Genomic DNA, 56,151 nt, shown 5'->3' with positions numbered 1-56,151 from the left:
TCCTATCACCTCAGTTATGCCGAACAATGCCGGAGTGACGACATCCTGCTGCCGCGACGCGTAATTCCAATTACCTTCGTGTCACTTCCGCCCCGATATCATCGCACGTGTGTATTCAGACGTCCAAATCATTCTCATTGTCAAACCAAGGGAGACGTTTGCCGCGACGTGTTTGGCTTTCTGAGTGATGCAAACGTTTGTAAACTTCATTTGTCTCGTCCTATTTGTGAAGAAGTAAATGATGCTTCCTTCATTCCCGTTCTTCCTTTTCAGAGGTTCATTCTCTGTTTGAAGTGGCAGCAGCTACTTGCTTGTGTGGTGTTGTTGTTGTTGTACAGCGAAAGCTCATCCACACTGCACCATTAATACTGAGGTCTTTATTAAAAATGTGACAACCTCAAATCATCCGATTTGTTTTGCTCTGCTCAGTGGATAAAGAATTCCAAGACAGAAAGACTCAGACTCTCATGGCTTCGTCGCTGTGACCGAGTTGAGTTTAAAGCTTGACCTATTTACAGTATTTATTGCTCGGCAGTCTTGTAGCGTTCATTTCAAATTTGCTATCTTGATTCGGGAAGGTCTTTGCTTTAATAATAACTAGTTACATGGTGAGATGCTCTGTATGAATGAATTGGATGGACCCGTTAAAGCTATTATGGGCTGCTGAAGTTTTAAAAAGTATTTGGGATGAGAGTGATGGGAGGTGAAGAGCAGAGTGCAGGCAGGGTGGACGACCATCAGGTCTGATCTGTGACAGAAGAGCAGCAGCTGGAGTGAGAGGGAAGCTCGACAGTCGAGGGACCTGCTGTGATGTTTGGTTCGGAGGTAGGAAGCAGAGTTAGAAGAGTCAGAGACGAGGAAGACTAGGAAGGACTAGACGAGAAACCCGAGGGGCAGCTTGGTTTGGAGACAAAGTTCGACAGCCGAGGCTCAGCTGTTTGGATACTTGCACATTTAATCTCTACAGAAAGAACAGGCCTCATGACGGATTTGAACCCCAAACCTTGTTGCCATTGGCCGACCGCACCTCTAACCATGATCGCCAAATCCTATGGATAGTTCGGAAAAAATGTCGCACACAGTCGCTTGATGACCAAAGTTCATTCTGTCCAGCAAACACACTCACAAAAGACACTCACACTTTGTGTGCGATTCCTTCCTTCCAGATCCCTTCTGCCTTCGGACGAGCGCTTATATCTGAGGTTCTTATTCATCTGTGTCTGTTAGCTTAGCTTCAACACCAAATCAAGATGAACTTCCTCGTCAGTCAGCCGCCTCCATCTTCATCATCCTCCCTGCTCACACCTCTCACCTTCATCCATCACCTCCATCTGCTTCTTTCACCAGGTACTTCCAACATTTCTTCGTCCGACAAGTTCCCCTCCCTCACCTCTCCACGTCTGCCCTCCATAACTCTTCCAGCTGAGCTTCTGCTCTGACTCTTCTAACTCTGTTTCTTGCCTGTCATTTTGAGCCACCCCTCCCACGGGGCCCAGAAACCACCTCAGCGGGCGGGATGTTGCCCTCGGGCCTTGCATTTGACACCCACCATCCAAGCTAACAAAGCTGGAAGCAGGAAGTGAATTAGTTTCCAGGCACAGCGGAGGAGTGCAGCCTCCATCCTCATCACAGCAGGCCTCCAAACAGAGAGGAATCAAGGGGACAGCCGGGAAAATCTGCCTCGACCTTCCCTCCGGAACACGGCAAGGATGGGGTCGACCAGCCGACAGCTAATCCTCCTCACTCAAGTGTTGGCACTCGGGTCGCAGCGCCGGGACTCACCCACACCTGAACACTTCCTCCCCCAAGGCTGCCTGCCAACTGAGCAGCTCTAAAATAGCTTTCTCCCAGAGTTTGTTCTCGACTTAATGAGACGCCCCCATCCGACACCATCTACCGCGTCGCTGCCGGTCTCCATCACGACCGCAGTCCTTTGGATTTGAATAAGAGGAAGCCTTGACAAACTCAGCGAGTTTTAAAGACACCGTTTAGACACGGTCTCAGCTTGGTCTGAGTCGAACTGGAGCAGTTTCAGCATAAGTAGCTGCATTTTAAGAAAACGGTTTGTCTCAAGCAGCATTAGATCTCAGGATTGCGCAGGCACTTTACACTTGAACTAGTGTTCGTCGACAATGAAATGTGAGAATTAAGAAACTAAGAACTAATACTTGACTAAACTGAATTTTCAGTGTGTGTGAGGACGAGTTTCAAGTCACTGAGTTGAGGCTGGGCGCTTCATACCAGCCCATCCGAGCAGGTCTGAGTGCAGCACCCCGGCGTGAGCGAGTTCAAGCTGTGAATGAATCCAGACGCATCTGTTGTGTCTCTTGTTTCTCAGCTCACGTTAATGCAGCACGATGACTGCGACACCAAGATCAGGTCTCTGTTCAAGCATCCGGAGTTCAGCCGAGCGTCTCTCTGGATGTCAGCGTTTTTTATTCAGGCGATCTGCGTATTTTCCATCGTCTCTGCCGCTCGACATAAACACGGCCTTTCAGGTCGCATCTTTCTCAAAAGGCTCGATGGGAGTCGACGCGCGGCGTTTTAAGCAAATGTGCTGCGATTTAAACAAATATTTCATCACAAAGCCTTAATATTGATATGAACGTGATGCGCTGCTGTCTTCATTCGTAATGGCTGCGTGTCCTTGCCTCGATGAGGAGGCAGGAGGAGGGTCGGAAGGGATGAAACCCCCCGCGGGGCATCAGCATTGACGCTGGAACACAGAGCATGATATTGTAAGCAGAATCCTCGCGACAGGAAGAGCGTCATTCATCCGTCTTTCTCTGGTTGCAGCACCGAACATCGGCCAGAGGACGACGTCGCTCTCACGCCGGGACGAAGCGTGTTTCTGCTGGCTAACACAGTGCTTCTCGTCTGCAGGTCTGGAGGAAGTCTCCACCTCGGCAGGGCCTCCATCCGCTTCCAAATCTGCACTTTCAGAGCAACATTTACGCCATCAATAATGGATAGTGCTGCGGAACAGATACCAATTAGCAGTATTTGCTAGCAGTGCCAGCAATTACGAAACGACCGGAGACGCATCCATCTCATCATGAATTTGTAATCACTTGTTCAAGAAATGCTCCTCGTCCCTAAGATGGACTCCCCCTCGCTGAGGAGATGGCGCTATCATCAGCTGGAAAACATCCGAGGGGCCACAACACAAGCTGGAGAAGCGAGCGCACGCCTGCCAGGTTGGTGTTGGAGACGCCGCGTGTTGGTCCTCTTCTCTCAAAGCTACCAACCTCATGTCCTCCTTCACCACCTCCATCAATCTCCTCTGTGACCTTCCTCTCCACCTTCTGCCTGGCAGTTCCAACATCTCAACATCTCCATCTACCAATGTACTGGCTCTCTCTCCTCTCCATTTATAGACACATGATATTATCTATAGAGGTGGTGGAGAGTTGGGGGGGCACGAAGCATTTACTTCTTCCTTTCCAGAGTGTCCCTCGCCAAGACTGAAAACTGGAGCCAGAAAATGAGTGGATGAATGTTAGTCATGAAGCCTGATCTTTGAACTGGGAATACAGTGTTACTTTTGGGTCTGAAGAATTAAGAATTAGGTGTGAGTTTTCAGAAAAAGAAGACACTACCTGACTTCTGTATCAACACAAGAAAGTGTCTCAAGTGCCTGCTAACAGCTCCTGACTCAGTGCAACATGGCTGCTCTGTAGCAAGAGGTGCATCAGTGTTTGAACGCAAACTTTTGAAAGACAGAGACGTAAATACGAAGAGCAGGTGTTGGAGATGATGAAGATCAAAACCTGGAGGGGCTTGAGGATGTGCCCCAGAGATGTCATGCAAAAAAGGCCGTCTCTCCTCGTGTTCTGGCATCTTTGTGTTTTGCTCATGAGTGAGGGAAGGATGGGACTTGACATCCACATGTGGAATTTAAAATCTTTTCTGAAATGCTGTCCTCAGACGAGGGTTTTTAATGCCGTCTGGATCAGGAGTGAGTGTTGTGCAGTCGGGAGGAATCTCTGAATGGCTCGGTGGAGAAAGAGCTGAGCCAAGAGGCACAACTCACCCGAGGCGGATGTGATCTGGGAGGGACTCAGATTAAAGCCACGGCTCTTCTCTGTTGAAAGGCGCCAGCTGAGGTGGCTCACTAGGTGGAGCCGAGGAGCAGACTCTGATAGAAGAGCTGGACGGAGTCGCCTGGACCTCTTTCAGCGCTACTCTGCTGCCCCTGCGACCCGACCCGGATAGCTTTGATCTCAGATGAGCTGAGCCATGACGGTGAGATTTCAAACCGAACAGAATCCAGAGGGCGACGAGGAGCGTCACAAGCTGAATTCAGACACTGGTTCGGTCTAAAGGTCTTAAATGACAGAGGCGGTGAGTGGAAGCCTCTCAAAACGTCGTCTGTGCTTGATGAAGAGTGGATCGAGTCCCGCTTGACTTCCTTCACCGTCACCTGTTTTCAGATAAAGGTTTTTTCTTCCTGCTTGTTCGAAATAAAGCAATCAATCAAGCCCGTCCACTGCCGTGTTATCTGCGATCTGAGCGCGTCTGAGTGGACCGGCTCCAGAGGCGCCCGAGAAACCCACTTCCACACACAGCCATACGGTTCCGTATCGTCCCTCTGGAGAGTCAAGTGAGTCAGAGCCATGCAGATCACCTGAGAGGGCCACGTCCCCTTCGTCTTCAGCGGCGGTCCGGTCAGCGCCAGAACAAGCAGCGGCTGCCGTTATGTCTGGTTCTCTTGCACAGAAGCGACATCCTCGTGTCATTTCCAGAATCAAACCCACGGTGACGCGGACGCGTCGCGACTGCCGGTCGTCTCTTTGAGGGCAGAACTGAAGTCGTCTTAATAAGAAAGATCCGAATCACAAGACAAGAAGTGATAAACGTCTCCAGTTAATGGTGTTTTCGCCAGGCGCTTCTGTCATCTCCACACTCAGCACGTGTCATTCCAGCGCCAGATTGGAATCGCATTATTCTGGGAGCAGATCAGTGGAGACTTCTGCCTCCGTGACGTCGACTTCAAACCTTTTCTGAAGTGGTGACGAAGCCTTTCTGCCTAATGAGTCGCAGGGAGTTTGGAAAGGAAGTGACACTCTCAACAGGGACGGAAAACATGGTGACTAATGCTCACGGCACGTCACTCTGTTTTTTGTTTAGAATAGATTTGGGAAAAAAAAGAAAGAAACAATACTATTTTGGCTTGCTTTCTTTTTGTGACAAAAATTAGAAAAACGTTTTAACACTTTTTTCTTTGTCTCCCAAAATCTATTTGGTATAAAATACATTCCTCTTATTTACGCTCCATATTTCATCGATTTGTTTGTTCAATCGCCTGGGTCTTTGTGCGCATGCACACTTCACTGCAACACATTGAGTCAAATTAAAGTGGCTCTGCAGGGATTAGACTCGACCAAATTACATTACAATAGACATGGTAGACTGCACTAGACTAGACTAGACTAGATTATATTAGATTAAACAAGGCGAGGCTAGGACAAGATCGACTACACTAGGCTAAACTAGATTATATTATTTTAGACTAAATTAGACTAGACTAGACTAGACTAGACTAGACTAGACTAGACTAGACTAGACTAGACTAGACTAGACTAGATGAGACTAGACTAGATGAGACTAGACTAGACTAGATGAGACTAGACTAGACTAGACTAGACTAGACTAGACTAGATGAGACTAGACTAGACTAGACTAGACTAGATGAGACTAGACTAGACTAGACTAGACTAGACTAGACTAGACTAGGCTAGGCTAGATTATATTAGATGAGACCAGACTAGACTAGACTAGACTAGACTAGATGAGACTAGACTAGACTAGACTAGAGTAGACTAGGCTAGGCTAGATTAGATTGGACTAGATGAGACTAGACTAGACTAGACTAGACTAGACTAGACTAGACTAGACTAGATGAGACTAGACTAGATGAGACTAGACTAGACTAGACTAGACTAGATGAGACTAGACTAGACTAGACTAGACTAGACTAGACTAGACTAGACTAGGCTAGGCTAGATTATATTAGATGAGACCAGACTAGACTAGACTAGACTAGACTAGACTAGACTAGATGAGACTAGACTAGACTAGACTAGACTAGACTAGACTAGACTAGGCTAGGCTAGATTATATTAGATGAGACCAGACTAGACTAGACTAGACTAGACTAGATGAGACCAGACTAGACTAGACTAGAGTAGACTAGGCTAGGCTAGATTAGATTGGACTAGATGAGACTAGACTAGACTAGACTAGACTAGACTAGACTAGACTAGACTAGATGAGACTAGACTAGATGAGACTAGACTAGACTAGATGAGACTAGACTAGACTAGACTAGACTAGACTAGACTAGATGAGACCAGACTAGACTAGACTAGAGTAGACTAGGCTAGGCTAGATTAGATTGGACTAGATGAGACTAGACTAGACTAGATGAGACCAGACTAGACTAGACTAGAGTAGACTAGGCTAGGCTAGATTAGATTGGACTAGATGAGACTAGACTAGACTAGACTAGATGAGACCAGACTAGACTAGACTAGAGTAGACTAGGCTAGGCTAGATTAGATTGGACTAGATGAGACTAGACTAGACTAGATTATATTAGATGAGACAACACATTACAGACAAAAACTAGCATGAACGATGCCTCGTGGGGAAACACATCTGTGAAGCAACGAGCTGCTGTCCCCGCTTCAAATCCCAGTCCAAACCATTGTCCAAGTGTATCACCTGATATATTTCATCTCTAACTCAGGAAACCACATGAACTGATGTATTTGTCTCTTCATGTCTCGGTGCTTTGTGTTGGACGCCTGTCTTTTCAGTTCATTTCCACCTGATATGAAAGCACTGGCTTCAAACCCCCATGAAGGACGCAACTTTTTGGAAAGCGCCGCGCTCCGCAGACGGATATCGAGGCTGAAGTTGTTGCTCCGACGCTTGTTTAAGGTCCTCGAGGCGAGAGTGAATACGCGCTGAGTCAATAATTTATGCACCTCAGCACGCAGCAGCACAGACGGCCAGAGAGAGACCGAGTGGCTGGGGATGAAGCGGGGGAAGTCTTGGGGAACAAAGAACCCGGAGCCACACAGTGAGAGGCGCCATGGTCCTCGGCGGTGTAAGGGAGACGTATGGAGCCAGGGCAGGAGTCAGTGCTTTCTGCTGCGCTTGCTCCACTGATGTAAGCAGATAGTAAAGGTTCTTTCCCCTGGTGACTGCTCCCAGTCATATGCTGTCTTCACACTGCTTGACACGTCTCTTCAAGCTTACATAATGCAGATCTGCCCTAATTTCTCTGTCCCGAGCCAAAACGGGATCCCACAGAAACACAGCGGCACCGAGCCGACAACAGATGACTCGGCGGTATTACACAGCGTCGAGGTGTCTTATTAAATGTGCATGTCACATAAGCTGATTTGAGAGATCATATTTAGGCGGCGGTATCAGAAGTTGCTATTCATCTGTTTGAAGCCGACGCACAAAGCGGTTTAGCGCTGCGCCTCCGTCGGATGCCTGTTTTTGTGTGAGGCAGGTAATTGGATGTTTCCTCTTTTCCACCCTGCTTCTCCGCCAGCGTCTGCCAACGCAGGCAGGCGAAGGTGGCGTTCTCATTTTGACAAAAAGGTCAGCGCTTCCTGTTGAGGAATGATGAGCGTCTGGAGTCAAACCCACACAGACACACGGGGTTCTGGCAGAGGCTGGTTCTGAGAAGGCGCCGCAGGCTCCCCAGCTATTTGTGCAACTGTTGAACTCAAGAGGCCTGATAATTATTCGGGGTTGTCGATGGCGGAATTCGTCATCCAAGTTCTGAGTCAAAATGTCTTGAGGTCAGTGTGCGCTGAGTCAAAGTGAGACTTGACGGATGACGCCATTATGATCACATAACACGTCCTCGTTACTTTTATTTGGAAACATTGTAATTCCAGAGTAATTAAACTCCAATTGTTGGAGATTTTGACTCAGTGGAGGGCGATGACTCACTCAGCCAGTGATGAAGCCCGACTGTAGAGAAGGAGAGCTCAGTTGTGTAACGCACACAGCCATTGGTCTCATTTGGCCTGTTGGACTCCATATTAGCATCAAATCATTCGCTGCCAACATTTCAGTACTTAGATCAGAGCTAGCTGCACGCACTCATTAGCACAGCGTCGCTTAGTTAGCATAGCATCGATGTGACTCACAGGTGCAGCGTCAGGCTGGTTATCAATCAGTCACTGGCATTGACTTGCTAGAATGGCATCACTTTGCTAGCTTAGCACGGCTCAGCACAGTTTCATTTGTTGATTTATTTAAAGAAAGGAATCTCGACTTCCACGTTCAGCGTCGCATGTTGACGCATTGGCAGCGTGACACATGAAAACAAAAACACATAGGTTGGAGTTAGGGCTCCATTATTTCTACACTCAACAGCGTCTCACATTGCTATTTAAAGGTCATCAATGTGCATTTTAGTCATGATGACTTTCCGTCACTAAGGAGGAGAGCCACAGAAGGGGTTATAAATAGCCAATGACATCCAGTGTAATTCAGTGTAGAGAGCTTCAGCATGTTGCCCTGCAACGTTCTCTGCGTGTGCTGCTCCTTGTAGCTGTATGGCACTGCATCTTCCCCACGCATGATGCCCACATGCGATGCGCCATGTGGCCCTGCACAACGCATGAGCCACGCCACCTTACCTGGAACGCTACAGAAGGAAAACTTTGAAACACCTGTGCGTAACGTTAAAGGCCAAAGGCGGTCTTTTTCACCACTATAGTACACAAAAGTCAACTTTCCCAACGTCAATATGCTATGCCATGGCAGTGAGGTAGGCTTGCGCTAAAGCTAGCCTTCAGCGTTGCATGTTGGTGTCAGTGGAGTAAAAAACATGTTGCATTCCTAGCAAGGGCTGTGGCTCGCAATCCGCGAGGAGCATCGCCGCTGATTCTGGACCTCTTCTATGGACTTAGTGGATCCTTCACGATTGCTACCGAGCCCAAAAATCGTATTCTCGATCCTTGTCAGCACCATCTCATTCTAATGAGCTCGCGGCGCCACCCCTTGTCAGAGCTGTGACATGACGCGATGGTTCAGTTACCAGACACGCAGCTTAAATGAGCCACTAACTGTATTGTTCTGGCTATTCTCTTCACGAAAACCGATCTGTGTGGGTAAAGACCCTGTCCACAATACATAGTTTTACTTGGTCTGTCATTCATGTGAAATTGATTGATGTGATCCTGATGAGGATGAAATAGCTTTGAAAATATCGATGATGGTGGAATGTATCGTGCTATTATTGATATAATGGGCAAAATATTGCGACGTTATTGGTGTCGTGGGGACCACTTTTTAAGAGCACAGTGGAAACAAATGTGTTTGTTAAACTGGTTAGCATATGCTACAGAGAGTGGCTAGCACTGGCTCCCGACTGACTGCGTGCAGTCCATGATAAACGGAGCGCGCAGCCACGTGTCTGGTCTGCAGCGGGATTCAAAGGAGATTTCCTGACTTGATGCGACGTTCATGCGAGTTCTCCTAGTGGGGAACTCGTTCTAACAATAACTCCGGGAGCGCATGAACAGAGTTGGACATGTTGTAGCTGAACAGCCTCATCAAGCCGCGACCTTGTCATTCTGTTGCCGCGCAGATCTCCTGCATCATCAGCCCCTGCTTCCCTACATCCAGCCTTCCTCTCTCAAATGTAACATTTCAGCCAAAATGATAATGAGACGTCAGCTCCTCTTACGTAATCAAGCACCCAGGGCTCCGCGTTCGCTTTCCTCCATTTATTCTCCCCTCATGTATCAGCGTCTCCAGCCGGAGTTCGGCCCTCCCAGAGCGCCGACACTCAGACGCCGCTCACATGGAGGCATGAACAGTGGAAGACAAATGAAGCCCTATCTTTTATTCATCAGCAAAGAAACAGCACCAGTCGAGTGTAGCGCACACTTGAGAGGCCGAGCTTCCCAAATCCCGGCAAGTGCAAGTGACTCGCAAATCAAAGATGGAGTGAATTAAAAACAAACTCTGCCAAACGTTCCGGAGCGGTCCTTCTTTACTTCCCGACCACAATGAATTTGGAGAAGAAAGTCCAATCCCCAGGACTTCAGGCATCCAGCACCCTTGAAGGAATAGCTCGGCAGAAAGGCTCTCCACTGGAGACTGCGCGACCCAGATGGAACTAGTAGCAACGTCAACGTAAAAATCTGGGACGGTAGTTCCACAAGTGAACTGTAAAATGTCCTTGAAACTACCAGCTCCTGAAGCGGTTGTTCCGCTGTCGTTTCTCAATGACATGCCTCTCTAGTCAAAACAAAACTGATGCGTACAAACACGGCGGCACAAGGCAAATGAGACCACGCTAATCTCTTTCCTTCGACCGGACGAGGCAGCAGTGTTTACGACTCACCTCCTGCTCCCCGGTGACTGAGGCCTGCTGTTGCAGGTGAGCACCAGTGTTTAACTGGGGGCGTGACACCTGCAGCTGCTCCTGGCTCGGCCCTGGTTTTCAGTCAGAGCTGCTCGAGTTAACCACAGCAGCCTGTGAGGCTCTACAGTGGGCCACACACCTGAGGATTATCAGGCCGTCGCTGCTTCCCGACCAAGGACTCGTCTTTAGTTTTAGCTTTCATGTGATGACATTCATGTCAGCTGGGAGTGACGATCGCTCCCAACTTGAACTGTGACGTAGACACTAAATCACCCGCTCATGAGAAGTGAATCTCACTACATTCTGCAGCTGTCCACCCCCGGTCCGTTGCCTCAGGTTCCGGGCGGGATGCTAGGACCCGTTGTTTAGTCATTTAGTTCAAAACAAAACATAAATGTTTTATCACTTGTGATCTGGCTGGCCTCAACTAATCTTCTTCTAGCTTGGAGGACAAGCTTCTCGATCAGTGCTGGTACTGAATCTTTACTGCGATCACATTTTCGGGGCGCACCAAAAAAAATCACTACAGATTTTTTAAATCCTTGAGTGTTAACTGATGAGAAGCTTCAAACTCTTTTGACCCTCTAGATTTGTGTTTTCTTTGCAGACACTCAATCACTGAAACTATTTAGCCCCAAAACTTTACTGACAGAAGGTGTTCTTGCACCTTGATATCACATATAAACCATTGTGTCTATTTATTAATATTGAGTCACCTTCTCTGGCTGTCACTCAAGGAGAATAAGTGAGTGAAAATCTAGTCAGGACACACCCTAGTGTGAGATGCTTTAAATAAATAAAAAAAAACCATTTTACATCATTTTTTGAATTACATTTTTCAACCAACTACATGTATTTGAAGCTCTTGTCGGCCCCATTAAATGATTCAGTGGACCTGATTGGGCCCCCGTGCCTTGGGTTTGATCTGTGATCCATGTTCTAGTCGGGTTTGGTCACGAATCAAAATAAGATGGGGGTAAAGTCTTGGAGTAGAGCCACGGATGAAAGACATGTTTTCAGGTTGAGGGAGGTCCTTAGATTCCTGTGTGAACCAGACCGGACTGCAGAGTCTGGGGAAAGGGGAGTCGCCTCCCAGACTTGACGGTGTGGGGGTGAAGACACGATGACAAGTCTGGAGTGGCTGAGCTGACCGGGCCACACAGGCTCCATCTGAGGCGAGTCTCGTGAGGAAAGCTCGTAGTTTTTATTGAAATCTTTGCATATAATTTATTTGCACAAAAACAGCCTCCCAAATGAACAGTTGTTGCACAGCAGATCCAAAAGAAACAACATAAGCATAAATTCAAAGACCACAACATCCACATTTGCACATTTTGAACCAACCCTCGGTGCAGATTCCCGCATGCTTCACTGTGCATGTTCACTTGAAGAACTCCAACAATCCCCAAATGCCCCTCATCGCTGGGGAGGCGGGCCCTGGGTAAACAACATGACTCATGCCGCGCGTTGACACGCTCGCCGAGTCCTCCGACACCACGTCCTCTCATTAAATGAGTTGGCAGGACTGGTGCATAACTCTGCAGTGATGAGGTTCTACGCCGTGCACGAAACTCTCAAGGAAACTGGACCCGGGAACTAGAATGCAGATGGTGGGGGGTTATTTCAAAAAGCAAACATTGATGTAAGACACTTTTTCCGCCTGAACACCCATAAAAAAATTTCAAATGTATTGCATTCAATAAGGTATTTTGACTTCAGAAAGCTGCACACAGCGTCCCTCTGCTCCTGCGTGTGGCGGCCTGAAACAATCCCCCGTCTGCTGCGCCGCGAACGCGCCACTTCCTTGGGCGACTCTGGCAGTTTGGAAGGGCCGACCGTTTCCTTTCCTCAAGTGAGTGCAGCACTTCAACCAACTGAAGAAGGAAGGGGGGCGTCTGATGTTCTGAAGTGGGGTTGCCAAATTTGCAGTAAGAGGATAATAAAAACCCCGCAACGATGATTTCATTGTCTGCCACACACGCTAATCCGCTCAAGTATTCCGCTTAAAACACTGGCAATTAAAAGAACATAAAGGCTGTAAGAGAACTCAACTCCCCCAAATTTGATCCGGCGCGTCTCTTTGAACTCTGAATGTGGATGTTTCAGTGTCTTGAAGGGGTGTTGTGTGGCGTGCTCGCGATCTGATCTGCACCACTTGGTATTATTTATGAGCTCCTCCAGTGAAACACTGTCAAGCGTTTGTTTTAAACGTTGTGCAAAGCATCGAGATGTTTGGATCCTGTGCCGCTGCAGGGCTTGTGTGAGCACAGACTTTCAATATTAAATTAGTCGTTCGACTTCCTTCCATGGTCCGTTGCCCGTCGTGGGGGCAGCTGCTGCGGCTGAGAAGCCCAGACCTTATTTCCATAGAGGGGTCAGCTGACAGACATCACGTCCTGGCGCTGACCCGGGGCCTCAGTGTCACCGCCCACTGGTGAGTATGAAGAGCTTAGTCTTTTGGCTCAGCTCTTTCTAGTCCAACATGTGCAGAGCATCTTGCTTTTTCTAGTTTAAAATGCATGATATGATGCAGTGGCTTGAGGGTATTGAGAGCATTTGTAGGACTCTTAACTAGTGATGCTCTGGTCGATCAGCAGCCAATCATGATCGGCCATGAGAAAGTGTGAGAACTATCACGCTTTTTTCTCCTGAAGAAGTGAAGACAAACATGTTTTTTTTCCCGCATATCAAATACTTGGTAGCAGCCACAAGTGATCACAGATTCATAGCAATCCATGCGATGGGTGAACTCTAGAGCAGGGGTCACCAACCTGTCCCAGAAAGACACCTGATGGGAACAGAAACCTGCACCCGGAACAGTTCGCTGAGCCCTGCTCCAGATGAATCCACCTGTAATGCTCCGCCCTCTTCAAAGATGGCGGCTATGGCTATTCGTTAAAGCAAGATTGTCGACCTCCAACCTTCATCAATGCATAGTGTGAGCTCACGATCCAAACACCAATATGGCTGCCACATTTCCCAAAGTGACATCGCTGTTGACCCCGAATGTGTGCGAACAGTAGAAAACCGACGGTCACATTTGTTTGTTGGTTTAAAAAAAGACATCAAAATGAAGCCAAGCTGCTTCATCTCCAACGGTACATTTCCAAAAACAAAGATGTGTCTGTAGATATATTTATAGTGCGCGTGTCCGACCGCAGGACGGATGCGCTGTCCGTCTGACTGTGGATTGTGTGGTATGGTCTCTGGCCGTCCAACAAACGCGGCGCGCCGCACACCTCCGACTTCCCAGTGACATCATTACGGGCGCTTGATTGACTTGACAGAGCTGATGCGGGCGAGCGCGACTGTTTCTGACAGATCTCCCTTTGAGCAAAGTACATTGTGTTTTGTAAACAAGCGAGCGCAGACTTACTGGCCTAGTTGTGGGTTCTTTGGCGAGCCACGCTTCATTAAAACTTGTTTTAATCATCTCTGCGACTGATCACAGCCGCGCGCCGCTCGCTCTTTGTTTCCTCTGGAGGAACATTTCTGGAGAGACGCGGAGGCTTCTTTGATGGCTCCTGCGTCAAACTTCACAGAGAGGTACTTGTGGAATGCTTTGGATTCTTTGTGCTGGGAAGGTGTGACGTCGACTTCCCAGCCGTCCTCAGTCCTCCGCTGACCACAGCAAGCGCTCGCCCAGTACATTCTTTTTCATCCTCTCCACCTTTTATCACGCTGCCGGAGCTAACGGAATATTTACTAACACCGTGACACACTTTCTCTGCTTCTCAGCCTTTACACCTGCTGCCAGAGAGCTGTTCATTTCTGGAATTTTCTTCCGCGTTCACACCTTAAAAATGCCAGTTTAAAGCCGAGTTTGGCTTTTTAGGTTCCTGTGTTTCTGATGTATGGATGGCCAACTGAAACTGTGGCGGGGGGATTCACAGTAAAACAATGGATGCCTATTGGAATAGATCCCTGAATTCAGCATCACAGCAGTCATGAAAATATCTGAAAACCACAAACATTCAACAATAATCCCCTCAAAAAAGTATTTCACTTGCTAAATGGGTCCAAGTTGGCATCTAAAGGGTTACAGTTTTGGACATGATTAAATAGCAGAATCAATCATTTTATTTTGTTTAAAAGCATTTTTAACTGCCGCTGGCTCGGTGGACGAGGAAGGATTGAAAAGGTAAAATTGTGTTTTGAAATTCTCAAGCCAGTGCACAGCTCTGGACCCTGAGGGCCCAAAAACACAGCGTGGCTTCATCTGAAAGTGGCTTATTTGGCTCCACTGGGTTTGTGACATCAGTTGCACGTCAATCACAGACACATCATTTTCCAGCTCGGTTTGACCTTCTCCTCAATGCCGCGTCATGATTGACATCAAGGACGGCAGCACAGATAGACAGTGACAACCAGGACGCTGACAAAGCAAGAGGAAGTGTGAGATGATCGGATTGGCAGCAAGATAAGGTCAAGAGTGGCCTTCGCCTTCTCGTCGTATCAATGCCTCCCTCAAGTGCCTTCGTCGTGTTCTGCCCAGGGAAACTCTCAAGCTATTATTGCGCCGTAGCTGTGCCTGTACCTCCATGTTCATGTGTGGCTAACATGCTAGCATCTGAGCTAGCCTCACCCACCATATTGCTTTGTCGCAGCCAGCATCGAGAGCAGCTTTGCTCAGCTGGAGTGGAACGTCTGCTGACTTTATGCTTTCAGAAGTGATGGGTTTTGCATCTGGCTCTCTTCTGCTGTTCCTCTACTGCCAGGCTCATCTGTCTCACTAGCAGAAGCGATGCTTTGGAATCCGTCCGTGCTCTACAGTCGACATTTAGATTGAGCAGTTGAGCGTCTTGTACTCCCTGGTTGACAATGACCACGTTTACATGCAGACGGACGGAGGCACCAGCCTTGCTGCGGTTGGGACGAGATTCAGACAGTGAATCCAGGTAATGTCTCCTCCATGACAATAGGTGGTGCTATGTCCTCTTTGAAAACGGACTTCATGTTTAAATCATTTTGTCAGCAGTGACAGGTGACTAGCTCCTGCTGAAGCATTCTGGGACATTTTAAATGTCCACTTGAATCGTGAAAATACTCATTATATAATACATTATATTCCCCACTTGTGTGGTAGATTGGTTTTGTTGCTTCAAAAAATTAGATGGCAGGAGGGTTGCCCAGTCCTATCTCAACCATGCTAATGGCTACGTGCTGCTGTGGTCCAGTTGAACTGGATTGAATTGGATTATGGCACATAATCTTAGTCCGACTCTGATTCCATTTTCTCAACAGCTGTGTAAACGTGGTCATTGTCGCGAGTCACAAGTGACATTTCACGAGAGACCACATGAGATTTGACGAGGGCCACAGCTGGCCCCTGAGCCCTGCTTTGAAAGAAGAAGAAACAATCTTCTAATTTGGTTTCTCACTGTAGAAAGGTCGAATTAATAATGAAGAGGTAACAGCAAGCTGGATGATGCCACGTTTTCTCACTTGTCTAAATGAATAATAAATCACCGGTTTGTGAGGAGGCGGAACATCGCACCCCTCGCAGGTTCAAACTCTCGAACACCTTTGGTCTGACTGGAACAAAGGAAGAAATCCTCCCGGCTCAGCTCCTGCGTCTCCTTAAACATTCTGCTGTTGTTATTTTAAGAACGGGGACATGTCACGGTTCAACGGCACTCGCATGAAGTCGGGACCATTTGAGTGGAAAAGCTCAAACAATCGTCAATGAAACAGCTGCAGGGTGAATGTGATGAAAGCATGAGTCATGAGGATCTCGCCTTTGCTGCTAACAGTTCCTCGTTTATCTCTGTTTTAGAGCCGGCATATGCAAACTCCTGAGCACAAACGTTTTTCCAGGAGGACGTAATTCCCGATTGAAAAATCATCCATCGCACCATTCCGGGATGAGAAGCTTAAAACTGGGTAAATGTTGTCCTTTTCTCCAGAACTTCCAGGTAATCTGGATCAATGTGGAGCTTTGCCTTCATTTCCCAGTACTGGCTTCTGTTGGGCTCCACGTAAACAGTACTCGGCGTTGTGCAGTAGAGAATGGCCTGCTGTATGCGATCTGGATGCGTGTATTGATGTCCCACATCAAAGTCTGAGGTATACTGAGCGGATGAATGCGCTCCGTGTCTGCAGGGCAATGTGTTGCTGTGGCGTGTGTTCTTGTCGGGCTCCAGCGCGTCTCTGCGGTAACCCGGATCATCGCGGCGAGGGGTGGAGGACTTATTAAGAGGCTCCGGAGACGTGGCGCTGTACTCCGAGCTGATTATGTTACTGGCCGCTTCCTCATCCGAGTTAGCGAGGAAAGCGCCACTCAACTCATCGAAGTCCCTAAAGCCGTCCACGGACTTGCTGTCGGCGGGGGTGTGAGCGGCGCTGCGGCTCGCCGGCTCTGCCGGAGGCGGGATGTACTCGTAGAGATGCCCGGCTGACGTCTTGACCTTTGGAATGGCGCCCGCCTTCTTGTAAAGGCCGTACTCCATGTTGAGGGAGCTGATGCAGGCGTTCATGGAGTTGTTCTGCTCGTTCTGATTCTTCTGGTGTCGCCGCTTCATGACCACAAACAAGCCGGCGGCCACAAACACTGACATGATGAAGATGAGAAGCAGAGCAAGGATCATCACAGACAGAGGGATGCTGCTGAAGTGCGTGTCAGAGTCCAGCGACGTTTCTATGGTGATGGTGCTGCCGGGGAAGGTTTCCTCCGAGGGGGGGATGACAGACGCAGGGGTGTTGGAGTTATTAGGGCAGAAATTAGACGTCTTGATGTATCTCATATCCTCCCCGGCGAGCCTCTTAGGGGAGCCGCAGATAACGTTGTTTACCACCGTGCCGGTGCTCAGCTGTTCCAGCCACATCCTCAGATCCAGAATGCTACAAGAGCAGTCCCAGGGATTCTCGAACAAATCCACCTGCACCAGCGCCGTCAGCTGATCCAGCACGCCGCCGACAGGTAGGTACCTGAGAAGGTTGCTGCGCAGGTTGAGCCTCGCCAAAGTCAGGCCTCTGAAGGTCTCCGCTGGCAGCGTTTTCAGCAGATTATTGTTCAGGAAGAGCAGCTGGAGTTTGGGAACATGCTGGAAACTGTCGGAGGCCACCTCCTTGATCACGTTGTACTCCAGATACAGGAACTGCAGGCTCTCCAGTCCGTAGAACATGTCGGAGGTAAGACGGTCGATCAAGTTGCCGTTCAGATAGAGCCTCCTCAAATGAGTCAAATCCTCAAACGCCTGCTCGTGTATCCGAGCGATCCGGTTGTTCCCTAGATGAAGTAAGTCTAATCCAGTGGCCTCAAGAAAATCGGACCTGCGCACCACGGGGATGAAATTCCCGGTGAGGTACATCTTTTTGGGGTTGTACGGTTTTGGATTTAGGTCTGAGATGTACTCGATCTTCCGCTCCTGGCAGTTCACGTTCAGGCCGAGGTCTGAGATCTGGAGATTGCAGGTGCAGGCAGCCGGGCAGTCTAAAGGCACGGGGGATTTGGTTTGGTAGGAAATAATCTGGCCGTAATTCTGCGGTTTGTTGGATGGCACCCGAGCAGTCGGTCTTGATTTTAATTTTCCTGACTGCCGTGGGCCCTTGGTGGGTCTGGATGAGGAGCGCGCGATCCCAGACGAGGTCAGAGAGGCGGTGACTTGAGCTGGTGTGCTCCTATAGTATGCGTCGGTGCTCAAATGGGGCAGGGGTGGCATCTCATACTCGGCAATGGCTCTCCTGGGACACAGCTCCTGCTTGGAAACCTCGTCGAGATCCCTTCCGTGCAGGCGGAACGGGAACTCGCAGACGACGTCCCCCACCAGGGCGGTGTAGGATATGCTCTCCAGCCAGGTTTTCAGAGTAATCAACTCACACGAGCAGTTCCAGGGATTCTCCTCCAGCTGCAGCTCCACCACACCGTTCATGTGCTCCAGCAGACCCGAGTAAGGGAGCACTTTCAGCTGATTTCCCCTCAAGTCCAAGTGTGTCAGCGGGACGTGCTGGAAAATGTTGACGGGCAACGCAGATATCAAGTTGTCATTAAGAATCAGCACCTCGAGATGTTGAAGTCTGCTGAAGGCGTCCGCCGCCACGTGCGTGATGTAATTATAATCAAGCTGAAGGTACTCCAGACTCTCCAGCCCCACAAACAACTCCTCCTTCAAGGCGTCGATCTTGTTGTTGTTCAGGTGCAACCGCTTTAATCCCTGAAGTCCGTTAAATGCCCCCGCTTCCAGCACCGATATTTCATTGCTGCCCAGGTGGAGGATGGTGAGTCCGGTGTAGTCGACAAAGTCGTTGGCGGACAGCTTGTTCAAAAGGTTCCCGGTGAGGAGCAGGTAGTACTGGTGCGCCTGAACCGGGCGGATGTCCGAGATCCTCACGATGCCTCTGTTCTCGCAGCTGACTGTCAGTATCCCTTCTTTCTCTTCACACTCACACAGTCTTTGACAAATCCCTCCGTAAGAGCTGAGCACCTCGGCCGCGCTCGCCGCCGAGATCAGGACGTGGAAAAGCCAAAGATGCATTTTCCTGTACATGGTGGCCGCGGCAGGTGCCCAAGATGTCATCTGCGAACGGAGGAGAGGGTGAGGACGACAACTTTAAACATTCATCAGCTGCTTTTCCCCGTCTAACTTGTCTCAGCGGGAGGGGAGAGCAACTTCCCAGAGCCATGTAATTCACCACAAGGAAGGTCAGAGCGCCGGCGGTGGCGCGGCGACAGGCGGCGGTGTCGCACACATGCACGTCCGCCTGCAGCTCCTGAGTTCCCAGCTAAAGATTTGAACAAAAAGCATACCTCCTGTTCATGGATGAAGACGCCGGTGATCTTCCGGGTGTTTAATCCGTCAATCCAGGAAAGTAGGATCCGCCGGGCTGAAGAGCGGGACACACACGCGGGTGGACCATAACTGCTGCTCTTTATCCGATATGTGTGAAGATAGTGAAGGATGTGCGCCTTGTAACTAAGTCTCTCCCCCTCGCTCAGCTGTCTCTGCTCCCTCCCTCCCTCCCGCTCTGGCTCTCTCTCCGCTCGTCCCTCTCCCTGCTTGTTCCAACCCACTCTTGCTGTCGACCCTGGTGGTCGGAGGGATGTCATGTCATTTCATGCACAGCGAATCAGCTCACTGAAGCGTCGACCGAGCGCCCCCCCCTCCACCCCACACACACATTCACACACACATGTTGACCTACCTTCATCGAAATGTCCCAAAAACAGTGATCAATAATTTAGCTGAGTGGATCCTCCTCCGCGATGCTTTGTTAAACCGCTTATCAAGCTATTCATCCCCACAACAAAACCGGGATCATCGCGAATGGCAGCGGCTTTTCAGAATCAGCCCGTCCTCCGCTGTGAGGGACTGAAGGACGACTCCGGTATCTGCAACCCACCCTTCTTGCACAGTGCACAGAAATGTGTTTGTGTGATCCAAGAAAGTTTGAGTCAGAAGACGACGTTACGTCAGAGCCGAGTCCCACATGCTGGGACTGTTGCAGGAGCCCTGACTCTCCCGTGGTCTTTCATCCTCCCCGGTCAACGTTTAACAAGGCAACCAGTTTCCTCTCTCGCATTTTTTCTGAGCTTCTTCCAGCTATATGAATTATTTCTCATTGAAAAGGAAACAGGACGAACTTCTCTATCGTTAACTACCCACGTGTGAGGAAAAAAAAACATCAGCTGAACCCGCCCCGCCACGGAAAAGGAGGGGCTCCTGGTTTACTTGTCCTTCATTTGACGCGACCATGGGAACACACCCGCCAGGCACCGCAGTCAGAGGGCATCACACGCTTTATAGAACCAGGGTTACAAATGGTAACCCCAGATTTCTATCCAGCTACTCGGGGTCACAGGCAGGGGGCACGCTGGCCAGGATTTAAGGCACTTCACGGACAACTACAGCCTGTAAAAAAGTTATTTTGGCGGGAAATAAAATACATCTTTAGTTTTACATATAAAACTATTGAGGGAAAAATGAGGGCGCAGTAAGCAACAACCACAATGAAAACAGTTGAGAAAGTCACGCCGTGCTACACACGGACACATGGTGAGCGCACACATGTGGCGCCGCTACATCATGAAGAATCATTTGATTGTGAATGTATGAATGTTTGGCTGTGTCTTAAAAAGGGTACATACAAATAGATAATGTTATCGTATCAGAAATATTACTGTGGGAAAGGGAATTTTAAAAGTCGACCATGAAATGGCAATAATGACAAGGACTCGCCCTCTCATTCACACACACGCACACTGTCTCTGTGGGGACGTTGTGAGGTTTCTCATGGCCATCACCCTTTCCCCAGCCTCTCACATTAAACCGAACCATCCAAAACACATGGCTCACTTGAGCCAAGACTCTGAACCAAACTGAGACCCAGTTAGAATCACCCAGTTTTTTTGAAAGTCTTCACCCTCAAATTGAGGCTTAACCTTGTGAGGACCGGCTGAAGGCACCCACAGGGAGGTGTGTTTCCAAGAATTAGTCCCCACAAGTATGGCTAAACAATGTTCACGCACACACCCCATATGAGACGAATTCTGAAATATGGACGCACCATTTAAGTCAATAAACGTGCCACGATGATAATGAATAACTGTGCGTGGATGTAATGTGGTGGTGCGGTCTGTAGCTTCAGACGTTGAGTTATCTGCGTTGCGGCCCAGCGATGCCCCTGTGCACCCAAGAGAGACGCGTTTAATTATCCCTGAAACCTGTGTGAGTTTTCTTCCTCCCAACTTTGCGGCAGCGAGCGGCAGACGGGGCGTCCGTCTGAGAGCAGGCCAAGGTCGTCTGCCGTCTTCCGTATCTCTCAGAGAGAGCGCGCACATCTGAGAGCGGGTCAGACACTTCTGGGGTTAATGAAAGGATCCCCTGGAGTGGCCGCCTCCTCACCTGCACCACAGCAAACACGCAGATAGAGTTGGAGCCGCTCCACCTTCCACGCTTCCATGGCTGTGTGTGAGCGGCTCTTGGTCTTCATGTGGCCCGGCGACCTCTGCAGGGTCTCCCCTGCCTCTCGCCCCAGGAACGCTGAGCCTGGATCTGGAATGAACTGCGAAAGAAAGAGCGTGCAGTCATTCGCTTCTGCTGTCCTCCGGAGTTCTTTAATGAACGTGTGTCGGGTGTGAAAGAAGCTATTCCGGGATTCGTCGCACCTTCGGCAGCAGATACATGTCAGATGCAGAGACATGTGGAGGCAGTCGCGAGAGGCTGCTCACCCTGCCGCACGGTACGGCAGCATGTGTTCTGTTCTGGAGTGCGACCCACAAGCCTTCCATGCCCTTGGATCTGCTCTGCAGTGGCCCACTGCCTCCGTCCGTATCGTCCGTATCGCTCCTTATTAGTCCACGGCAGATGCTGAGCCACTGCGGCTCATTAAAGCCGCCCGAACTTGTACTCAACAATGGACTCGCCTTTGGTGGTGTGAGAAGGACGACAAGAGGAAGGTCATCTGAAGGTCACCAGAGACTGGGAAAATAGACCACACGCTGGAAGAGTTAGACCTCTGCAAACATGTTCATTTATTTATATATTTACTGTAGCACTGAACAATAGAACTGACAACAACTGAACGAAGAAATAATAATAATAATTCAGGATAAAAAGTGCATTTATTTCCATTCAACCCTAACTCAGTCACTTCTGTTTATCTTGCATATTTATTGCCAGATTTATCTTCAAATACCTGCTAATATTCTACTCTGTACATCATCATCAGCATGAAGGAAATATATTGGCTTTGTAAAAAAAAATCAGTAAGAAAAAAAGAAGAGGAAGACAATTGCAAAAATGAATTTTAAAATGACATTTTCATCTTTTGTTATTTTTAACTCACACCACCTCTGAAGTGGGATGTTGTCCTGGCCCTAACTCACCCAACTCATTGAAGAGGTTTTATTGTTTATAAAGCCAAAGACTTTGTTTTCAAAGATGAGATTAGTGAGTGATGGCTTGCTATGACCTGAGTCATCGATCTGAGTCAAGCTTCAAGATGGCGTTCTTCCATGAGGCAGGAGTCTCCAGGTGGAGGGGCTGAAATTGTGAACCGTGAGCTGTTAGATGAATGTAGGTCAGCATCAGGGACCACAGGGTGAGACTCTCACCCTCATTTTAATTGTTGGAGGCTAACGTTAGCATGTGTGCTAAAGTCTTTCTCTGCGCAGAGACATGCAACACAATTGAATGGCAACACTCGGACCATGGGAAGTCAGCGACATCATCGTGTATTTAAATGAGTGACATAAGTGGCCTGAATGTCTCACGGGCCACTTAAAGGGACCTGGAGGGCAGGATTTGGCCCCGGGGCCATGAGTTTGACATGTGCCTGAAACAAGCGCACATCTACACCACCTTCTTGCTTGTTTCTAATCCCTCTAAAGCTTTTTACGTGTTGATGCTGACATCGTTTCTCTGCCTGCTCGAGTCTACAGGAGTTTACTGGAACAAACAGGACCACAGTTTTTCTCCAGCAAGTGCAGGTTAGTGCCGTGCAGTTTGTCAGCATTTACAGTCCTTTCTTGCAGTGTTTTCCCTCCCGTTGCTTTGAGCTGAGGAAGCTTGGTAGGAATCTCCTCCTCATGCACTGCACGTTTATGTGGTGACGCAGTGGCAGGTGACTTGTAAAGTAAAATGAAATAACATGAATTCCTTCCTTCCTCTCCTCCCTACAGTGAGGGTTGGGAATGACATCAGGGTCGTCCAACAAGTCCCTGAGTGGAACCCTGCTGCTGTAAGAGGCAGGATTGGACCCGACCGTCCCCTATAGGGGATTAGCGAGCGCGCCCTCCTCGCTCCTCTCATCCTCCCTACGTGACGTCTGAGCGGGTGGTCACAGTTACACGCCCAGTCAGCCATGAAACAGACTAACTTCCTTATTGTTATCTTGTTTTCCGTCCGCTCTGCTAATGCAGAGTGCAGTGGGGTTTGCGTGCTGGATACAGCCAGCCACAGTGGTCTTTGGTGATGTGAGACGTCTCCATGAGGAGCAGCAGTTTCGCTGTAGGTCATCTGAAGGTCACCGCGAGACAGAGCCTTACAAAATACTTTGTGACAGCAGTGAAGTGGGGCGGTAAAAAGGAAAAAATACTGGCATTGAAACGCTCAACAAGGAGACTACAATGTTGCTATAATGAAGCCAGAAATAAATCAATGTATTATTTCCATTTAACCCAGAGCATGTCCATATACATGGCCACAGCGACTGTGCTCCTATCAGAGCAAATGACAATTCTGATAGTCGACCTGACACCAACTGTCTTAGCCGTTAGTCAGCAGATGACATGTAGAGGGGGGCTGACTCGATTAAAGGGGAAATCTTTGTTCAAACTTGATGGAACATGTTGTTTGGAAGCTTCTAATTCCATTTGACTAAAAGGTGGTCTCCATACTTATGACTATTGATGCTCCGATCGGCCGACTCCAGCTGGAGCGGTGGATGCTGATCACTACCTGTCACTGCCGATCACAACAACCAATCACATGTCATGTCACTGATGAAGGTTGTCATGCGTCCGCTCCTCCTGACTGGCTGCTCACTCGGCAGCAGCATGTCTGCTGTGGAGGTTTCTTCAATCTCTCATGTCAAGTTAACATCCAGCACATGCATGGGACAACGCTGCACAGGTGAGCACCTTCAAATGAAACTAAAGCTCCAGCACGGAGCAAGGAGAGTTCACCAGGCTCATGAAAGTGAGACCCGTCAGCTGGCTGTTATTGACGCCCGCCGGTCCAAGCGTGACATTCACCAAACTCACATCAAGTTAAGTTTTTTTTGTTTCCATTTTTGCCTCTTAGAAGAGGTAAGATATAAAAACGTGTCTGAATTAAAATGATTTAATGGTTCATGTTTTCACATCATGGACACAGAAGCTCTCATCATTTTGACTGCAAATTCATTTTCAATCCATGTGTATCGGTGTTGGTGATCGGCAGCAAAAAACCTGCTACTGATGCTTGGTCTCGGAGCCTGGGCCATCGATTCTCTGACAGTGGAAAAGAAGGCGATGATGTCACGACGAACAGGCGACTAATGTACCGGTCGATTATCACTGACCACATTCATTGTTGTTGCAATTGCTGCTGCCTTTTTTCTTTATTTTTATCATTATTATGTAATAAGCAACATTTATTTATTAACAAAAAATCAAAACATTATTTACAGCCAACATGTGTTAAAAGTGGTTTTATTTATTTATTTATTTTGTATTTTTCAAGTGTTCTCTGGTGCTTTTGTCAGCGTTATTGTTTTTTTCTTCTTCATATACATATATATACATATATAGCGTTTTGTTTACTGTTTTCTCTGAGTTTTCCCACAATGTGCATTTATTCTTTCTTTGACTGTGCTGCGTGAGTTGTGACCTCCACATTATCCTCTGTTAACATGTCTTTATTTCCACCAGCGTGTTTTATTCTTCTCCTTTTTTCCATCTTTGTTGCCAGTTGCCCGCTGGTGTGTTTCAGGTTGATCTCCTCAGTTGCTTGGGTTTTCCCTCCTGGTTCGGCTCCCTCCTTTCTTTTATTGTTTGTCGTGTTGTTCAACATTGATCACGCACGTTTCTTCTCCCAGGCCTCACTGTTGATGAGAGCTTGCACATGAAAACCATTGTCGCAGGTTTTCTCCCGTGAAAGGCGTTTTGTGACTCACGCGCTGTGACTCACCTCCTTTATTTAGTGTTTGAACGTAATGATGGGAGAGGTGTGATAATGAAATTATTCTTAGTCTCCTCTCTCCTGGGCGGCTGGAGCGGAGGCTGCGTCAGGCTGATGGTGCGCCGCCGGGGTCGGCCTCCCTCAGCTCTGTTGGATCGGTGTTTGGTGGAGCTGTATCCATCCTCCTCTGGATTTGGCTGGTGGCAGAGCGCCACATCAGAGATGCAGCCTGTGGCTCGTATTAGAGCGAGCGAAGGCTGCATGCGAGTCACTAGTGCGTCTGCTCATTCTGCCGTCGGAGGTTCACGCCGCCAACTGGGCTACACTGTCAGCCACAGCCGTCATTACCACGCAGCCGCTGCATGCATCCAAAGTTACGTAGCAAGAAACGTCATTAGCATGTTCAGTTGCGTGACTGTTTCCTCGGCCGCGTGTTGTGCGGGATCGGACGGGGCTTTGGTGGTCTGGTGTGGAGTGTGGAGCTGCGTGGCGTTCGGTCGGCGAGTGAACTTCACGTGGTGACGATGCCGTCTCCCCCTCGCTGGCGCCACGCAGCTGAGCTTCTGGCTCGCCATCGCAGGCGCCTTCACCAGCGTGAGATTCAGGATCGGCCATACGAGGATCACATGACGACACATGCTCCGACAGAGCAAAGCACAACGTGGTTCAGTCATACACCAAATTCATTCACACTGAAAAATCTGGCTTCTTTTGCCAAATATTCTTCTACCATTAAACTGCGATTCATTGAGATGAATCATCACAAATTCTCGAATGATCTAGATTAGTTTTTGAATCGAATCCCACCCCTAAAAATCAGAGAATAACAAACTGTTATTGTACTGGACTTAGATCTATGGTAGTAATACAGGCAGGTGATGTGAGAGATGAGTTGAAAGAGCTTGTGTCATGTACTGTGATCTTCTGTTTCAAACCTCAGGTAACCGTCCCCGCCCCCCGCGTCAGGGACCCTGGACCGTGGCCACCCCCACTTGAGAAGCACTGATTTGTTTGTGTATGAAGTCATTTCTCACTCCTCCGTTCCTGCTCCGGCAGTTCTTCCCTCTCAGGTTTGATGTGTAGTTGTGGAGGCTCCCCCCCTCCCTCCTCCCTGTCCCCCGCCACAGTCATGTGCCTGGTATTAATGCTCAGTCGTGTGTTTGCTGTTCACTTTGATGTTCATCTATGGTTGCAATATGTTGAGGGAATATGAGACTGGAGCATGCGATGCATGATAAGAGCCTCATTTACCATCTCTTCAAGTGTGCCGTCGCACTCCACATCCAATCTTCTGCAACTTCCTGACACACGTGCAGGCACACTGACACACACACTGACACACACGCACACGGCCCATAATTCGGCTGTGATGTCAGGAATTAGCCGACGCAGTTGGAGCGGCGTCAGGAACATTGGCGCCTAATGTGCGGCTCTGTCCAGCAGCGGCTCGCGGGGAGCGTCCGTCCATGTTGCCCAGACTGGTGGCGATCGCTCACATCCGCTGCCACGTCCCACTTGAACCCCTCAACTTCAAAGGTGACCCAGAGGTGGAGGAACTCTGAGACGACTTTGCTGATATCAAGCCGCTCTCAATTAAATCCACCGGCGTTTCAAGTCGTCGGCGCTGGGAGCAAAGGCAGAAGGGCAACAGCAGAATGGAGGAGACACCTCTGCCTCCATCTTCCTCCGGCAATCCTCATTAAAAACACATTTCACTAGCATGATGGATCAAATGTGTGTTTGTGTCTCAAAGCCAAACACTGAAGCGGCTAAACTCCAGCTCATTAGATTTGGTGAGGAGCATTTCAGAAGCTTCTGTTGTCGTGACTTCTGAGCTCTCTGGACACTTTCCTCTCCACAACATGCCAAGGAGCGAGTTTGGACTTCAAGTCCGTGGTGAATTATGAGTGTGCAGCTGAAACGAGTTTGTTTATTTGAGAGCTATTTATATCCTCATGTGGTTGGGATGACACACAACTGTTTCTTATTCAAGTTGAACAAAACTTTCATGATATGACAGTGGAATATCGTGTTTGTTTCATAGTGTCATAGTCGTGCTGTCTCAAGACGGGTGTCGGAGGCAGCAGCCGCTGCAAAGAAGCCCAGACTCAAGCTGCGGCTCCTGCTAAAAACCAACCCTCCCTCACTGCCAAGGCCTCATATATATGCTGTGGGGAAGTTGGCTTTTGCGTCCTGTACTGACGGCGATAGGTTTTTTGAATTGAAGAACCTGTTCCGTCCTGAGCGGCACATCCTGATGCCGTGGGCAGCGCGGCACGGGGTCAGGTGAGGCATGAGGTGGCGCTCCTTCAGATCTGCCTGTAGGAACATGCCATCAGTTCCTCTGCAGCTTGCATCAGTGTTTGAACCACCTGTGCGTCCACCAGCGTCGCAGAATCCTACTCTGCAGACAGCGACACCGGCACCAAAGCCGAAGCAGAGAAGTCGACCTTCAGTGGAGCCTGGTTGACTGCTGCTAGAAAACCACTGAATTATTTGAAATACTATAGATTCTGCGGATATGTAAATAATCTGACTTTTGGGTTCATCATTCTGCATATATTTGCAAGTGAAATTGATTCGTGGTTTGGTTTTGCATGATTTTCTCCCATTTTTTGCATATATATATATATATATATATATATATATATATATATATATATACATAGATCAAAGTACTTCCATGGAGTTTCTATGGATGGACACTTCATATTTCACAGGATTTAATTTTGCCTGGTGATGATGAATGACTTTTGTCCCTTTTTTATTGCCCTTTTTTATGTAGGAATTGGGCAACAATGAGGTCAAAATAAACCCGGCGAGGAAGATCCTTCTTCTTCAAAACCCTGCCGTTGTTTCGGGGCCCGTGCAGAGACAGACCCTGCGGCTGTTTGGCTACTGCAAGGTTCGCTACAGAGATGAGAAACTGTCATGTATTAGACATTTGTTTTGGAATCGCACAATGTTTTTTGTGAATTTATTGTACAATATTCATCACATACATTTGTGTATAAATGACTGAGCAGTGTGACACAGTTATGGTCCACTGTGTCACTGCTGAGTGACTGTACCGAAGTGGAATGTGCCACTGACAACGGTCCATCCCAAGTCGAAGGAAAGTTGAGCGTCTTCGGAGTCCACAGGCATCGTCGTGATTAAACCGCTGTCAGCATTTTAATACCAGTTTTAATTTAAATTCTAATTAAGATCCGACTTGTGGTGTAATTCCTGAGTGATAAGACGCGGCAGCGCTCACCACTTCATCTCAGAGTTGTTTAGCGAGAAGCCAGGACTCATTAAGGTTTGACTGACGGACGATAGTGGCTTCATTCATTCAACGATCCGTGAAGGTGTTGCCAAGTGTAAGTGAGCGTCGTCCTGAAGCAGGACGGCTGCTGCCAAGAAGTTCAGAGAGAGCGACGGCAGGAGGTGAAGAAGAGAGTGCAGGCAGGGTGGCGACCTTCACAGCAAGGTCGTGCTGCATGGGTCAAGACTCAGGAGTCAGAGGCAAAGATGCTGAGGGCACGTGGAGGGGAGAGACGCAGCTGGGCCTGGAGTGGTGCAGATGAAGGAGGGAACCAGTGTGAAGCCATGACCAAAAAGTTCTCTCTCAATGAATTCAACAAATCTAGATTCAACAATTCATCCATCTTTATTTCATGCGTTGAGTCAGTGGGGGAGGTTTGACGGGTGATGTGGAGGGTGGTGAGTTTGAAACAGCCCTCAGGTTGAATGCTTCAATATGTGCACTTTTATTACACTCCTTCATTCATTTATTCATCCATTCGTCCCACCACTCATCCTGGGGGGGCGGAGCTGGGGGGTGAGGGGGGCGGACGAGTGACCCGATCACGACGGTTGCACTCAGTCCTGATGGGTTCAATGAAACTTGACAACTGTGCCGTGAACAAGTCTGACATTCATTTTGTCAAGATTCAAATGAGGCTTGGAAAATGCTGACTGTGCCTTTAAAATATCGCCCTGACTTATTATGAGCTTTATTTTTATTATTTATTTGTGGCAAAAATAACTCGACTGCAACAACTCCTCAGGGACCTCATGCAAATGTTACCAGTCTTCTGTGCTGCTCATTACCCACCACTGCAGCGCTGCCAGCTGCTGCAGCGCCACCTGCCGGCCGCGTCTCGGAAGCGCAAATCAGAAAAGCTGAGCGTGGTATCTGCACTGGGAAGCGACTCCCTGGGTTCACAGGTGGTTTGGAAAGATCGCGTGATATCACACATGACATCCGCGCTTCAGAGACGGCTGCAGCTCAGGGGCCACATGTGACACACCGAGCAGTTCATTTCAACTTTTATTATTATTTCATGTATTGATTTATTGTTATTAATATTCTCATCTTGTTGCACTGATTTTTTTTGTTTTTGTATTTCAGGGCCATTATTGACCTTTATATGACCCTGGTCCCTCGTTTTATTTTATTGCGTAAATAAGTCATATACTGCACCTGAACAGTTTTAACAACATAAATTTACAGTGTATAATAAAGACATTATATAAACAAAAAACAATGAACAAAAAATAATATACTCGGGAAGAATATTAGGTGATAAATGATACATAGAAATAAAAATAGAATTGATGTTTTTTCAACTGCATGTTTTTATATATTAAAATTATAAATCCTCATTTTCCCTTTTCATTCCCCTTTTTTTATTATGATTATTTACTTATCAATGGAGGACCAGTGTGTGTACAAGGACACGTGGGGACCCTGTTCAGTCCATCACACTCTCTCACACACTGACACCCTCAGACTATATGGTGGCGCTTCTGTATAATTTTGAACCGTGGGAGGAAACCGGAGTGCCAGGAGGAAATCTTCATATGATCTAATATCTTATCTGAGATACCACTAACACTATTCGTCAAAGGTTTGAAAGACAGGTGGTCATAATGTTTCGGCTCGTAAGTGCAAGTCAAACGTGACGTAAAACATTTATATAAACATTACATTGGCGTCACTGGAATCACCAAATATCAAAGTCGGCACTATTGTGTCCAGCCGTTAGATGTCGCTGTTGCCTAGAAGATGGGATTCTTGGCTCGGCGCACAAAGGAAGCTGGTCCTTTGTTAGCTGCCTGACACCAGCTTGTAGGGAGGACCTGCTGATTCACACCTGCTCTTGAGAAAAAAGATTTTTTTAAAAAAAATACCGTTTTATTCTTCTCCATAAAAACTCATCCAAGCTGATGTTGGATGCTCCCAGTGGTTTCCCAGCGTGTGCGTTGAAGAAGGTGTCACTGGGTGATGGCGGTGTTGTGAATCAATAACGGCAGAAGCAGCCAGACGACGCCCTGAAGGCAGCATGATCTCAGGGAGGGAGAGTCTGAGGCTTGTCTGGGAGTCAGATGTAGCCCTGACACATTCACCCGGGTCAATTGCTGGGCGGTGCTGGGACTCCACTGATCTCAGGAGGAGCCTCTTCATGAAACACTCGCCTCCTCTTATCTCCAGTGCGGCGCTGGGCGACGGCCTTCGCCGCGCTCCGAAGAACCACCACTCACGAATGCAGAAGAAGCTCATCTGATGCGCCCGCATCTCTGTGGGCTTCATCTTTGACTGCGACGACTCAAGAAGCGAGGCGATTACCTGGGTCAGGGGGTCGGGGGGGAACACGGCGGGAGAGTCACGGCGAGGAGCGGAAGTTGAGAGCGAGCTGAGCCTGACTAAAAGTGACACAGCTGCCAGCTCCAAAATCGGTTTTAACATTCACTTCAGGTAGTAAACAGGAGCACGTTGTGGGTGGAAACAGGTTGTTGCTGAATTCTCCACGGAGGCGACGGAAATAAAGGAAGCAGACTAGTAGGTTACCTTGGCTTTATTTAGCTGTGTGGCTCCAATTCACCAGGGGGCCGGGTCCTGTGACTGTTCAAAGCCCTGGCATGACAAAAATGGAGGTGTCTATGATGTTGCCACGGTAACACACATTGTGCCTTTAATGACAGCCTCTGCTCACATCTTTTCAGCTGATCATTTGCAGTCGGAAAAGCACGCCGCCATGGCGACGCTCCGGCGGAAGCAAAAAAAAGAAAGGAAAAAAGTCATTTTCCCGCTCTGGCTTTTTACCTGTTTGTTCATAATCAGGTCAGAGTACAGAGTGTTAACACACAGCGCTGCCCCCATTTTGCTCCAGTGACCATTCCTCAGCTGACCATCACCCCCCCCCGGGGGTCGAGCCACGAGGTGCGAGGAAAGCGTCGCACCATCAGCCGTCCAGACGCGCCCCTCCATTTCGGCTGGTGTTTGCCGAGGCAGTAACCCGGACCAGTACGGCGTGGTGCGGTGGTACATCACTGGCGCGTTAATGTCTGCGCTCAATTAAGGTGAGGAAGTGTGTGTATGCAATATTCCTCAATATTCCGGCTCCTGGCTGCCGCTCACCATCAATATTTCATCTGCATATGCAGGGAAACAGCAACTCTGCCGCCGTCTTCATTTCACCTGCAGCCGCCGTGCAACATGCTGCTCTGTGCCGCATACTCAATTAGCACTTAGAGGGACGAGACAACACACTGGCTCAGGTGACAACGTGGGAAGACTCTCAATCCTCAGACGCGGTGCTGCTGCCATTTATCAGCTCTTTAAAGCGCTTCCCCTGGTTTTTATCAAGTTTATTTTTAAGCCGGCGCCGCCTCCTGGATCATTCCTGGCGTTTCAGTCGGTACAACTTCATGCAGTAACTTGGAATACGCCGCTGATCACCCAGGAAGTGGCCAGTTTACCTGCACATCTGCAGGGGGATCAGGTTTAGAGCCCCGACTGGGCAGTGCCCAGACCTCATGAGGATGAGGAGCAGCTTGTTTCAGCCAAGACTGGAGGAAGAAAGATAAGAAGATGAGACTTTATTGATCTGACAAAGGAGAATTTCACTGTGACAGGAGCTCTTTAGTTGTTGGTGCAAAAACAGAAATAAGTACATGGTTAGTGCCAACAGGTAATATCATAACTAGGGGTGGGATTCGGTTAAAAAATGAATCTAATTAATTAGAATGAATGAATGTGGTGTATGACTGAACCAAATGATGGAGCCATACATACAGTTAAACCACAGAATATTGTTTACTTTATCAGTTTGACAACAGCACCATAAATCACCATGGTGTCTATATTCAAGTTTTTATATCACCTTATCTAAACTGAAGCTCTTTTCATGTCTTGAAAATATTTGTGTAAGAATTTCAGTGAATTCCAAGTCCATTCAGAGTGGTAGAAACCCTGGACATTGTGCAGTGAAAAACCTCCCTGAACCAAAGCAAACAGCTGCTTTGTTTGCTTTGGTTCAGGGAGGATTCCTCCATGTTTGTTGTTGTTGTTCTCATCCTAGCTGCCACGTGTCTGCTGCATCAGTGGGATCAGTGGAGCAGGAACTCCTGCACTGACACAGGTTCCCTGCTGTCCAGAGAGTAAACTGTTCCATTAAATCACACTTAACTCATTAAGTCCCACCACTGGTCCTCACATATTTACAAACATACAGTATCGTAGTGCAACGTCGGCTGGTATCTGCATGACACCATATCAGACATGGTGTGTATGGTGATGTTGTGCAGACTGACTGCAGTGGGGATGAAGGACCTGCGGTGGCGCTGCTTCCTGCACTGAGGGTGTCTCAGTGGTCCACTGAAGGAGCTGCTCAGCCGCTCGACGCTCTGGTGCAGTGGGTGAGAGCTGTTGTCCATGATGGAGGTGCGCTTGGCCAACATCCCCCTCTCACTCACCTCCTCCACAGAGTCCAGTGAGTGAACAGAGCTCCTCACCAGCTAGTTCAGTCTCTTCCTGCGCTGCTCTGTGCTGCACGGGGACCAACAGACAGACGTACAGAAGAACACTGAGGCCACCACATAAATGGTCCGGAGCAGAGGTCTGCTCATGAGTCTCCTCAGAGGGTGGAAGCCACTCTGGCCCCTCATGTACAGATCGTCGGTTTTGTGGGACCAGTTCCGTTTATTTTTGAGGGCAACACCCAGGTCAACTGTCCAGTCTCGATGTCCTCCCCCTGAACTGGCATTTAGAATCAGAAAGAGCTGAGCCAAAAGACAGAGCTCACTCCTATGGTGTCAAATGTCATAATAAAGAAGTGACCCAGGTGCAGATGACTGCAGGCTGACAGAAGGCACGGACACAAGATTAAATTGATAAATCTAATACAAAGATTCATAATAAATACAGACGACGAAGACAGGAACTGAAGGTGCCGGAGTCAAAACACGAACCGGGAAATACACAGAGGGACTGGGGTAAAATCTGCAACAAAAGAGAGGTGAATTAGATTCAACCTTCAAAAACAGGGAGAACTCAAACACGCTGGGATATAAAGTCACGAGGTCCAGATCAACTAAAGGCGCTACGTGGAGGAGACACACTCAAACTCACACAAAGGGAAAAATCTACACAATCGATAAATGAAAAGTGAGTTTGAAAACACTCACATGAGGTTTGGCTAAAGAATTGAGATGAAAACAGAAGCGGAGCACAGAGGAGAAAGCGAAACCCAGGAAGCGGCTGAAGAGAAATTCAAGTGCGCTCAGAAATCTAGAAAATTCAGAGGAACAACAAGGAATATAAGTCTCAGGAGATTTATCGAAGGACACAAAGTGACCATCTAGCAGTCTGGAACCCACGAGAAGACATCCACAGCGGACTGATGAGTGAATGAGGTCCAGCTGCGCTACCATTAAGCTGGAAGGGACAAAGGGAAAGGAAACTACAGGGGGTTAACAAAATAAAAGCATGCGGAACAGACAAAGAACAATGAGAGCGCACAGAGTGCGGAACGTGACTTTCTGAAGTGTACTTTAGTGCCCTATGTCGACGACAAAGTCAGCCTTGAATGAGGAGCACTCATCACCACTTCCATGTTACTGTGTATCTATTGCACCTTATGTGGCTCTCCCTCCTCCTGACGGTGCTACAGCGCCATCCCATGGCCAAAAAAATGCCTGAACATTCCTCAGATTGTTTAGGCATTGTCTTTAAATTTTGTACACAACTGTTGTTTCAAACTATCTGTTAGGTTTCGTGTTTTTGTGTGTGCTTTTATTGTTTTACTTCCTGTCTCCTCGCTTCCGTGTTTTACCTGTCCTGCTCCAGCTTAATGGCGACACACAGCTGGGACTCATTCCGCTGATGATCCTCACATGGATATCTAGCCTGCTGCCCAGTGTGTTGTCGCTAGATGGTCCGCTGCCGACACGTGGTATGAGCTCTTGCGATTATTCTGATTCTCTTGTCCCTGGTTTTGACTTCTCGCTCCGTGTCTCTCTCTCTCTCCCCGTCTGTATCTCTTTCTGTCTACTCTCTCCTTAGCTCTGCGTTAGCCTCCTCGAGTGTTTGTTTACTCGCTCTTTCTGTTAGCTTGTTTGCTAGTTTTTCCTTGGTTTGAGTGTTTGTTCGTACCTCTACCGAGTGCCTTTTGTTATGTTTAGCCTTGTGACTTTTTATACAGAGTGCATAGTTTTCTGTTGTGTATCTCACCCCTGTTTTATAGTTTGTGTATAGTTTGTATTATTGTAATTTCCTGGTTTAACAGAAACCTCGCTTGTTTCGAGTCTTCTGTAGGTTTAAAACCATCTGTTCTTGGGTCACCTTCAGTAGCAATATGACACCGTCTCCGTCTTCTTCCCATCAATAGTGTCAGACAGGCCACCAAGGACAGCGCTTTTTCGTGCCGCAACTCGCGTGATGTGGACACCCAAAATGAACAAATATGGCTCCCGTGACGCCAAAGCCGCGGCTCCACAAAGGCACGGGAGTCAGCGAATTTCCATGTAATTCATCACATTCACAGACTTTCCACCAGGCACTATGGTGCTATAGAGGCACTCATGATCGAAAGTTTGGGTGACCATCTCAATTTTCCAGTTAGGGGCTAAAAGCCTGTCCTAGTCTCACCCTCTGTCACCCACACGCCAGCTCTCCACTTAGCGGTAGAGTTTAGCGCTCACCTGTGGCCACCAACCAGTCGCATGCATTTCAAGAGACCCTCAAGAGTCATGTGACTGGTCATGAAAGAGCCCTTTAACCTCTGAAAAAAGAGGGAAATGGCTAAGCTTTGGAGTGGCCATGCTGAAGGTTCATCACCCAAGTTATTTCATGTCACCTGGTATACGACGACCTTGAGCTTGACTCGCCGTGCAGAAAATCTAGCAGAGTTAGTGGTCACAAGGGGTACTACACAGGAAGTGACATCACAGGGGGCGGAGCAATGATGGCTTGAGATCATCACCCTGTTGTTCTCACGCTAACCGTCCTCTTTGAAAGTCAATACGTGACGCTTTGCTCAGCCAGAATGAAAGGATGAAGCAGCAGTGGTGGTGGATCCATCACCTCGCAGCGATGCCTCCTGGGCACCGTCCTGGTGAGGTGTTCTGGTAAATTCCGACCAGGAGAAGGCCTGCGGCTGACCGAGGACTCGCTCTTGGTTGTCTTGGAAACACCTCTGTATTTTCCCAGAAGAGCTGGAGGGCATTTCTGGGGGGAAGGGCGTCTGGGATTCTTTATTTAGGCCACATAAAAAAACATCACCTCCTGTCTGATCATGCTGTTTTCAGACATTGTTTTCAGGAGGGAGCCGTGTCCAGCTGACAGGAAGTGGTGCATGAGGCGGTGTAACGCTCTCGCGCTACAATGGTGACTGGGAGCTGCACTCAGACAAAATTGAGTAACAGGGGTCATCGTCAGTTTAACAGGTCGTACAGACGAATCTGTCTAGTCAGGACCAGGCTTCAAACAATGATGGATGGATGGATGAATGACAGATGGATGAATGATAGAAGAATGAATGATGGATGGATGGATGGGTGGGTGGATGGATGGACGGATGATGGATGGATGGATGGATGGATGATGGATGGGTGGATGGATGAAGTGTAAACAAGCATCCACTAGCAAGCAAATACGAGTGCAGTTTTATGCTCACATTCAAACCAAAAAATGATGATTATAAACACAATTTTTCGGGTAATAAGGACGGTAATTATTGCTTTTCATCTTCCCTGGCTGCCTCCTTTTTAAGAGAGAATATTTCAGCTCTCGGCGTCCACTTGGGACCCCTAAAATACTTAGTTAAAGACCATGAATGCTGGGGGATTGTTTATAGGCCTTGAATTTGAGAGGGACTTCAAAGAATAAAAGGATAATTACTGCACTTAGCACCAGCGGCAAAGAAAGAGGGAGTCGTGCTCAGCCGGAGTCGACAGTGACCCAGCGTGCTCCTGTTTTTTTTTTTAAACGAGAGAGTCGAAGCGTATTGACATGTAGAGATGTGTTTGCTGATGGCACACGCTGCTTTTGACCAGGCTGGAGTTTCATCATTTCATGTCCCTGTCTTCCCATTTCGATTGGTCGCCTCTCCACCACAGAGGTTGGAATATGGATTACATGTAAATGCACCACCTGGTCCGACGCCGCTGCTGTGGGGCAACAATGTGGAAGCGTGTTGGCTCCCAGGAAAGTAAAGTCACAGACCAAACCCTCCAGCAAATACTGCAAGACCCTGTCGGAAATGTGCAAACAGCAGGACCAGCTTGACACTGAGTGCAGCGCCACCACGGCGAACTTTATTTGTCAACAACCCACGGGGCGAGAACCGTCCTCAGCTGAGTTGATTTAATTTTTATGTGACATTCGTTGATAAAACTTTCATTCTTCACGCTTGAGTCCCACAATTCGGGCAGCACGTTTGATCTGGAAATGTTTCCGTGAAGGGTTTCATCTTGTTGGAGGTTTTCAGCGTTCGCTCTCAAGTCCCCCTCCTGCATCATGAACCTCACAGGTTGCCTTTTTGGACCAACACCCGCTCCTCAGCGGGTCCAGACCGACTAGTGACTGCAAACATTGAAAAACCTGCAGGTGCATCTCCCACAACACACCATTAGGACGGTGTGCCCCTTCTGACTCAGACAGCAGAACAAGGTCTGGTTCTCAACTGCTGGTTCGGCTGCCCGCTTGTGCCATCAAACCTCAGAACCCGGACCCCACTGCAACCGGATGGAGGCTCAAGCATCTGGTGCTTAATGGTCAGCACTGGCTCAGGATATGGTTGCGCCCCATAATGGTCGTGCTCTGGGGCGGGGGTCTTGGGCCACTTGAAACTGTTAAACCAGGAAACAGGAAGAAACAAAACACTAACTCAGGCACCAGGGTTTCAGACAGAGTCGTCCAAATAAGCAAACAAGCGCAGAGAAAGAGAATGAACGAGGAGAGCCAATTTACCACAGGAACAATAGGAGACCATCTGGCACATGTTGCTGGAGTCCAGGTGCTCTCATACACAGGTGATCAGGGGTTGATGACGGGATGAGCTCCAGCTGTGCTGCCATTAAGCTGGATGGGACAAAGGAAAAGAAAACTACAGGAGGTTAACAAAATAAAAGCACGTGGAACAGACAAAGAATAAGAGCACAGACTGCCGTGCGTGACAGAAACCCACATATTCAGACTTCACCTTGATTAAAAAAAAAACTCAACGCAAGCGTGGTTTGATGGTAGAAAGGTGTTTTTAAAATGAAATGTCTTCCATTGATTTTCAAAAAGGCGAGCAGCTCATTAGTCATGTGACCACCTCCGACGTGAGGCATATGTGGAACATTATTTATAAAACACAACATACTGGTCCAATTGAATCACATTTGATGTGATAATGAAAACATGAAATTCCGTCATGCCTTATGGAAGGTCTGTGGCGTTACTGCCATCTGCTGCCAGTTGGAGCTCATTGCACTCGGAATATTGAATGCAAAATACAGAAAAGAGTAACACAAAGGGCAATGATTTGGGGTAAAATAAATAACTGGATGCACATGAGAGGCTCGGTGGAGGTCTGCACTGTCCCAGTGCTTTTCATGGGCTGAACTTCCACGATGGTTAAAGCACTTTCCTGAGATGCTTTGGAAGAGAGCACCTGCTAAATGACCTGTCATGCAATTGGCACAAGGGGATATGAATGGAACTCTTCATTTGCTGACAGCCTTTAAATTAGAATTTCGAAAGGTGATAGAGAACGACTGAAGCAGAACTTCCACTCATCCTCTCTTCTTCTGCTTCTAACTGTGGTCCTTCAACCTGCCTTTTGATTTTTGTGTCATTTTGCAGTCCCAAAAAGCTAAAATATGTTTTCTGAAAAGCATAAATCAATGAAGAAAAACACATTGTGAATGGGTATTTTTTATCTGGGCGCGGCACCAAGCGCTGTGTGGACAGGTAACACAGCAAACAGCTGGTGCAGCCTGACTGATAACAGCGCGCCGGAGCTGATTACATTGCAATCGATTGCTGCAAAATGTCAGGAAACTCAAGGGTCTGTTGCCATTTAATGTGCGTCAGATGAGAAGTGAAGGCTGGCGTTATCATTCATATGTCACACCACGTGGAGAGTGACAGGGCCGGTGCCGGGGGTTTAATTGGCGTTAACACTTGTGGAGCGCCGCACGAAGCCGCTCTCCCAGGCGCTGACCAGTCAATGGGAGTCAAGCGCCTTTGAAGGGAAGCAGTTCTGTTTACTGCCCGAGATAGATGTGTGGGGCGCGGAGGAGCCTGGGGAGGCGTGGAATACCAAAATAAATAAATATAGCGCTCAGCAACAAAGGTCGGCTGCTCGTGATAAAGGTTGATGTTGACTTATGGATGAAAAAGAAAGGAATCCTCAAATGCTCCTCCGACTCAAAACCGCTTCCAAAGTCTTTTTCATTTTTCAGCAGGAAAAAAAGCGACAAATAATTTAGTTGACACTTTCTGTTTGGCCGTCGCATGAAGCTTGAAGGAGGCTGGAAAATCCTGAAGCTCCCTGTAGTTGGTCACTGGAGCTGCAGCGTGTCTTATCGCGCAGCAGGGAACAGATAATAGTCAGTCATTTGATGGTGACATTTCATTCACAGTGAATTTGCAGCTTCAGTTCTCCACCCAGAGAACTGCTTCCGCAGCTGTGGCGACCACTCACTGCTGCAGAGGCAGAAGCCTCGGGAGAACCAGACCGGCATGGAGCACTAGACAAATACACACTAGTGGAGAGGGAAGCAGAGGGAAATGAGAAAGAATAAGGGATGAGTAGCATCACAAAGAAGCGCCATCTTGTTCCGGAACATTTCTTTGGGGTATTTCATCTAGATTAAACTTGAACTTCCTGTTTACATTCAGAGAAGCCATCTTGGATTGTGTACTCAGATTCACTGACTTACTAAAATGGAATCGGATGAAGAAAACGGGGCGTAACAGGGAATTTGCGAGTTCTGAGCACAAGTGGAAGACACTCTTTGGACTGTGGGAGGTAACTGGAGCGCCCAGAGAACATATCAACATCACAGCAAAGGTTCATTCCAACCTGTGAGTAAGCTGGAGTCAAACCTTCTCGTTGTGAGGTTTAGACACAAACCACTACAGAGGTTTTTCTTGAGCAAGAAGCCGTAAATGGGGTTTTGATCTTGGTGCTGGTTTGTGCCCTTCACTCACTGAACACTGCTGCAGCTGAGGAGACACTTGTGTGGATGAAAAACCGTGGAGGTTCGTGATGAAGACGACGGCCTGGAGAGGATGGAGAAGACGGAGTTGTCCCTGGTGCATTTTGATTGGCTCATTATCTGTTACAGGGTGGCTGGAGGCTCCAGCAGATCCCAGCCACTGGAGGCGGGGGCGGAGGGCACCCACGTAGAGACTCGTCCACACAGATACACGTTTTTCCCTGCTGCTTTCCACAGGTGCTCAGTGAAAACGATGAACGGGATGCAGTACACATGCCGGGCCTGTATGTGGTGTCGTGTCAGCCTTTTTATAAAGAGGTGTATGAGCCAGGGAATGCAACAGGATGGACCTGTTTTTCATACAATATCAGGGAAAACACAAAATTCTATGCTGATGTGAAGACTGTTCCACACGAACGCATCAGGATTTATCGCGTGTTTTCATTCGCATCGCTGCAGGGCGCCTTCCCTCGTGAAAAACAACAACGTTGACAGGGGTTGGCTGTTGACCGGCGGTAGTCCAGGACGCGCTGGTTTCCCGTCTCTCCAAATGCTCGGCGACCTGTCCACGTGCCCCCGCCTCTCGCCTCATGTCAGCTGGGATCGGCTCCAGCAGCCAATAATCCTGAATGAATGATTAAATCAAGCCGCCTTCCTCTTGTAGGCGCCACAGATGGCAGCCTCTGCGAGTCTGTTGAATCACAAGCCCAGGTCCACAACAGCCAAAAAAGAAAAAACTCCCCACAGCCTCCAGAAGCATCGACGCATAATCGCACATAACATCACTGGCTGCACTCTTTCATCCCCACAGCTAGACTGAGACGTGCATCCAGCGCAGAGGTCCTTCGCCCGAGGGCCCAAACCAGCTACCTTAATGGGAACCAGCCTCGCAGAGGACTGTGTGTGTAATGCAGAGTAGGTTTCAGGGGCATGAATAATTAATCCACTCAGGTAAATCAGGATGTCATCAGCAGAGAAGGCGCTGGTCGAGCTAATCCCACTCAGACACACATGACCTGATAATGTTACAATATTACTCGCTAGATCACAGAAGAAAACAGATATTACTAGTCAGTAATAGAGAGAGCTACACTGGAGACAAGGCGACCAGTCAGGTGCGTTCATTTCGTCAGACGGGGTGAGACGAAATACTGTATGTTGGTCAACAGACGAGTCCGCGCTTTATGTAGTCCGGCCAGCGGGTTCCACAAATCTAGAGAGCAGGAATAGAACCGGAAGATTCCAGTGAAGCAGTGGGATACAGACTTTGTTTGTTCCACATCAGCATAACAGCGTCTAGTCAAAGTACAGAGAAGTCAACGTGTCATGGCTGTCTTGAACGGAGAACCAAGGGCGCCGATACCAGAACACGTAAGAGAAATACACTCAAGTGCAGGGGAAAAAACTGAAACAGAATAGAGGCGAATTATAAATAAAAAGCGAGAAAGCAGAAAACGGAGCGAAGAGAACCTACTAGTAGGCGGCCCAAAGAAGATCAAGCATACACGGAAGTTCGATGAACAAGAGCACGAGAGAACGGAGGGTCGAGAGAGAGTTTACCGTGAGGACACGAAGCAACCATCTGGCAGCGCAGACTGGAACCCGGGTGTAGAAATCAGTATAGTCTGATCAGCAGAATGGGTTCCAGCTGCGCTGCTGTGAAGTTGATAAGAGAGAGGAGGTACGGGAAACAACACACCAGAACACAGCAAATAACAAAATAAAAGCACAAGACAAACAAAACAGCACAAAGTACAGACCCATTCAATAGAGACTGGATCGAGGGCGTTCCTCCAATCCGTTACATCATCCAATACATCCAGTAATATGACACACACCAACACATGACCATATTAGTATTGCAGGCTGTTCGATTACCGGACGTGTTGCATGATTTCCCCGAATCCAGGACGCTTGGCCGGGCCATTATGACCCACCGTTATAGATGATAGATGTCCCTGTTCACTTCCTGCTGAGACCAGAGCTGGTGAAACTTGGCTGAACATTCTGTTTGTGACATTATTAAACTATTATTATACTGAGCAAGTGCGACATGGGTTGACCACGGTTCAACATTCCATTGGTGTTAGGAAACAGATCGTACTTAAACCTAACTGTGGCACATGTTTCTAAGGAGACACATCATTTATTCTCCAACACACCAATGTTATGGTAACATTGTCAGAATAACAAAACTGAGTGAATGTGTGCTGTTGTTGACCAATAAAAATGAGACTAAAATGCTTTGCAAGAAATGAAAAATAAACCTCCTTTTCGTTTACCACACAAGAGAAGCGCAACATGTCAGCAGAAGTATCCCCCTCAGTTTCCTGTCCTCTTGCTGTGCCCCGTTTTCATTGTCACCAAGTCAATGAATGTCAAAAACTTTGCTTTGCTTCTTTAATGGCTGCTTTCCAATTCTGTTTTATTTGTTTCGGAGACCCTGCATTTTATGTTTGAATTGTATTGAAACCTCTTGATTTTTATTTTTTTCTGTTTGGTAAGTGTTTCTGATAAATATGAAACATGAATAACAAGTGTATCATTTATGAACACACACTGAGTCAACAACTGCAACACTAAGAGCAAAGTTGCTTTGAGGATTCATTCATTCAGTTTCAGTATGGTACATCAAATGGAACAAATAAAATCTTTTGACAAAAATTGACTAAAATACACTGAGTTAGATGAAATGTCACTTTGAGTCACCTTAAACATGACAAACAAAAGTGACAAGTGAATGACTAAATGGGACTCAGACAAGACTCAGACTAAATTGAAAAATGGGTGACAAAATTAACAGTGTCTAGGAAGGACTTGAAAAAAGGAGGGACAACTCCTGAAGTGTGAAGTTAGGAGTCGAGTCAAGGAGGACAGATGGGTTGGACTCGAGCAGAGGAGAGACTTGATGCGTGGTGGACGAAGAATCTTAGACAGGCAAAAGAAGGAGAGGAAGACAACTGTTGTGTTTTCGTGGATGTGTTGAAGGAGATGGCCTGGAGAGGATGAAGAAGATGGAGTTGGAGGCGATGCTAAATTCTTAATGCAAAATGTCATTCAGGAAATGCAGGAAAATTAAATCAATAATGCAAAGTTTCAAAAATGGCAACCATTGAAAGAAAACAGTATATATCTAGTCAAACTCCAGGCCCATGGGCCGGGCATACACCATGACCAGGGAGAGACCTGCTTGTTTCAGGAGCGTTTAAACTTGAACTGCATCCTAGCCAGCCTCTCCACTGGGTTTCTGTCATGAAATACCCCCCCCCCACATTTCTTCATATGTCCCGAACAGAATCAGCTCACGGCCCAGGCACCACTGTCGAGGGTGTCGAACTCCTTCTGAGGTCCACTTCATGTTGTCGGTGAACTGAATGGTCGCTGATAAAAGTACTCCCGAACATGGGAGGGTGTTTCACAAGTCTTGAAGCAGCTTTATTGACTCCATCGTATTCTGTGTTTTATAAAGTCAGATGAGCTCTGTGGTCGGACGCTGTGCTCTTCTCCTGATTATGAGTTTTTGCTCAGAAAAATGCAGGAATAAACTAGCAACGCTGAAGTATTAAGAGGAATTTAAACACATACTGACGTGTGAAACGGCAGCTGAGGAAGAGTCCGGAACGGTCCGCCCAGACGCAGCTAAAAATGCTCCCATTTCCATCCTTCTGAAGGGAAAGATTTCTCCTGAAGCTCACCGGCCTTTTATCTTGTCACTCTAGAGCAAAAACACGGGACGCTTTTTCATCTATTTTTTGGAGCCAACAGCGGCTTGACTGAAGCCATCATGGCTAATTATCCCGGTAATTGAGCGTCCGCCGTCCTTCCCCGTCGAAGGTTTTCGGAGCTGGGATGAGATTATTCTTTTGGATTATCTAAATGGCTTTTGCAGAGAAAAAGCCATTCATCAACGGGAAGAAAATGGCTGCGCAGAGAATCTCTCGCACCTTCTCATTTGGCGGTGGAGATGTGAGGCAGACGCTATAAAGCAGGTTGTCATGAACGACTGGCCCCACTCCAAAGCCATTAATGATGTGCTGATTGAACCCTGCTTCGCAGAAGACTCTCCAAATGTCATGGCAGGTTTGTCAGCAGAGATGATTCTGACAGAGCAAGGTCACTTTCCAAGACGTGGTCGTGATCCCGCTTGTTAACTTTGCAACTGCCTTTCATGCTGAAACTTCACTCAGCCACTCAACGTGTCAGCGAGGAGAGCTGCAGACCTTGACTCATCCCGCTGTAAATCAAAATGATGCGGCGCCTTATTCCTCAGACAAAGCCTGACTGATGCATGACTCCATTAGCCAATGGAAAAGAGAGCTAATGTCATCTTCTGAAGGATTTGATGGCATTGTTTTCACGGTGGCGCCGCTGGTGCGGGATCGAGTCGGACGGAGGGATCTTTCAAACTGAACGTTGACGCAGAGCGTTTTCTTTCTCTCTCCGGAGGAGAAAACATCGGGATAATTCATCGCAACAGAAGAAAAGACTCGTCAAAGCTTTGTCCATCTGCGCGTGTGAATCTACTCTGTTTACATCTGTTTGCCATTATCATTCAACAGTTTACTTTTCACGTCTATTGTGCCGCTTTGTCGGCTGGATAAACATGTTTATGTACGAGTGACGATGGGAAATTTGGTTAAGAAAATGCTATTCATAATTCACAGGAAAAACAAGCCACCGTTTGGAATTGACCGGGAAACTTTAGACGGATGAATGAATAATGCATATATGAAGTTTATACCTCCTTCCGTGTCCCGGTAACCAGCTGAGATGAGCTATTTTTATCCATGCCAAAGCGATGATTGACAGCTGTGGGGTGGCTTTTGATTGGCTGGCTGGACTTGAAGGAGTCAGGTGCTTCTTTTTGTTTCTCAGTCCCGTTCAAGATCCTTTTATTCGTAATGGGCTCTTAATCGTGATTTATCTCATTTGCTTTCTCCCTCCTCAGGCCTGAAAACGGCTCCCTCAGCCTTCTGAGCTTCTGAAGCGACTGCAGCGCCAGCAGAAGAGCTGAGGAGAGGCCGGGGATCGATGTCTCTCACCCAAACCCAAGCCTCCGGGAGAGCTTGATGTGATTCTGTTGACATTTGCTTCTTGACCATGTTTTGTTTTGGTCGTATCTGCTGCTCACTTTTCCTCTCCTCAGGTGTTTCCTCTTGAATTGACCAGTTCACGAGCTGCCTGTCTGACCGGAGACCACACCCAGAGGTGGGCTTTCACTCAGATCCAAGACTGTTTAGTCTGAGAATAAGCAAATTGAACTTTGGCACTGCTCTCTCAGATTCTCTGGAATCATCTCACCACAGATCACAATGTCATCTGCAAACATCATCGTCCAAGGGACTTCGTCTCGAACATCGTTGCTTCCTATGGACGCCTAAAACGGCTCCATTTGTTGGGGCACTTTCTTGAAAGTGGAAGGGAAGCCGCAGTGTCCCAACCTGCCGTCAGTTAGGCTTCTGGTCGGTGATGCTGTCAGTCACTGTCTCGGGATAGCGGCAGCAGCAGGACGTGAACTCCACAAACTGAGGTGTGTTTTACAAAGCAGTGTGTGTGAGCATGGTAGTGGGTTGCAGGGTGAAAACTCGGCTCCAGATTTCACTCTTCGACCAGAACCTGCTGTACGTTCATCAATTTATTGGAAGCTGGTTTCCTTGCAGAGAGATCAATTTCCCTGAATGAAAACGCCAACTTGCTTCGGCCAACATCTTCCTCCACATTGTTTTTTTTATTCGTCATCGTAATACATTCAAACATTGAATCTGAAAGAGGTCATTTCATTTGCCTCTACAGGCAGAAAGTGAGGAGAGTTGTGCTCCATCTCCACTGCCGCCCACAGATCAAGTTTCAAAGGCCGGAGCTGCACTGACTGAAAGCAAAAGACACATAATGTCTGTCAGTGTTTGACTCCAACCTGGGCAGCCGCTTGGTTCCGACGGAAGAATGTATTACTCTCCGCGTCTCTGTTCTCTGCCGTTTTCTTTAAAGTGGAGCGAGCGGGATTGTAATTGCCAAAAACGAAATGTGGCCGGTCGTCTCATCTGGCTGAATCTGCCAGCCGTTCTCCTCCGCCATTTTTCCATCAAGGTTGGAGAGGAATGGTGACGGAAGGAAAAAATGTTTCACAGTATTCAGATGTGGCTCTAATCTCCTCCCTCAAGATGACAGAGGGAAGGGATCCCACATGACAGAGAAGTCTTTATAATGGATTGCGGTGGGAAAAAAAGATGACGAGAGCCTGGGCAATCACTCCACCCTCTGGTGCAAGAACTAAATCCCCAAAGGAAACTCCTCATAAACATTCAATTTGTTCAAGGCTGTTGAAAACGCTTGGCCATTCACCGCACCTCAGCTGCAGACTCAGTGAAACAAACCTGACCCGGAGACAGGTTTGCTCATAATTCTGTCCAATCAGGGGATTTGAAAGTGACGTGTAGCGTCAGGTGGCCTCGGTCTGCTCTGATCCCAACGCCTGTGTGGCGACACACGTGAGGCTAGCAGACAACCCGCCAGCTTTAATGACTCCAGCCATGACCCCCCTGATGGCCGCCCACAATTATAGCTGACCCCTGACTCGCACCAAATCCACGAGGCGTTGTCCTCGCTCTGTGTGTCAATCGCTTTAATCCCAGTCAGTCAGGAGGGTCGGATCCAGAATACTGACCCCGCAGGCAGACCTCTGCGTTGCATGTTGACACATTAGGCTTCCAGTTCATGCCTTCCGCGTCATGACCTGACAAAAAAAGAGGTTGGAGTCAGGGTTCGCATGCTGCCACTTTCATTCTACATGCAATAGTCTGTCAATCGTGGACCCCTGGTGGACCAGACTCGCTGACTGGGGACACTACACACGAAGGAAAACGGTTTTACTGAAGCATCTCTGCGTCTGTACCGGACGCAAAAGTGCCAACGCCAACATATCACGCCATGAGATGGGTTGCTACAACAGGATTGAGCTGTATCATTCGAATCATGCCGCGGTGCTAGTTACCGTCTGGTATCTTTAAGAGGGTGCCATGGTGCCATGATCTGTGCCTCGATCTGAGTGGACGGCGGGTTCTATACAACCATCTGTACTCTAGTTAGGACGCCACAAAGCACGTCCGTCCGTCCGTCCGTCTATTTTCTTTTTTATGTGCCTTAAACAAATCCAAAACATTCATGTTCCAGATCGGAATGCAAGAACCCAGCAGGGGGCGCTGACTGGCGGCTCGGAGTGTAAACTAGACCACAAAGGAATTCAGTCACTTAAACGGTCCACACAACAACAAACACTGGCAGGAGAGCAGAAACACAAAGATGCGAGAGCAGATCCAGGCAGTGGGAAAACACAGCATAGCGAGGAACAAACTGGCTGCTGCCTAATCTGGAGACAAATTCGTCTGGCGATGCGTTCAGGGACTCGTGTTGCGGTGTGGTCTAATGATTGCGCAATAGCCTCCAGCTGCGCACCCCGTCACTGTCAGAACACGGAACACAAGCAAGGAAACAGGAAGCCACGACTGAAAATGAAACAGAATCCCAGTGAATGATGGCAGTCGGGGACTTGCATCTCGCCAACTTCCCTCTGTGGTTTCTCTAGCTTTGGATCTGACTGTCATCGCCGGGCGTCGGGAGCACCTCTGGCTCCGTTCTGACTGAACTAGCATCGCAGTAAATCATCCTGGATTCCTGTAGTTACGCCGTGTTTGTTTGGCAAAATGATAGCATCTCCACTGACTCCACTAACGTCAGCAGGAGCACATTGTTTGATGTGTGCCTTCATTTCTGTCTCTGCTGTTTGCCCTGCAGTGCGGACACTGACATGAACACATGGAATTCTGCTTCATTCCAGAGGCAATTTAGATTGATATATATATGTAAACACAGTTCAATATGGCCATCACCAGTGCTCCCCCAAGCCGATCTGACTGACCGAACCCATCGAGGTGGAGTTGAGAGGGTCGATAAGAGTAAAATGTATCCAATCTTTTTGCTAAATAAAATACTGTTTGCTGCCGTTATGTATTTTAGTTCACATACCCACGGCACAAGAACGAAACACCAGGAAAATACACGGGAAACTGCACGAGACGCTCTCAGCATAGGTCGGTCTGGTCGCGTGACTGTTTCCCACGACATTGTCTTCTTTAAATGGCTCAAAGATCTCGCTTGGTGAGAGACAAGGCCACCGTATAGAAGTATAGGGGCCCTGGTGCTAATGTGTATTGAACAAAGAAATGTTCATCTAAGTGCTGAGAAATCAGAGGTGTGAATGTGACTTGTGTATTTAAAAGAAAATCCCACTTTATGTGACTTCTGTTTATTCAAGATCTCTATCAACTCTTGTGTGTGTGTGCGTGTGTGTGTGTGCGTGTGTGTGTGTGTGTGTGTCTTGTTTGTTGTACTTCTGAGGACCTTTTTCTGAACCCTAAAAGTTTAAGCCTCAATTCGAGGATGAAGACTTCAAAATAACTGGGTCATTATAACTGGCTTCCTCTTTGTTTTAGAGGGACATGTTTATCCTACTTTGTGGAGACCAGTTCTTGACAAAATACTATCCTTGTGAGGACTGTATGACTTTGTGGGGACAGTTGGCTGGACCCACACAAGGTTTAGCCTCAATTTGAGGATGAGGACTTCAAAATAACTGGGTCATTATAACTGGCTTCCTCTTTGTTTTAGAGGGACATGTTTATCCTACTTTGTGGAGACCAGTTCTTGACAAAATACTATCCTTGTGAGGACTGTATGACTTTGTGGGGACAGTTGGCTGGACCCACACAAGGTTTAGCCTCAATTTGAGGATGAGGACTTCAAAATAACTGGGTCATTATAACTGGCTTCCTGTTTGTTTTAGAGGGACATGTTTATCCTACTTTGTGGAGACCAGCTCTTGACAAAATACTATCCTTGTGAGGACTGTATGACTTTGTGGGGACAGTTGGCTGGACCCACACAAGGTTAAGCCTCAATTTGAGGGTTAAAACATTAAAATAACTGGGTCAATCCAACTGGGTTCCAGTTTGGTTCCCAGCCCTGGTTCAGGTGAGTCATGTGTTCAGGGGGAGGGTGAGGTCCCCACAAGGACAGAGATGGAAACATGGGTGTGTTTATTGTCCCTTATCTTTGTGTTTTATATTTTGCATTTGCAATGCTTGTTTTTTTCAGTCCCTAAATAGGTTGTGGCAGTGAAACAAATAAGAATTCCACAGTGTCGCAACGGAAGCCAGAAGTGGGCGTGTCAACTGGCGCCAGGTTGTGAGGCGTGTGTTTGTGTGGGAGAAATCACAGGAGCGTCTGTGAAGGCGTCCAAAACCATGTGAGCTGCGTCGCTGACAGCTTTAGACTCCACAACTGTGCGTGTCTTGGAGTTGAGCGACACATTAGCAGACAGACTCACACGCCACCTGTGATGCTGAGGAATATCAAGCAGGATGGTTCACAGTTTCACACCCTCGCTGAGTGAAACCGGATCAAGGGGGTGCAGATCCTCGCATCACCATCAGCTCAGCCACTTCAGGTCCACGACTCATCCACATATGCGGTGTTGAAGTGCCATGAAAGAACAGATCAGGGTCTGTTGAACCCACTGCAGTATTTTTCTTAACCAAATTTTGATTCACGTTTCGGAGGAAACGCTGCCTTTTGTCAGGGAAGCTTTTCCGTTTCAAACGTTCTTGAGCAACGGCGGAATAATTGACCCAGAAGAGGGACTTGTCGAGCCTAAAAAGGTTACGATATTCCGAATGATTACACAGATTCTCCCGGTCACATGGGACGTCCTTGTTGCAGTCAACCCAGAATAAAAGCGGAAATGAAAGGCAGCATTGCATCAGTACCTACAGTCAGTGCAAGTTAAAAAGGTTGGAGCAGCGGGATTTTTCTCTCTCTCCCTCTATTGTTACCTTAAAGCTCATTTTCATTCAGAGTGCTTTGTTGAACTGCAGCTCAGGATGTCGTCTGCTGAGGAGTCGGACTGGGTGTGCTCAAGTGCAGTGCAGCAAAAAGCCCCAGAAAAAGATTTGGAGCGAACAAAGGCTGTTGAGTTTTCTGACTCTGACGCCAATGACACATTGAGAGAAAAACAATTACCAGGTATTACGCCGTCTAATTGTGCGAGAAGGGCGCGGAGCGGGCCGCGCCTCTGACGGCTCCCGGGTAAATATTGTCGGCCTAAACAAGCTCCTCTGATCCTCAAGTTCCGTCTGCAAACATTGACTGATCCAGCGGCAGAAAGCAGCGCAACATCAGCGGCAGTGGGAAGGTCGCCGTGTTCAAGGTGAAGCCCTGCTTTTATTCAGAGTGTCGCTCTTATTAAATCTGTCCCTGGAAATCTCTGACTCCTCTCAAGGTGGATTCTGATTTAGACTCTTTTGTATGACGCCAGTTGCGCTGCTATTTAGAGGCTGCGGCGCCACACTGATACTGATGATCAAACGTGTGAAAACAATCCGCGGGAACATTTAGGATCTTGGCCGGTCTCTCTGACTGTCTTTTCGCCTGCCTGTCTTTTCGCCTGTCTGTTCGCCTGTGTCTGTCTGTCCGTTCTTCCGCCTAACTTTGTCCAGCTGTCTGTCTGTCTTTTTGCCTGCATGTCTCTCTGTCTGTCTGTTTCTTCGCCTGTGTGTCTCTCAGCCTGTCCGTCTGTCTGTCTGTTCGCCTGTCTTCTTCTCTGTCTGTTTGGCTATCTGTTCATTCGCCTGCCTGTCTGCCCCTGTCTGCCCCTGTCTGCCTGTCTCGCTGCCCGTCTGTCTTTCCGTCTGTCTTAGCCTAACTGCCAGTGTCTCTATTCGCCTGTCTGTTTCTCTGTCTGCCCATCTGTTCATTCACCAGTCTCTGTCCGAGGGTTTGTCTGTTTGTCCATCCCTCGTTCAGCCTGTCTCTGTCTGTCTGTCTGTTCGCCTGTGTATCTGTCTGTCTATCCTTTCTTCCGTCTGTCTTTGCCCAGCTGTCTGTCTGTCTGTTTGCCCGTCTATCTGTCTGTCCATCCCTCCTTCTGCCTGTCTCGTCCAGCTGTCTGTCTGTCTTCCCACACATCTGTTGGTCCATCTGTCTGTCTGTCCATTCACCCGCCTGTCTGTTTGCCCGTCTATCTGTCTGTCCGTCCCTCCTTCTGCCTGTCTCTATCCAGCTGTCTGTCTGTCTGCCCACACATCTGTTGGTCCGTCTGTCCATTCACCCGCCTGTCTGTTTGCCCGTCCATCTGTCTGTCCGTCCACTAGTTTGTCTGTCTTCCTCTGTCTGTCCGTCCAACCCATCCCTCCCTCTGATGTCTCAATATTATTGTTTGATACTTGCTACTAACAGGCAGTTATAGCCCAGTGATCAAAGACGGACAGTAAAATCAGTTTGAATGAAGATTGCCAGCTGGTCAAGTCTTCTCCAGGTGACTGACCCAAACCTTCCATCTGCAGTCATCAAGGTCCATTCTGCAGGAAAACAGAAGTCTCAGTCGAGGTTTGTGTCTGACACTGAAAACATTTCTCATATTCGCCGCACATTAGGCGACAGCCCCACGCAGCCGTCTGCAGACTGGACTTGCAACACACCCATCGCCAACTTCAAAGACTCCTCACTGCTATTAGCCAATGTGCTGACATGAAACCAGCAGACGAACGACCCAATACAGTGAGTCACAGTTGCGTTCAGAGTCTGAGGGAGACCTGGATGAAATGCCTCACCTTTGAGTTGACCATCTGAGGCCCATTATTATCTGATTAAAAGGGCTGGCATGACCACGGCTGCCGGGCGGAGCACGCCTGCATTACTCAGCCCCCCGTCATTAAACTTGTTTATTATTTACACTCTCTAATGCAGTTCATTACACAAACCAAATTGTGTTCGCACGACGCACAGCCGAGGTTTTTAAATGTTCTTAATGGAAGCCTGAGGCGGGCGGAGCTCTGAGGAGGTGCGAGGGTGAGGGACCAAACGTTCGGCTGGACTGAAGCCGCACGTCATCGAGGGTCACGGCGACTGGAGAGGTGATGTTTTCCCACCACCTGTCACGGAGTTCCTGCCTTGAATTCTCACCGTTCCTTCCAGCTCACTTTTCTTTGACATCTCTGTTGGCTTGGTAACCGTCAGCACCTGGGTAACTTCTGCTTGGCAGTCGTCGCTCTTTGTGTTTCAATCTGAATGTGGCACATCTAGCATGATGGAGGGAAATGGAGGAGGTGAAGAAGAGAGAGCAGAGAGACAGTAGAGGTCGCTGTATGTTGAGAGACTCGGGAGTCAGAGGAGTCAGAGATGAAGACACTGAGGTCGTCACTGGGAGAATGGAGAAGATCAGAAATGAGTCTGTCTGAGGGAGAAGTTTGGAGACAAAGTTAGGGAGGAAAGATGGAGAGGAGAGACAGAGTTGCACCCGTGAGGTTGGAGATGAAGAGGAGGGACCATTGAGATTCATGATGAAGGGCTGACCAGAGGATGGTGAAGGTCCAAGCACATGCGCCAGAGCAGAGCTGCAGGAACGAAAATACAGACAGCACACATTCGGTGTCAGCCACAGAAACCTGAGAGTAAACATTCTAGTCAAAGTGTTTGAAGAAGGGAGGGAAGAAGGAAGGAAGGGATCAGAGACGGAAGTAAGGGAGGCATGGAGGAAAGAAGGGAGCAAGGAAGGAAGGGATGAAACATGGAAAGGAGGGAGATGCGCAGGGAAGAAGGGAGGAAAGAAAGAAAGAAGGAAGGAAGGAACGGTGGTTGAGAAGAAGGTAGAGTAGAAGGAAATAAGGAACAGATGGGACGGAGGGAGGAAGGAAGAAAGGAAGGAAGGGATCAAGGAATGAAAAAAGAAGGAAGGAAGGAAGGAAGGAAGGGATCAGAGACAGAAGGAAGGGAGGCATGGAAGGAAGCAAGGAAGGAAGGGATGAAAGATGGAAAGAAGGGAGATGCGCAGGGAAGAAGGGGGGAAAGAAAGAAGGAAGGAAGGAACGGTGGTTGAGAGGAAGGAAGGAAGGTAGAGTAGAAGGAAATAAGGAACAGATGGGGCGGAGGGAGGAAGGAAGAAAGGAAGGAAGGGATCAAGGAATGAAAAAAGAAGGAAGGAAGGAAGGAAGGGATCAGAGACAGAAGGAAGGGAGGCATGGAAGGAAGCAAGGAAGGAAGGGATGAAAGATGGAAAGAAGGGAGATGCGCAGGGAAGAAGGGAGGAAAGAAAGAAGGAAGGAAGGAACGGTGGTTAAGAGGAAGGAAGGAAGGTAGAGTAGAAGGAAATAAGGAACAGATGGGGTGGAGGGAGGAAGGAAGAAAGGAAGGAAGGGATCAAGGAATGAAAAAAAGAAGGAAGGAAGGAAGGAAGTCAGGGATGAAGGATGGTGGAGGACCAGCTGTGGTGACCATGATGGAAAGTGCTGAAAGCAAAGGGCAAAGAAGAGAGAGGCTTTCGAATGCAAACCTGGATATCTGGTTTGAGATGCAGCCGGTGGAGGACGATTTCAAGGCTTTTAGCTGTTTATCTCACCCAGATCAGGGTGGAAATGGAGCACAGTTTAGAGAGAAGTTCAGCTCTAATCTGCATGGCAGCCCCACCAAATGTGCACTGAGGTCTGCCGAGTTAATTGTGAGCATTAGAGTCAGCCGGGGGTCGACCCGCGGGTCACTAAATCATTCCACATCAATCTGGCTCACGTCCTCCACGCACGTCCACACAGAGACTCCAGACTTGTGAGGAGCAGAATGAAGCGCCGAGGCCCAGAGCGTCCGACGCTCTCGCATCTCACGCCATGTTTCCTCCTGGGAAGGACGCATCGTGTTGAGCATGTGACCTGATTTTGTCGCACACTTCTCAGTCCCAGAAGAGTTCAATTTTGTCTCTTGCTTGTTGGAGCCAATTCTTCTTTCGGGATTGGTGCGCTTCATCCGTGGATAATTTGGGATCACAGTTACCTCTTGATCTTCTCCGCGCAGCTTGACACGGCTTCTGTCAAAGATAGATGGAGTAAAGCGACGAGCCGCCTCTGCGGTGCGTCGAGTGTAACCGGAATAATTGTCTGGAGTGGCCAGGATCTGCTTCAGCGGCCGCGCCGCAGCTGGGACGCGTCGCCGCCGATCTCGGCGGACCTCGCTTCTAACAAAGCCCTGAACCTTCGCCGGACTGCTATTTCAATGATGACATCTCTGCGCCGTTATGAGAGGAATATTTCATACAGGAAGGCACGCATTCGCAGATCCGGCTCCGGAAGCCGTGAAGAGCGGTGTAATAGCGTCGCAAGCAATTATATTTAGGCCCATGCATGAGCTGGGAAGCGGTGATTTCCCCAGAGGACATGTCAATCCGTTCAAGCACCATGGCACCTTGTCGCACACTTCTTTAAACAACTGATATTTTTATCCCAGCGTAAGGTCACACTCGGTGGGTTTCCGCCACCGCCCCAACTTCAGAGGAGTTGGCAGCACTTTTCGCAAAAGATAAAAAAGGCAATCTGCATTACAATCCACTGGTGGGGCCTGCTGATGAAACGGCATCCATACGTTATGAGAAGGTCCAAAGCGCTCCCCGGGTTTCATTGCAGATGATGAATGCATATTGCCAGCTTCCATTATCAGGCAGCTGCCGGTGAGAGTGGAGAGACGGACGCATCCATCAATTCACGACGACAAGCTACACGGCTGCTGTGGCTAAACTGGTTACAGAAAATCACTTGAAGGCTCCTGCGCCGCCGCCGCCGCAGCAGCAGGTAGATGTTTGCGAGGACCAGTGGAGCGGCTCCGTCTGATGAGCCTGACGACGCATTAAAAGAAAGCAAACCACTTCATGACGAGCGTGAGAGGGTTTGGCTGGCAGGCACGTTTACCCGACGTGCACCGCGTTGTTTTCAACCTACTTTGTCTGGCAAGTGCTTCGCGCGCGCTTTTGCCAACTGCGGGTGAAGCAGCGAAGGTGGATAAGGATTTCCTCTGGATGCCTTCTCCAGCGCCGCAGTGGTTTTCAGTGGGGGATTATCAAAGTTGCATGAAATGAGCTTAACCTATATCTCCAATAGAGTAGCCTACATTTCTACACGACCACACAAACCCGCGGATGAATCAGACCGGTGACGCTCGCTGCAGATGAACTTGTCGCATCAACTGGCTCATGTTTTTTGGATGAGCCGCTGAGCTGATGAAACTCTGGTCAACTCTTCTAAACATTCTCGTGAGAAGCATCTTATTTCTTTAATGAGTTTGAGAAGAGAGGAAGAAAACACATATTTAGTTTGTCTGCCGCTAAAGCGGGGACGCGGGGGGGGAAGGGAGGCGGGGTAGGGGCTGCTTACCTAAACATTAGCAGCACCAGGGCGACGCGCCAGATGAAGCGCTTGTGGGAGGAAACACAGAGCGCTACACAGCAAAGCACCAGTGGTGGAGCAGGAGCCGGCGCTGCAGCCGGAGCGGTGAGGGGAGCCACACTGCTTGGTATTCACCACTCACCGAGGCAAAGAGGCCGCACCAGTTTCAGCATGAAAGGAAGGTTGCTCGAAAATGACTTTTTTGGGGAATAATCAAAGAGCTTTTCAGGTTGAAACACGCTACTTAGTGGACTTTTTCAACCAGAGACAATGGTGGGGGCGGGGCATATCAGCCAGAGACCGTTGTGGGGGCGGGGCATACCAACCTGAGACCGTTGTGGGGGCGGGGCATACCAACCTGAGACTGTGGTGGGGGCGGGGCATACCAACCTGAGACTGTTGTGGGGGCGGGGCATATCAGCCAGAGACCGTTGTGGAGGCGGGGCTACATTTCAATTTGAACTGGTACTATACGTCACCAAAGCTGGGGGAATGAAAGTACATACATGCCCATTGAATCTCAGTCACCCGGAATGGAACGTTAATATATATCGCGACATAAAGTGTGGCAATTCTAGTGAAAGTGTTTGAAGGAAAGAAGGAAGGAAGATGTTCAAAGGAAGGAGGAAGGCAGGGAGGGAGGAAGGAAGGGAGATGGTGCAGCATCTCTCTCAAGTCATGATGCCTTTGGAAGATTCAAGGATCTAGAACCTGACCCCATCTGGTCTTTGTACCAATACCTGTCCACCCTCACAGACAGATGGATGGACAGACAGGTTGAGGGTGGGAGGGAGGAAGCACCCTATACAGATGCAGTCCCCCCAGTGAATGGGTGGTTTTCAGAGAACACATCACCTGTTCATGAGGACCACTGGGCTCCTCCTGGTGTGAGCGCCTCCGAGTTGGTCCAAATGCTATAACCATCCCTTGTCTTGAGTCTATGGGGGAGTAGCAAGTTCATCTGACTTGTTATGACTTTGAGATATGCTACCTCATGTAGCCATTAGCTTCAGCCAGGGTGGCCATAATGTTTTTCATGCATCATCATGACTGACCATAACTGGTTTATGTGAATATGATATTCCCTAGCTACGTTATTAAGAGAAAACCATGTGTTTTGCAGCCCATAATTCATTGCAGCAAAACAAAGCTCCTCCCTCTCTGGCTGCCTGGTGTGATGGCCGCCTACTCTACCACTAGGTGGCGCAGTAGGAGCCGACTGGCTCAGTTGAACGGCTGATGCCGACTGTAAAGACTCCAGTTAAATGGGGTGATGTTGCCTGGATGTGGTGCACCAACGGACCAGGGAGGAAGGGACAGAGGGAAGGAGGGGGTGGGTGAGGGAGGGCAGACGCTGACGATCACGTGACCTGCAGTCATTAAAACACGTGTTAAAGAGCTGAGTGGCTCA

General features: G+C 48.3%; 1 protein-coding gene across 1 annotated transcript; it reads right to left on the bottom strand.

Moving 5' to 3' along the window:
* Positions 1–11,462: 11,462 nt before the first annotated feature.
* On the bottom strand, positions 11,463–19,322 carry slitrk5b (SLIT and NTRK-like family, member 5b). Its single transcript, XM_053877899.1, has 2 exons — positions 19,155–19,322; positions 11,463–18,924 (listed from the first exon to the last, which is right to left on the bottom strand). The coding sequence occupies exon 2, from the start codon at positions 18,922–18,924 to the stop codon at positions 16,282–16,284; it is 2,643 nt and encodes an 880-aa protein (XP_053733874.1). The 5' UTR covers positions 19,155–19,322; the 3' UTR covers positions 11,463–16,281.
* Positions 19,323–56,151: the final 36,829 nt, after the last annotated feature.

This window comes from Synchiropus splendidus, chromosome 10 (assembly GCF_027744825.2).
Source record: "Synchiropus splendidus isolate RoL2022-P1 chromosome 10, RoL_Sspl_1.0, whole genome shotgun sequence".
Taxonomy (NCBI): domain Eukaryota; kingdom Metazoa; phylum Chordata; class Actinopteri; order Syngnathiformes; family Callionymidae; genus Synchiropus; species Synchiropus splendidus.
The sequence above is the reverse complement of the archived record's forward strand: the minus strand, read 5'-3'. Positions and strand labels throughout refer to the sequence as shown.

What these genes read in the sequence shown, in the direction of transcription:
- slitrk5b (XM_053877899.1), bottom strand. Translation starts at nt 18,924, where the DNA reads ATGACATCTTGGGCACCTGCCGCGGCCACCATGTACAGGAAAATGCAT.